Here is a 71,365-nt window from a genome sequence, read left to right on the forward strand (position 1 = left end):
AGCGATTTTAACTCCAGCCTTGGATTCCTCAAGGCCAGCTTGTCGCATGATGTGTTCTGCATACAAGTTGAATAGGTAGGGTGAGAGTATACAGCCCTGCCGTACTCCTTTCCCAATCTTAAACCAGTCTGTTGTTCCGTGGTCTGTTCTTACTGTTGCTACTTGGTCGTTATACAGATTCTTCAGGAGGCATACAAGATGACTTGGTATCCCCATACCACTAAGAACTTGCCACAATTTGTTATGGTCCACACAGTCAAAGGCTTTAGAATAGTCAATAAAACAGAAATAGATGTTTTTCTGAAACTCCCTGGCTTTTTCCATTATCCAGCGGATATTGGCAATTTGGTCTCTAGTTCCTCTGCCTTTTCTAAACCCAGCTTGTACGTCTGGCAATTCTCGCTCCATGAACTGCTGAAGTCTACCTTGCAGGATCTTGAGCATTACCTTACTGGCATGTGAAATGAGTGCCACTGTTCGATAGTTTGAACATTGTTTAGTGTTTCCCTTTTTTGGTATGGGGATATAAGTTGATTTTTTCCAGTCTGATGGCCATTCTTGTGTTTTCCAAATTTGCTGGCATATAGCATGCATTACCTTGACAGCATCATCTTGCAAGATTTTGAACAGTTCAGCTGGGATGCCGTCGTCTCCTGTTGCCTTGTTATTAGCAATGCTTCTTAAGGCCCACTCAACCTCACTCTTCAGGATGTCTGGCTCTAGCTCACCGACCACACTGTCAAAGCTATCCCCGATATTGTTATCCTTCCTATACAGGTCTTCTGTATATTCTTGCCACCTTTTCTTGATCTCTTCTTCTTCTGTTAGGTCCTTGCCATCTTTGTTTTTGATCATACCCATTTTTGCCTGGAATTTACCTCCAATGTTTCTAATTTTCTGGAAGAGGTCTCTTGTCCTTCCTATTCTATTGTCTTCTTCCACTTCCGCGCATTGCTTGTTTAAAAATAATTCCTTATCTCTTCTGGCTAACCTCTGGAATTTTGCATTTAATTGGGCATATCTCCCCCTATCACTGTTGCCTTTTGCTTTCCTTCTTTCTTGGGCTACTTCTAGTGTCTCAGCAGACAGCCATTTTGCCTTCTTGGTTTTCTCTTTCTTTGGGATGTATTTTGTTGCCGCCTCCTGAACAATGCTGCCAACTTCTGTCCAGAGTTCTTCCGGGACCCTATCTACTAAGTCCAGTCCCTTAAATCTATTCTTCACCTCCACTGCATATTCCTTAGGAATATTCGTGAGCTCATATCTAGCTGATCTGTGGGTCTTCCCTAATCTCTTTAGTCTGATCCTAAATTGTGCAAGAAGAAGTTCGTGATCTGAACTACAGTCAGCTCCAGGCCTTGTTTTTACCGACTGTACAGATGTCCGCCACCTTTGGCTGCAAAGGATGTAATCAATCTGATTTTGGTGTTGTCCATCTGGGGAAGTCCATGTATAAAGCCGTCTCTTAGGTTGTTGGAAGAGAGTGTTTGTTATGCAGAGTGAATTGTCTTGGCAAAATTCTATCAGACTGTGTCCTGCTTCATTTTGTTCTCCCAGGCCATACTTACCTGTAATTCGAGGTGTCATTTGACTGCCCACCTTAGCATTCCAGTCTCCTGTGATGAAAATAACATCTCTTTTAGGCGTGTTGTCCAGTAGGTGCTGCAGATCCTCATAGAACTGCTCTACTTCAGCTTCTTCAGCATTTGTGGTTGGGGCGTATATTTGGATCACTGTGATGTTAGATGGCTTGCCCTGAATTCGAATTGAGATCATTCTATCCTTTTTTGGATTGTATCCAAGCACTGCTTTAGCCACTTTACTATTAATTATGAAGGCTACTCCATTTCTTCTGTGGTCCTCTTGTCCGCAGTAGTAGATCTGGTGGTCATTTGATGTGAAGTGGCCCATTCCAGTCCATTTCAGTTCACTGACGCCCAGAATGTCTATCTTTAATCTTGACATCTCACCAATAACCACATCCAATTTGCCCTGGCTCATAGATCTTACATTCCAGGTTCCAATGGTGTGTTGATCCTTAGAACATCGGATTCGCCGTTCACCACCAGCACCGTCGGCCGCTAGCCGTCCTTTCGGCTTTGAGCTAGCTGCGTCATCACGTCTGGGGCTAGTTGAGCTCATCCTCTGTTCCTCCCCAGTAGCATTTTGACCATCTTCCGACCTGGGGGTCTCACCTTCCGATGGTATACCGACATATCTCTGGTTGTACTGATCCATTTAGTTTTCACGGCAAGAATACTGGGGTGGGTTGCCATTACCTTCCCCAGGGATCGCATTTGGTCTGACCTCTCTGTCATGACCTTCCCGTCTTGGGTGGCCCTTCACGGTTTAGCTCATGGCATCATTGAGGTGCTCAAGCTCCAGCACCACGACAAGGTAACGATCCTTTGCTGAAGAAAGGCAGGATAGAAAATTAAATAAATAAATAAAATGATGGTGAGAGGTTGCAAACAAATGGATATATGTATCCCGCATTTCCTTTTGTATTATCTTCAGAAGTAGAACAGTTTCTACCCCCCACCCGCCATAGGAGACAAAATTAGGGAATTAGCACTCCAGAAGCCTTTCAAGCTACTCTTGGATTTGAAGGGTGGCACATATAGCCTGTGCATTAAAGTGAATACATATAGTGACACAGCTGAGCCTATAGAGTGGAAGGTTTTAAACCTCCTTCCCCAGAAACCTGCTGGATCTCCCCATCCTAATGCTACCATCTGCCATGGTGTAGCTGCTTGGTAGTTGCTACTGCCACCAGTGATCTTCAAGGTGTTATCCACCCATCTCTGGGAGAATGCCCAATCTCACCAGAGATCAGCAAAATCAACTATTTTTTTTAAGAAAGAAGGAAAGGTAAAATGTGAACCCCCTGTCTTGAAATATTCTCATTACAAAAAGTCAAAGTAGATAATAGAGGTGTGCCAACTAGGGATAGCAACTTAAAAGAGTTACAAAAGTCAAGAACAATGCTACCGATAGACCACAAGATGGTGCTGGTCTGTTAGAATTAGCAAGCAATCTCTCAGAAGAGAGACTGCTTCCAAATGATCTTTCAGCTCAGAAGTTAAGACCCAGCCTGAGATGAGAGTTAAAAAAGAAACGGCTGAGATTACGAACAATTGGTTACCATATACCCACATCAAAAAAGAAATTTAGCACAGTTCTTACCCAAATGTTTTCCTCTTCCTATGGGGGATGTATGGCTCCTTGAAACAAATGCTACCTCCGCTCCTGTTCCAACCGGGAATTCCTTTTTTTAAAGATGTTTTTAATCCCGCCTTTATTATTTTTGTAAATAACTCAAGGCAGCAAACATACCTAATATTCCTTCTTCCTTCTATTTTCCCCACAGCAACAACCTTGTGAGGTGAATTGGGCTGAGAGAAAGCGACTGGTCCAAGGTCACCCAGCCGGCTTTCATGCCTAAGGCAGGACTAGAACTCATGGTCTCCTGGTTTCTAGCCTGATGCCTTAACCGCTAGACCAGATTGGTTCTTCCTGGAAATTCCACTTTATTGGAGAATGAATTTAGCTCTTGTTCTGTTCCTCTAGAGTTTTGCCATTGTTTTTAAAAGGTTTCAAAATCTCTTAAATCCAGTAAAGGGGGTGAAGTTGTGTCCTTCATAGTGTGCCTTTCCCTCTTGAATGTTGACACTCTGAGGCTGGTTGGATGATGGATGGATACATGGATGGATGGTGAGGAGGAATGGAGTTTGCTGCCTGCTTTCAGGAGTTGCAATAGGTGTGCAATTGTAAAAGAGTAGTGTGCAAGAAACTACTAAACTGGACAAACTGTGTTATGATAAGCCTCCACATGGAAAGGAACAAGATTTGTACACTGCCCCAAGTCCAGGTCTGTGTTCACACGACAGGCTAACCCCCAAGTGGGGGTCACTTATTTGTCACTTAGGATATTGTATGAACTGAGCCAGTATGGCTTAAAAACCAGGCTTTGCTGCCTTGTGTGTTGTGTGAGCCCAACCAGTTGTGGCTTGTTCAGTGGAGCATGGTTAAGCAAACCTGGGCCTACTTAGAGAGAGATGAACTGGCTAGTGGAGGATAGATCTGGGAGAAATAAAATAGTATTCCCATATACCACTTGGATACCAGATTGAGGAACAATTAGTTGCATCCTGAATGTACGTTAGCGCCTTGTATGCATCTCTAAGTTAGTGGGATGCAAACGACATGATGTTGGTTTGTATGGTAGTCTTTATTTTAGAAATCCTAGCTTGTGTAGAATAGTGTACCATGGGCATGCTTGGGGCAAAACTGGGATTTGGCTGCAACTGTGACCGCTGCCCAAATGCTCCCAAATTGACCAACCAGTACGATTAGCAAGGAATGATTATCTAGCCTACACTTTCTCTATCTTTCTGAACAACATTATGTAAAAGTCTGATTGACCAAAGCCAGGGTGGGTGGTGGAGGTTTGTATTTATGAGTCATGGATGAACCTGGATTTTGTTAGATTTCCTATCCTTTTCTTGCATCTCCTGTTTTTAATTCCTTGGGTTCTTCACTTCTGATTGTTTTCCTGTGCATTGTATCATGTTGCTTACACTGAATGGCGATAAGGGGTTAGGATATATGTCTTTGTCCATACAACACTTTTTTTAAGGAAAAATCCAGGGAGTAAGAATAAGAAATGAGGTAATGTCTCCCAAATATTCTTCTATATGAAGATCTCCTTTTTGAAGCAAAGAGATTTTAAGAATGTTTGTGTGCCCTCAGCAAAGCAAATGGGAGAAGGCCCTGGGAATATGTGATGGAGGGAGGGAGGGAAGGAAGGAAGGAAGGAAGGGGAGAGAGCAGAGGAAGGAGTGGATGGAAGGGAAGGAGGAAGGAAGGGAGGAACAGAAGGGGGAGGGGGGAAGGGGATGGTAGGGAAGAAAGGCAGGAAGGAAGGCAGGGAGGGAGGCATAAACATGGAAGGGAAATTTCACCAAAAAGCACTTTCCATGCCTGATATTTAATAAAGCCAGACATATGTTAGACATGGAAGCAGACACTGGAAATGCCCTCCCACACTTCCAATTTGGAGAGGTTGGTGTTAAAAAGTTTTCAAACCAGGCCTGCTCTGGCACTGAGCTTTGGCCTCCCTCATCTCAGCTTGCTAAAAGAGGGGATGGTTTTAATTAAGTTAACGAAAGAGGAAAACAGAAAAGAAAGAGCGGGAAAGAAGGAGAGTGTGTGCTTTGGGCTGGGATGTCTCTGTTTCTGCACAGGCCTGCATCACTCTCTCTCCTCCTGTGGGCCAAGGAAATGGGAAATGAAAGGCTATTAACCCCTGGGGAAAATCCAGTGCCAAATGGTTAAGAGTGATGGGTCATGGGCTGTGAGGCTCTGGATCAGAAGCACTTGGAGATCTCACTCGTTAAAGCTGGCAGATTTAGGACAGTCTCAGAGAACCCACATCAAGTTAAGCTATTATGCTTGCTTTCTGGCTCAGACTTAAGACCTTCTGTGACTCCAGCCATCATGATTTGCAAAGTGGGGCATAGAGAATAGCATAATGTGTGAATTCAAAGCCAGGACAGTGTTAAGTCAGGACATACTGGGGATCCCCCTGCAAAAAAAAAAAAAAAAAGGCATCTCAGTGCCTATGTTTGCAAGCCAGGGCAAACTGCATTTCACTGAATGGATAAACTTGTCCCCAATTTATTTTTTCTGAGTTTGAATGATGTAGTGAATCATGAATAAAGCAGGAGCTGGATTTGTATAACGATGTGATTGGCTCATTTGTGATTCCATATTCCCTTGAGCCAGTCAATCACCAGCTTGCCCTAACCCACCTTCTGGCTGTGTCTCATTCCAGGGTGGAAGAACCGTTTCTAAGTTCTTAATCAAAACCATCCCTTCTTCAGCAGTGACAATGGTTGTGGAGGTGCTTCTCTGCAGAGCGATTCGTTTCTTCCAGCTTCATTTGCAACAAACGAAAGTGTCATCCATGTGAAAACACCATCACAACATCATTGCGCAGAGGACAAAACTTAGTACTTTGGTCACAATGTCTGATGCTACTGCATAAGACACATCCTTTGAGTCACGATGCATACGTCACCACTTGCCCCTCTGTAAATTCCAGTAATTCCAACGTCCTGGAGGAAGATGCTTAATATAGTTTCTGAGTTACCCACATTTTTAGTGGTCACACAGCAGATAGAACCATAAACCATACAGTAACTAAAAGTGTTAGGTGTTCACCGTCTCCTAAGCTACTAAAAGCAGGCAGGTGTGACTTAGCTGTGTATGTTGTAGAAATGCAGTCACGAATCTTTAACTGACCTTAGTTAAGTGTTGTCTGATGTGTGAAGATCGTCCTAACAGAGTTTTCTTGGTGAAAGACACAATCTCAGTGCAAAGTGTTAATTTCCAACCCACACAAGGCCATTCAATTTTCAGAGCCATTAATGAAATTTATTATATTTCCCCCTATTCTCCTAAATGATTATTGGTACTTGAACACCCTCAGAAGGTTCTTTGGAGAATGTTTGTTTTCCTGGTCAAGAGGAGATCTGAATTTGCAGAATGCCCCAGCCTATTTTAACTTATCTGCATTTGAAAATGGCAGTCAGGATGGCAAATACGGTAGTAGTTAAAATGTGGCTGTAATCAAAGACAAGGTAGCTACTCCTTTAAGCCAAGTTCAACTCCTGGTGGCTTCATGGACACATCCATGTAGTTTTCCTGGCAATAGTACAAAAATAATGTCCCATTTCCATCTTCTGAGGTGGTTATTTGACTTCCTAGTCTAGCCTATATCCGTGGGGTTTCCTGTGATCTCTAATCCCAGTGTTTCTCAACCCTGGCGACTTTAAGATGTGTGGACTTCAACTCCCAGAATTCCCCAGCCAGCATGCTGGAATTCTGGAAGCTGAAGTCCACACATCTGAAAGTTGCCAAGGTTGAGAAATGCTGTCCTGTCCAATTATTATCTAGATCCAGTCTGGGCTCATATGACACAGTGAGCCTCAAATTAGCACATGTTCATGTACTATGTTGTGTGACCACAGTGCACCAATGAAGATACTTTACAGCTCAATGTGACACACGAACCAAGAAGATTGGGCTAGTTCAGTAAGCCTTGTTCCAGCTATCTATGCATAAGCTGCCATGTGAACACAACTTTTGTAAGCCTAAACTATTTGATCGGTTCGTTGGGAAAATAAAAGGAAGGAATGGGAAAATAAATGCTTACCCTGAGCTCTGGAGGAGGAAGAGGGAAGAAAGGGAACAAATAGGATGGTTTCTAGGTTTCTCTTGTCCTTTCGTCATTTCTCAAAATTACACGTCAGTACCTGTCTTCTGAATTAGGAGCTCTCCACCCCAAATCTGCCATTGTCCAGATTTAGCTGAACTAAAGTTCCCATCATTCCAGCCAGTTTAGGCTGGGGAAATTGATGGGCATTCTCTCTGACTGATGTTATGCACTGCCCAAGTGGCAACTGAGCTCAGAGTGTTTTATACCCAAGAGTGATTCATGTCTAGGAGTGGACAGAGAGCCATGTTCAAGTCCAGCCTCAGCCATGGAAACTCACTGGATGACTTTGGGCTGTCTCTCAATTTGACCTACATCAAAGGGTGGTTGTGGCTGGGAGAACATAAAAACCGTTTTGAGCTCCCTGAAGGGAAAACATGGAATATAAACCTAGTTGATTAAAGAATAAACAAATCCCTCCCCCCCAAAAAAGTCTGGGAGTGGATATCATCTATCTCTGGGCAGGGGGGAACAGACCTCCCTCCCTCCCATTTCTGGGGAAGCAGCTCCATCATACAATATATTCCTGTCTTAAGCAGAAACTTGCAATTGACATGGCCAGATGTTACTTCTTAAGCATCGTGCCTGCTTTCATCACAGTAACCATGAGGCTTGCAAACCCCAGAGTTCATCATCCTGCTTGCTTTCAAGCCCCTGTGCCCACCTCACCCTAATTAAACAGTCCAAAACCGGGCTGAGGTAGAGTTTCCTCCTTGGACAGCCTCCTGCTACAGCTCCAGGTAGGCTGATCCATCTTGAAGTAGAAGAAAGGGGAGGTTGGGGGCAAAGATTTCTTCCTCTCTTGGGCAGGGATTAAAGGATAGCCCACTGCACATTCTTACCCCTCCTTTCCCAAGCTGCTGGGTGGGTGTGGCTTAATCTGACATCTGGGGGCATGGTTTGAGGTCTTTAAAGCACCAATCAGCAGAGAGCAGGGGAGTGAGAAGCAGGCAACTAGAGGAGAGGGAAAACTTTGGGAACTTTTATTTTCAATAATGATTATTGCTTCAATATTGAGGGTGGGCAACACTGGAAGAGAAGTATTGAGTTAAAAAAGGGAAAGTTTGCCACTTTCTCATCTTCACCCCCAGTACGTCTCCCCCACTTTCTTTTGCTTTGTTTTAAAAGAGGATTTTCTTTTCCTTTTTTTTAACCATATTAGGCACCGTCTATCCATCCTCTCCACTACTTTCTCTCTCTCTCTTTAAAAAATGGGTGCTGCAAACTGCGAAGATGAAGACTTAGAATTCAAGCTGATTTTTGGAGAGGAGGAAAAAGACCCCCCAACTATGGGGGTCCCCTTGGAAGGTGAGGTGGGAATTTGCTATTTGGGCAATGCCTTAGTTGCAGGGGGGAAGGCATGCTGGAGTCCAGGGAGGGAAAGATGGGGGGAAAAAAATCATTAAAAAGTGTGTTATAGTGCCTTTGATTCAACTGAAGAGTTGCTTCCCCCAATTCTTTTTTTTAAGGAGAAAGTACATGAATATGTCCATCTGCACAGTTATCATGCGCATCTGTGAACATGTGGAATTAAAATCTTAAATTTTCCATTTGCTGTTTGTCTCTCAACGCAGATGTTGTGTTGCTGCTTCAGAAAGTTTGTGTTTGTGTGTCAGAGAGCAGGCAAATAAAGGGATTCCAGTCATAAAAAAAGAGAGAGAAAGAAAAAGTGAATGAGAGAGAAAGAAATGTGTCAGCTTTTTCAAATGGCACAGAACACTTGGCATTTTCTAGGAATGTGTGGCCTTGAACCAATAATCGACCTTGTTATTAAAAATGTTTTTTTTTTAAATAAAAAGTGTGTTTCAAGGTGGTTACAAGCTATTTGAGCTGGAGAGTCTTATTTTATGACATTATTGTGTTGATATGAATACCCTAGTATTCTAAGCAGACCGACTTCGGAACTCCCAGCCTTGGCTGTACTATGTTTAATGATTGCCTACCCTGCAGGGTTATTGTGCTCTTTATCTATTGTGGGAAGAAAAGACTTACTATAGAGCATGGTAATAAGCTTAAAGGGATGCAGAACAAAATTGTGCCTCACCTAGAACGGATCTTGTCATTTTTACGCAAAATAGAGGGTCTGAACAGGAATGTAATACATTTAACTCTGCCCAAAACTAACATTACTGGCTGGATTTGTACCACACAACTGATGTCTTAGGGACTAGCATCAAAGTTGCAAATGTTTACCTGGTCCTTCTCAGGAATCAGACTATCTTGCATCCTATGGACATTTTTCTGAGGTTTCTCTCTCTCTCTCTCTCTCTCTCTCTCCCTCTCTCTCTCTCTCCCTCTCTCCCTCTCTCTTCTAATGCCAGATTCTCCTATTATATCCCAAGAATGCAAAATCTAGAAGAAATAGTGGGGTTAGGGTGGAGTTATTGGGTTTGGCTTTCGGGGCAAAACCAACCAAGCTTGAAGTGCATTTATTGGGATATGAGTCATTGTCCCCTCTTCTCGTCTGTTTGAAGTGGTCGCCCTAGACCATGGCCTTTCAATTGTTAAATATCACATTAGGAAGGGCAAGCTTGGAATCTGAAAACTGGAAAAAACGTGGCTTGCGTGACATACATTTCCACAAGCCTTCTTGCAAAAAGGAGAATGAAAGGCAGAAGGTCCCCTGGGTGGGGAGATGGCATTGGGAAAGGTGGATCCTTGAATTTGTGGCGGGCCCATTTCTGGCCCTGCCTCCCCAGGAGCTTTGCAGATGGAGAGGGGGGTCAGCTAGAAGTGGGTTGGTGGCCCAGGCCCCTCTGCTTTCTGGCTGGGGGCACTGTTGTGAGGAAGTTGGCAGCCAGGCCGAGAGCCATCCCCAAAGGCGGAGGTAGGAAACTGGGTTTTTTTCCAAAAAGAAAGGTCAACCCGTCGCTGGGCAGGCTGCGTCTGGTTCAAATGAAATCCAGATGGGGGCTGTGACGGTCTTGGGATCCCACAGAATTTAGTTCCTCCAGACTGGCGAGAATCCAAGCCTTGCTGCAAGGAAACTGGGGTGGGAGAGACAGAGCAGTGGGTGGGGAAGGGGGATGCCTCTCTGCTGCATTTCGACTTTGTGCAAAGCTCTCCCCTCACACTTTGTCTTTTGGCCTGTGCCCCATTTCCTAGGCAACGGGGGTCCCTGCCAGCCGAGCCTGGGGCTTTGGGAAATAGCCCTTTAATTGTTTTCAGACGCCATCGGTTTCCCCCTTCCCCACGCTGAATCCCGGGTTTGTCTCTGGCCCACCAAATAGGGTGGAGGCCTAGCTGAGGATTGGACTCAGTTCAGGAGGAGTTTCGAGCAAACTTTCCAAAGTATTTGTTTCAAAGGTAAGGGGAGGGCTTAGCCCACCCTTCCTGATGCAAGAGGATGCCAGCTGGGTGAGCCAACCCTGGTTTGAAAGGTGGCCCCTTGGCTGTCCATGCTAAGTACTAGAGCCTGAGCAGATGACCCAGGGCCCTCCAGATGTTGCAAGGGCCAAAGTCCAGCTTCTTCTTGCTAACATTGGTCATGCCAGTTCCTCTAGGGAATGTGCAAAGAAGGTGCCTTGTTTGCAGGGCCACAACTAGGGGGGGCAACCGGGGCATGTGCCCCGGGCGCCATGCTGGTGGGGTGCCAAAATGAGTGCTGGGGGGTGTGTGCCAAAATGGGCTCAGAATCCATGTTTCCCCCTGGTGACACAGACCCTAGTTGCGGCCCTGCTTGTTTGCTTTGCCCCTCGGTACCTGGAGTTTCAAGGTACACTGCCTTTGAACTGGAGGTTCTATTGGGTTGGTGATAAAACTGTGTCAAACCTTTTTTTTTTCCTTTTCGTCAAAGGTGTTTTATCTGCTTTGATTGTCCCTCCCTCTAAGGCTTTCCACAGATGGCAGGTCTACTTAAGTCTTTTAACTAGAGATGCTTTGATTTTAAAGAAGGGGTGTGAATGTGTGAGTGTGTGTGCACACACATAGTTTGTATTCATTGCATGTGGTGTACCACCAAGCCACAGGCTTGCCCTAGATCTTTTCCCAGTGAGATAGTCCAGGACTCTAAAATTTAGAATTTCCTTGACGAACTTTTCTAAATATGGAGGATTTGTTTAAGCACAGTGATTTTGCTATTGAATGTTTCTACATTTGCTGCAAGACAGAAAATTGCCTTTCTAGGTAAATGTAAACTCGAACAACCTGGTACTGGGATGGCGAGTAAGTCCACAGCTTTATGAGATGATGGGAAATGATATTCATACTGAATTACTCTAAACTTAATTGGCCAAATTTTAGTGCTGCCAATTTTTCAACAAAGGGACTCCTATAGGTGAGAAATGTAGCTTGATTTAAGATGCTGATATTTTATTTCCTTTATTCATTTTCTCCCTATTTCCTTACGGATCCTATCCTATCCTCAGAAAAACTATGAAGTCAAGAAGAGAGCATTTGATTTGAGGTTAGACAACTGCCCCATCTCCTGGTCCCAACTGGCCTGGAACCATGGACATCCTCAGGGAAGAAGTGACAGGTCGTCCATCACGATGCGCATTTCATGTCCCCCCCCCACCCTCCATCAGACACTATGGACCTATTTTCTTTCTTTGTCCCTTTGACGTTTCTGTATAGATCTTCTGTTGGTTTTTTTTTAGCTACCCATCATTTCTTTTAGTAAAAATTGTCCTCTGATTAGAAAATAATTTTCCAGGGAGTTTCTTGCAGGTTTAGCCACCCTCTGCCCCAAACCTAGCTCCCTGGACACTTGAGCCTAATTGCTCCCAAATTTCCCATAGCCATTCACAGAAACGTATGAGCTCTGATATTCTCAGGTCCTGTGGGCAATCACACAACCCAGTTGATAGCTTCAAGTGCCGAAGATGTGAAGGCCTATCAAGAGGACAGCTAAACCTAGTTAAGACTTTGGCCTTATTCTGTGTTGATACTTATAGCAAAAGGATCTTTTCTCCTGATCTACTTGGTGTTATCTAACAGAACTTTTGGGGCTAATGAGGGCCTACTTCAAGAATGCTCTCAAATGGCTGCTGTGATCCATCTGCTTCACTTTTTTTCCCAAATGTTATAAGCACTTTTAACATTCCCTTGTTCCAGCCAAGTCTAAGATGGAACCTGAAACTATTTTGCTATATATTATGGATATTTTTAGGTTGTATGGGCTGAAGACTAGGATATAAATTGTTTCAAAGCATGAGACCTACAGTCACTGTACTTTGGTCCCATAACTACCTAACTGTGGAAGATTAATCAGAGCTGGGTATTTACCCTTAACAGGACATCCTACGTAGCTTGAAGGAAACTCAGAGATACTGTTGACAAAATCTATATTAAATCTAATGGCCTCTGACAATTGCCACCTAGTTGGACATTTGCCATCGTTGGACAAAGTGATGGAGCACATCTGGCTTCTCAAGGTTGGAAGATGCTGATTATTTGAATCTATTCCTGTCCAGAATATATCCTGGGTCTGTTGCTGAAATAATCTCAGTCTTCTTGTAGATGAATTATTCCAGCCATGAATTGGGTAGTGTGGCTGTGTTGGATGTTTTGGTCCTTCTCTCTAAGGTATTTGAGATGATGACCAATGGAGTCTTTCTGGATTGTTTATCTAGATGGGACATGGGGTCATAGTGTCCATTATTGGTTATTTTTGGAGGAGTAGGCCAGAAAGTGGTACTTCAGGACTTTTCCACCTCCTCCTGGATTTGACCTGTGGAGTTCTGTGAGGTTCTGTGTTGACTTTGCACACCTTGGTATTTAATGTTTTGGAACAGAGGAAGTCCAGATTGGTTGATCCTTCAGTCTGCTAAGATGTAGATCCTATAGATGGAAAAAAAAAATCTGGATAAAGGAATATATTTAATCAAAGGTGGAGGTAAATTCTCTCTTATGCCTAATTTGAGGATGTTTCCAAGCTCTGTGCAATTTGAAGATTTCAGATGTCAGTAACAGTAAGGCTGTGTGAATTCTTTGATGTTGTGAATCCTTTACAGCATGCAGAAATGTGTGCGAAGCAGATATATCCTCTGCATGATTAAAGTAGCCACATCTTTATCAAAGCTGGCGTTTAGGAAGCTGCTTTCAGCTGTCTCTATGTGAATGTGCCTGCTAAAAGGTGGATGTGCTTTCTACAACAGAGGTGTGCTGTCCCCCTATGTACAGAACTTCTGTACATAGGGAGAAAGTGTAGAAGTGAGAGTGGGTTTGGGGGGTGGTTGCTCAAATCCATATTAATTTCTTTGAAACCTTAGAATCAGCTTGAAAGATGAGGCTTGCTTAAGAGTGCATGTATGTAAAAATGCATCCTCTAAATAATTAAATGGTTTAAAAGTGTAATATCTCAATCTTCAAAATTTTAATTTTAAAATTTTAATTTTTTAAATTTCTTTTAGGGCTCCCATTCAATGGTTAATTCTTCATTCCGCTTTTACAGTTTGTACATACTGTTTTATCCTTTGGTTGTGAGCTGCACAGACTTTGGTTTTAAGATGGGTGGCCATACAGTATAAATATTTTAAATAAATTAATAAAAAATTGCACACCTTCATGTTACAGGTAGTCCTTGCCTAACGACCACAATTGGGACTGGAATTTCAGTTGCTAAGCAAAGCGGTCATTAAGCAAATCTGACCTGGTTTTACCACCTTTTTTCAGTGGTTGTTAAGTGAGTCACCATTGACGTTAAGCAAACCAGGTGGTTCCCCTCTGATTTTGCTTGCCATACGTTGGCCAGGAAGGTCAAAAATGGCAATCACATGACCATGGGATGCTGCAACCGTCATAAATGCAAACCACCCAAATCGTGATCACGTGACCACTGCAATGGTTGTAAGTGTGAGGATTGGCTGTAGGTCAGTTTTTTCAACACTGTCATAAGTCTGAACCGTTACTAAACTGATGATCATTAAGCGAGGACTACCTGTAGTAAGTGACTCTTGTTTCATTCATCCATGGTGGAGTGGTGTTGGATTAGACTATGTAATTCATACTATTTGGGACTACTTTTTAAAAATGATTTTGAAAGTTCAGCTGGTGCAAGATACACCCTTCAAAATATTGTTATAGCTTGAGTGGTTGGTTGATGTGAGGAAAATCATCTGCCCTTCTGTTGCTTCACTTGGTTTGACATGCTGGGTTCTGTATGCTGGCTTTAACATGGCTTAACATGCTGGAAAGCCATAAATGGTTGCAATGCACCTTTGTTCATATTAGTCGACCTGTTTTATGGCAAGTAGAAAGAGGCACCTGCTACTTGGCTTACTGCAAGGACTGTTGGAGAGACAAATGCCAGAAACAGGGCCTTTTTGGTAGAGGGCCCCTGCTTCTAAAATGAACTTCGATTAGGAGTTTGCCAACCCCCTTCTTTGCCAGCCTTCAGGAAAGCTCTGGGGCCCAGTTTAATTCTTGTTGGCTTTTCCAGAAATCGTGTGTGATTGCTGGAATGGCTCCCACTTGCTTGCATGTGTTGATTCAAAACAAAACAAAACAAAACAAAACACTTTTATTCCATTGTTTTGCTTTAGCAGACAGGCTGCTCTAGGCACGTTCCATCCCTAAAGGCAGCTGAAAAAGTCTTTTAAAGCAAATGCTAGAGGGTTGGCTGCCAAAACGCCAGGGCAGGCACAGGAAATGGTGTTGCGTAGAAAGCCAAGGACAACTCTGGGGCAGGGAGGGAGGGAAGCAGGCTGGAGGGAGACAAGATCAGGTTGAGTCGTGCCTTCGGTCTCCAGGGCTTAGTCCTAGCTCGCAAGAGCAGATGAAATCAAGGGAAGGAGAAAAACTAAATTGGAAGCAGATTTTATGAAGGAGGGGCTTACATTGTAGGACATGGAAGAAGAGAGAAAGAGGGGAAATTGAACAAATCAGTGTTCGTCTCTCCCCCCCCCCTTTTTTTTTTCCTTCTTATGTTGATCCAAATATTTGTTTGTTCTAGGAAAATGAATCTCTTTCTCTGTTGCGGGTGGTTTTTCTAACCAACTGTTTATACCCAAGTAAAAGGACTCGGGGTTCAGCTTGGGCTCTTGGCATAGGGAGAATGCCATGAGCTGAAATCTGGGGGATTAATCTCCGAACAAAGCAGCTCGACTTCCCATCCTCCTGTTTGGACGCTTGGCTCTTGAATCGAATTGACGCCCGGATTGCATACTTGACATTTCGTGTGGCTAGCCTGTGGGTTTCTTTATTTACCAGTTAGATTGGTAGCCCCTCCAGGACTGCTCTGTTCGTTTTTATCCCCATCACAACGACCCTGTGAGGTAGGTTGGACTGGGATTGAAAGAGAGAGAAAAACTGACCCAAAGTCATCTAGTGGATTTCTGTGGTTATGGATGGATTTGGACCTTGGTTTCCCCTGTCCAGGTTCAACACCATAATCGCTACACCACACTGAGGCTTATGGGTAGCCCCCCCCCACAAAAAAAAAAAAACATCTAGCACTGGCTTTTAGTTTAATTAACCTCAGCCCAGGCACTTTAATGCTCTGCATATCTGTAAACTTACACATCTGTTCACATCCACAGCAGAAAGTGGATGTGTTCAGTTCTGCAAACTCAAGGAGTAGAAACTTGGGCTTTCAAAAAACAAAACAGGTCTTTTTTTCAAAAAGGTGTATTAGCCTTGTATTCAATTCTGAGCCTGCCTCGGATAGCTGTGGAACTGCTAGCGTAACTGCCTAAACGCACCCAGCGAGCATCTGTGGCTGAGCCTTAACCACTATCCCGTGCTGTTTCTCTTCAGGCCCATTCCGTGTTAGTAATGACTGTTGCAGAAATGTATAGGCATGCGAGCAAGGTAAAATATTCTTACGGACTACTCGCTATTTGACTGGCCTGCTGTTAAGAAGTGATTTCTGATGATGGAGTTTTATGTCCATTAAGGATTATATTCCAAAGGCCCAATGAAAGTGAGGGGAACTCAAACTCATTCACTGGTCTTCTGGAGGCCTTGTCCTCTCTCGGGCCTGCCCCCCCCCCTTTGTAATTTGGTGCAAGATGGGAACAACCAACGTGGCTGATTGCACAGACGTTTTTGGTTTAAATAAGAGAAGTATTCATCTAGTGTCTAGGGGTCGTGTCTCCTGGCCATTATTAGCACCAAATAGCCAAGAGTGGAACCTTCATGTAGGTGAGCAAACTCTTTAATACTGGTGGGAGCTAGTAGTCAGCAATAGTTATTTCCAGATTGTCTTTCCTGGGAATTTCTGAGAGGCAAAGTTTTGGACCAGCTGACTGTGATTTAATCCACCAGAAGAACTCTTAATTCACATTCACGTTTTTTGCAGACCTGGAAGCCGACACTCTTCCTGGCTATTGCTCGCTTACTCTTGGGGACCCCCCACCCTACGCCTCTCCTCTGGGCATCCCATGTCCTCTGCACCTTGGCGGGGGCCGTGCTGGCATGCACTCTCCTCCGCCCCGCCCTGCCGACTTGGATGGTGACACCTTTGAGAGCCAGCCAGCCCGGCGAGTACGACTGGGAGGGTCCCGGGTGCTCGAGTGCCCCAGCATCCAGATCACCACCATTTCTCCGGGTCGGCGGACGGACGATGATGACTGGGATTCTTCTCCTCGTGACTATCTCTTGCTGGAGGCTTTTGGGGGTTACCGCGAAGCTGCCCCATCTTCCGGATTCTTCACCCCAAGTCCTGCTAGCAGTGGAAGTGTCTCCCCATGGAGTTTTTTTTCAGACGATGAGGCCCCTGCTGGGGATGATGTGGAACATGAGTTAAATGAGGCTGCAGCTCGCTTTGCCCTTAGCTCTCCCTTGGGCTCGCCCCGAGCATCTCCCAAGCCGTGGTCATCTGCTGAGGAATCATGGCCATCTTACAGCACCAGCTACTCTCCAAGCCGGGGGACTGAGGACACGTGGATGCTCCTTGGCCCTCGACCAGCTTCCCCCTGTGGCAAGAGGCGCTACTCCAGCTCTGAGACGCATTCTTCCGTGTCTCCCTGCCTGTCCCGGAGGGGCAGCCTTGGTGAGGAGGCTCCTGGGGAGGCCTTGGAATCGGGCAACGATGTGGCCCCGTTTAACTGCCCCACCGCCCGGCTGGTGGAAAGCATTCCTCAAAAAGCTCGCAAGACCTCAACTGAGCAGACCGTGGCATTGACCCGGAAGGAGGAAGGGAGCTGCAATGGAGAAGATGTGGGTGGTGGCCCCATGGGCAGCGGGGGACTTGGGATGGCACGCAAAGAAGGGATGGATTATCTGGCTGTGCCATCCCCCTTGGCCTGGTCCAAGGCTCGTATTGGAGGTCACAGTCCTCTCTTCAGGTACGTGGGGTCCATGTGAGACCGGGAACGTCCACCTCCATCTCTTGTCAAGGATGCAAACTTAGAGAGAGAACCAGGGTCTGTAAAGAGAGACTTTAGGGGGCTGTCAGGCAGATGCCTTGGGGCAATGCTGAAGCAAGGCATGATGGGGATAACCCATCATCAGCTCTGTGGCTCCAGAGTGTGGTAGACCAAGACTGATTGCTCTCCAGTGATGGCTGAAATGATAGTGTGATTGGGCCTCGCCATGACTTGATGATATGATTTGTCCCCATGGTTTCCAGGCGGGATGGGGAGCTTCACTTGTTGCTTTGTCAGCGACAAGGCATTGCTTCCTTGCATCTGAAGCCAAGTTGGACAGTCCTTTCAGAGGGGATCTGCTACATCAACCTTGCGGCTGCTGGCATCTCACTGTGACAGCAAGCTGGCAAGCTTGGATGGAGGAGCCCAAACCACTATGGCGTTTGGGCTCCTTCAACATGGGCAAACCGTAGTCATTTAAGTTCATTTTACTGGGCGGGACCCTGAAGGGGTGGAAGAAGAACCTGATTTCCTGCCAGGCGAGTAAGCCATGATTGGCTGACAGTTCCTTGCACTCAGATCTCCTCCCCAAAGGGCAAACACTGATTGGCTCTTGGTGAATTCCACAGATTTGCAAACAAACCTGTGCTCATAGCATCCTATTACTAAAAACTCTCAAGACAGCCAGCATCAGGGCACTTGAGAACTGTTAGCAATGGCCATCACTTCCCTCTATCTCTAGCTTAGCTCCCAAATCCTAAAAAAGAGGGCTTATCCTGGTAAGCATTTGGCCACACATGGTTTTTGGGGACAGACTACTTTGCAAAGAGAAAGTTTCATACCTTCTCTTCCTTATCCCTAGAAAGTTACAGCCTATTCAGTTAGTCAATACTGGGCTATATAAACTGATTTCTTTCTGTATTATTTATGCAATTTATTACCCACTTTTCATTATCACCATCATAATAATAACACCGGCAGTAGTCTAACCTGATATCAGTACCTTCCTTTTTATCCTTTATCATCACTACCCTACCAAGTAGCTAGTTTGGTGTGGATCTTGTGTCCAAAAGCTTTTGCCTGAGGCTCTCTTTCCCTTGCCCCTAATTTTTGTTCTGTTGGCCCAGGCCTGGGTGATGGGGCACACCAGACCCCCATTCTTTTAGCTGCCTTCAAACCAGCTGGCCTGACTTTGCCACTTGCTGCTCCGTCAGCTTTTTGGTCTGACTGCCAGTGGGGCTGTTGTATAAAAACAACTTGTCAAGCCAGCCCAGGCAGAAGGGCTGATGTCTCCAGTTACACATCCCAGATCCCAGCTCCAGGGCTGGCGGGATGGGTTGCTGGCATAAACAGACTGTGGCTTGTTCCCTGTTAAGGTAAGCAGTTGGATCGGAAGAATTTGGCCTGCGTGGCGGATCAGACTTCTTGCTTTTGCGCTTGCCGCCAGCCCCCTTTATAATTCCAAAGTTCAGGGTCAGCCTTATTCTATACTGTACCCCAACATTTTTTTTGTAAAGGCATGCTGGTTAGAATCTTTAAACTTCTTTTGTGATTTATATGCTGCATTTCAAAACAGTGCTTTCCCCAAGGTGAGATACAGTGAATATAACACAAAGAATTTGAAATGAAGATCTGAGCTATTCGATGATAATGGACCTATTGGGAGGAAGATGAGGAAGCCTATGGCCTCTATTCATCATTTAATCTCTTGAGTTTTCTTAAGAATAATGCTGGCAGTTCAGATGAGCGATGTGAGACTTCAGCTGCTAAAATCAAGACATTTTTCCGTAGAGAGTCTGATGCTTTGGGAGGATTGAGGGAAACTTGGTAGGAGTAAGGGAAGAATTACCTGCTTGTTTCATTGGCTATAAAGTTCACTTTTTCTTTCCCCAATTACAGCTTTATTCCATCACATTCTTACGCAGATTTGCAATTTTTAATCATAGTCCACACAGCAAGCAGACAGTTTTACATGCAGTTTTCTTTAATCCATGTATGTTATATGCATTTTTTTAAACTACGTTGCAAAAAAAAAAAGAGAGAGAGAGAGAGAAGCACAAAACGCAAATGATAATGGCATCCATACAGTGTTTCAGAAAATGCAAATGGTGGTGGTGTAATTATTATTAAAACACAAACCAAACAAATGTCATTCCCATCTCTATGGAACACTTTTGCTCTTGATCCAGTTTTATTTGAGGCCTCTGGTCCTCTACATTTTAATTTTGAATTAACTGAAGGAGGTCTGCTATTACTGTTAGTATTAATTGAAAAAGAGAACATTGTAGTGTTACTTTTAATTAAATCCACGAACTGACCATTTTAAGGTCCCATTTTAAAATGGATACCGTCACACCGAAAAACAACACAGAACAGGGCAACGTAAATGATCATGGAGATTGGAAGACCTACTGTTAACTTGAGAAATCTAAGAATAACAATATTTCCCATATGAATAAAAAATGTTGGTATAGAGCAAGTTCATCAAATTATATATAAAATTCAGCAGTCGCAGGAGGGCTTCCTTTCCCCTCTTTTCCCTTTGTCACTCTAAACTGAAGTTACACCATGAAATTGATTTGGAGCAATAGCCCAAAGTTGCCTTTACAAAATAGAAAATAACTGTAAGATTAATATATGGAATTTGCTATAGCACTCTACGATGGCCAAATCTTTACACAAGTTAACTCTGAGCCATAATAACTATATAGACCCAGTAAAGCCTCCATAGTTTGAGGCAGTATACCCTCAGAATGCCAGGTTCTAAGGCAAGGAGTAGGCATATATTTGCTGCCACTGAATGGGAAGATCAAATTTAGTTTTAAAGGAGCAAAGCTCTTCTTACACTGAAAATCTGGCATAAGAATTGTTTGAATATGATTGGGTCTTCCTCCTATCAAGTTGAAAATACATCTCCAGGTGAACTGGCAGGACAATATTTTAAGTGCTTGAGGGCTAGGGAAATGTTGCAGATCTGTAAGTAAGGCCTGCAATAGAAGTTATTATCTAGTTCCTAGGTAATAGAAGTACTCCTTGGATTATTACCTAGGAACTAGAAGTTCTGAATTCAGTAGTTATGAGCACTAGAAATGGGGAGAAATGTAAACACCTGTAGTAGCAGCCAGATGTGATGATTTGGGGTAGGGGATATCTTACTGTGCTGCTCTGTTGCCTGGATTTTGAAAAGAGCCCTGGTTCTGCGATAAAATCCATGTTTTATGCCAAGAAGGGGCCAGGTTCAACCCTCAGCAGCTGCACAAGGGACCAAGACTTGGGAATGAGTGGCCTGATCCCCAGGATGTTCATCTGACCCCAGAGATGGCAGCCTTTTGATTTCCTGAATCTGTCCAATCACATTACATTGACCTGACAACCCTCTGTTGTGCCTTGTGGAGACATCCACCAAGGTCAACCTCAATGCCTTTCTGCTTTTCTTCATTTTCTCCAGATCTTCTGCTCTTCCACCTCTGGACTGGCCTCTCCCCAGTCAGTATGAGCAGTACGAACTGAAGATTGAAGTGCAGCCTCGAACTCATCACCGGGCCCACTATGAGACGGAGGGCAGCAGGGGTGCTGTGAAAGCCACCCCAGGAGGACATCCTGTGGTGAAGGTAACTGAGGGATGGGACGGTTAGGGTAATTTCTTATTAGCTGCCCTGAGTGCCCTCTAGGTGTAAAGAGAGGTACATTGTCCCTCTCATCAGGGTTGTCACTAAGCCATGATTAAGCTAACCACAGCTGACTTCATTTGCATGATCCATAAATCACGGTTTCTAAACACACTGGTTGAGTTTGGACAATGTGCCGAGCCAAAAGCCAAGGAGTCACAGTACGACTGAACTACAAAGGGTTCAATTCAGATCTTCCCCAGATGTCTTAGATTTGCAGAGGTGCTTTAGGCTGAAAGAAGCTGAGGTTTACCAGGTATTGTCAGATTCCAACTCCCATCACACCCAGCTACATTTGCCGTTAAGGAACAATGGGAGTTGTAGTCCAACTTCTAAAGTAACGTTTTTCACTTCAGATTGCAGGGGGGCATTCTCACTTTTGAATGCTTCTCTTAAGTCTGTGTTCAGGATCTTAGTCGATCAGAGCATCTCAATAAGTACAAAAGGGAGAAGAATTTGATTCTCATCCATGTTTTTCCCTGATGTGCTAGGGCAGTGTTTCTTAAGTTGTATGAACTTCACCTCCCAGAATTCCCCAGCCAGCATGCTTGCTGGGGGATTCTGGGAGTTGAAATGCACACAGTTTAAAGTTTCCAAGATTGAGAAACACTGTGCTAGGGTTTTCTTTCTCTTGCTGGCAAGGAATGTGGAACAAAAATAGACATTTCTCATTTTCCTTCAGCAATCCATTCTCCAACCACATCCTTCTGTGTGTGTGTGAGACTGAGGCCAAATTCTAACTATTAGATATGGATCATATAGTCAGAGAGATGATTTATGTACAGAAGCACTATATAAATGCAGAGTATTTCTAAGTTGGGTTCCCATGTTCTCTCTTCCTTTAGATATACAGTACATCAAAAATACAGAGTGTCAATGAGACAAATTTCCCTCTCAATATAGACATATTGTATACATCTATACCAGTTTGGGTTGCATTTAGTAGCTGGAAAGAGACACGCAATTTTCTGTTTGTCATGGTTTAACCGTGAATTTAAGGCAAGACTTCTTCTGGGCATATTGGAGTGCCTTTCTGTTGCCATCACAGAACTACAGCTTCATCTTTTATCCAGTATATTACAAATTGTGTTGCCTTCAAGAAGACTGATTCAGTGCCTTGTTCTGTAGATTCTTTTCAGTGTTTATGTTTTGCAACCACCTTCATTCACTCCCAACCTCCAGAAGTTTTTTGTTTGTGTGTCCATGTGTGTGTGTGTGTGTGTGTGGTGTTTTTACGTTTTCAGACGTAGACTAATCTGCAAAGCAAAGTCAGTCTTTAGGGGAGGTTGGGAGAATGGGAAATGGAGGGGGTGGGAAGGCTAGTTGGAAAGCCTTCATCCAGAAATCTGAAGGATGAAAACTATTCCCACTTCAAAGACTTCCTTTGCTGTGTACAAAGCAACAAAACAAAGCAGAGCACAAATGTCATGGATTTCTTTCTTCAGAAATTGTGAAATAGATGCCCACTATATTTAGTTTAAAGAAGCTTTTTCTTTTAAATATGGGAATGAGTGGGTGATATTTGGCCAGCTTGGGCTTGTAGTGCGAGGAAGGAAGGAAGGAAGGAAGGAAGGAAGGAAGGAAGGAAGGAAGGAAGGAAGGAAGGAAGGAAGGAAGGAAGGAAGGAAGGAAGGAAGGAAGGAAGGAAGGAAGGAAGGAAGGAAGGAAGGAAGGAAGGAAGGAAGGAAGGAAGGAAGGAAGGAAGGAAGGAAGGAAAATTGAGTTTCAGCCCAATGTAACTTGGGCGTAGCCTACAATCCCTGTCATCGACCAGGATGGGTCATGATGGGATGGAACGATGGGAACTGTAGACTACCACTTCTTGAGACTGATATGACCATAATGAACTCATTATACTAGATCCCGGTCCTTTCTCCTAACACAGAATGTAATCCACTTTAATCATTTGAATTCTCTGTTGGTGAGATTTTTCACCCTGGCTGCAGACTGGAGATCTTGAGAGGAAGAAAATAACGTCTTTCTGGCTATGATTAATTTTTCTCCCCACCCTCCCGTTCAGAAACAGAGTTCTGTGCCTGCTTCGGTCTTCCCTTCCCTGACACATCTCCGAGATGTGAAGGCTGCCCTTTCCCACGCTCAGATTCCTAAATCACAGCATTGGTTGTCTCCGTCCATCTCTCTACGTCACTGGTTTCTGAACTGAAGAGAAAGCAAGTGGTGCCCGAAGAGAGGGAAAACCTTGTGCACAAAGAAAGCCTTCTCGCCCGCGTACTTTTCCGATGAATTCCTTGGCTTTCCAGCCTCACTTTTCCTTGAAGGATCTGTCCCTGCGTTGTTGAGGTTTCTGGGGGGGGGGGGGGTTGTTTTGTTTTGGGTTTTTTTTTTTAAAAAATCAGAGCCTTTTTCATTTCCATTTTACAGTACTCCTGCAGTTTCCTTGCTTCTGATTTTCCTCACCCCTCCGCAGAAGTTGGCAAGCTGCTTCCCTGAGTTTCCCCTCCAGCCCCCCTCCAGCCTCGTGGAATGTTCCATCTGCAGTGACTTGGGGGGGGGGGATGTAAAAAGGGAGCATTTCAAATCGAGTGCAGCTGTTACCGCTTGGCTCCTGATAGAAAACATCTGGCCAAACCCCCTAAGACGAGACCACCGAACTGCCGAAGTCTCCAGCTGCACTGTTGTGGGCTCCCGAGGACCTCTGGGGAGGGATAGCGGCAGTGAAGGCAGGGAGCGAATGGTACAGAGGAGTTAATTTAAGCCAGGGATTTGCCCTGCAGCCTATTTTTAAATTATAAGAATTTAGCCTTCTGGAGAAGCCAAAGGACACGTCACATCCAGCCCTTCCCTTTCAACTGAGGGTGTTGATAACTACTTTGTGTCCTCATAGTCATAGATGCCCCTTTTCTTCCTCCTAGCCCTATTGCTTGGAGGTGGTGATGGCTGTCAACTGAACCTGGGATATTTTATTTCATTTTACACTTTTTACACACCGAGATTAATCCAGGTACCCTTCTGCTACAGGCATCCACTGAATGCTTTCCCCCCACTGATATCATGGCCTCTTCAAACATACTCCTGAACCCCTGACAGGAATGTTGAGTTTTGAGATCTCATTTCTTTCATTTACTGATTTTACAGTACTAATAACCCACCCCGATCCCACCGGACTCAAAAAAGATGTAAGTGGAGCTGGAGAAGGTTGAGAGGAGGGTAGCTAAAGTGATCAAGGGCTGGAGCAGCTTCTGCACAAGGGAAGGTTACGCCATTTGGGGCTTTTTAGGCTACGAAAGGGGAGAATGAGAGGAGACATGACAGAGGTGTACAGAATTATGCATGGTGAATAAAGTGGACAAGGAGAAGCCATTTTCCTCTTCCCAAACTATTAGAACCAGAGGTCACCCAATGAAATTGAAACCTGAAATGATCAGGACAGACATGTAATTAAATTTTGGAATTTGCTACCGTGAGATGTGCTGACTACCCATTCGATTGGCTTCAAAAGTAGAGCTGGACCAATTCATGGAAGTCATGGGGATCAATGACTATTAGCTTTGATGGCAGTGTGATGCCTCTGAAGGCCATCTGAAAGGAAACTAGTGGGCTTCTTGTGCAGTTGTTTGGCCACTGTGAGAACACACTGAGGGACTAGATGGGCCAGGGTGAGATCTACAGGGCTCTGCTCATGTGCACTGCCCACAAAATCAGTGTTCTGTGCTCCAACTCCAGGAGGGAGTAAGTACATGGCCATCACACTTTGGACCGGGTGCAGTTTCCAAATAGCATTTAAGAGCAGCCCCATGTAAAGTACATTGCAGTAAACCAACCAGTTGGTAATGAAGGTGTGAGCTACTGTAACTCGGTCTTCCTGCCATCCCATAGTCCTCTTGCTGTACAATGCTCAGGACTCTCAGCCAGAAGGACTCAAACATCTGACCAAAGCTGCCACTAACCTAGTGAAAACATCCCAGCTTTGCTTCCTCTTCACCATGCTCTGTGGACAGGGCCCTCCCGAGACATTAAATTATGGAAAGGCAATATCAGTCATCTTTCACTGGCAAGCTCTTCATAACGGGGAAGTTGGCTGCATTTGCAGAGAATTGCAGACTGCTGGACTAGATGGGCCAGGGATCCGATCCAGCAGGGCACTGCTTGTGTTCTGATAACTGAGCAGTGTACAACCCTCCCCATAAAAATAAATAACTAAATCCAAATGAGTATCAAGAACAAAAGAGAACCCCAAAGAAAACCCACCAGATAAAACCCAAGATAGGCACCCCCAGTCAGTCAGCTGGGAACAAAGGCACATTAAAATTATGTATTTTACAATACTTGGAAAGTTGGATTTAAAAATCTGTTGTCTGAGAATCATTGCCAGGTCTTGGTGCATTGTCCCCCAAATTATTTGATACGTGGAAGGAGCATTCAAGATACAGATATTTTTGTTTTCTTGCAATCTGTGGTTGGGGTAAAGAGATGGGCTTATGACTTTCTTCTCTTCTCCCACTCAAGCTTTTAGGGTACGATGAAAAACCCCTGACCTTACAAATGTTCATCGGCACAGCAGATGAGCGAAACCTACGTCCGCATGCTTTCTACCAGGTGCATCGCATCACTGGGAAAATGGTGGCCACCACTAGTTACGAATCTATCATTGGTGGAACCAAAGTTCTTGAGATGTCCCTACTGCCTGAGAACAACATGGCAGCCAAGTAAGTTGCCTTCAGGAGCAAAAGACTGGAGGGATGAAGAGATGACTTGTCCATCTGGATGATGATGATGATGATGATGATGATGATGATGATGATGATATAACAGTGAAGAAAGATCTGGTCCTTTCTCAATCTTACGCTTTTCTTTTCCTTCTTAAACTTTTTAGATAGGGAGAAAGAGAAGAACCTACAAATACCACCTTCAGTCCATTTCAGATTTTAAAAACAAGCTATCTTGCCAAGTTGGCAAGATAGAAATGCCAAAGCTAATATATAACATAAATGAAAGATGGAGGAAAAGAAAAGGAAAAAAAAATCAGTAAAATAGTCTACAAGCATAGACTAAACACCTCAAGGACATTTGACCGAAGAGCTTGAAAATTTTCTTCTTAGCCTCTGTCAGAAAAGAGCCAGTTAAAGCACTGGCAAAACTCATACAGTATATCAATAACCAGTGGTGGCAGTTTGTTGTGGGTTTTCTCTCTTGGATAGCCCCATCCTCCGAGTATCCATAAACCTGTTGTATGTTGATACATTCAATATATTAGGGATGTAACCTACAATAGGACTTGCCGCCTTTTGAGGTGTTTAGCACCAAAACATAGAAGAATGACCAAAATCTCACAAGATTTGGGGGATCTTACAAGTTCTTGCTTGAAACCTTATGTGAAAACACTGAGATCCTAAGCAGTGTGTTCTCTTATTTCTCGCTTGCTCTCTCTGAATCTCTCTCTTATTTTGAGGAGTCTGCAGATGGCATCTAGAGAAGTTGGTAATGTCTTAAGACCTATGGGCGCCACGTTGCTGACCCCTGCTGTAGGAGAACAGGGTCCTTACCAAGGCATGACTTTTAGAGTCCAATTGACAATCCTAGGAATGTCTAATCTAATCTAACGATAATAGGAAGTTATTTGAGATCTGACTTGCATCTGCCACTGAATGTGTACTAAGGAATGAGCAGTCTGTCCCTAAGACTCCTCTAATGAGTACAGGTAGTCTTTGTTTGCCAACCTCTTGTTCAGCAACCGTTTGAAGTCACGATGGTGCTGAAAAAGGAGATTTATGACTGGTCCTCGAAGATGCAGCTGTCTCAGTGTAAATTTGTGATTCAGGCGCTTGGCAACTGGTATGCATTTACGATGATAGCCACATCCCACAGTCATGTGATCGCCATTGCTACCTTCACAGCCAGCTTCCCGCAAGTGAAGTCAGTGAGGAAGCCAGTGGGAAGTCGCAAGTCGTGGTCATATGACACTGTGCTTAACAACCCACAGTGATTTGCTAATGACCACAACTGGAACTGTCGTTAAGTCAGGCATAGTCACATGATGTTTCACTTTATGACCATGTGGCTTAGTGATGGTGAGTTGCTGGTCCCAATTGCGGTCGGTAAGCAAGGACTACCTGTACAACAATAGAATAGTCTTGGTTTCAGACATTGATTGATTGATTGATTGATTGATTGAATGAATACATGAATTTATAGACTGATTCAATCAGATGACTCTAAATGGTGTACAAGAACAGTAGCCAGAGCCAATGCAACAATAAATTACAATAGTACATTATAAAATCTAACACAACATACATTTACAGTTGCAACTATTTATGCTATGTTGTAACTCATCTCATTGTCAATCATTATTATATATTATTGTGCACCTTATGTTGTGTTGCTTCTAAAAGATTGGGATAGATAATTTACCTCTTTCCCAGGCCCCATTCCATCTCATTCTCTCTCTCCCTCCCCGCCCCCATGGGTATTTTTGAATTTATTGATTTGAGAGAGGTGGAACCAAAATATTCCAGTCATCCAAAATGTTTCTTAGTAACATCATGGGTGCTCAGATTTTAAGTTGATGATACTTCCAATTTCCCTCTTCCATTTTTTCATGGACTAGCTTAGAAGGGCTTGCCTTGAGCCCTGGGACTTCTGTAGATTTGAAGCTTCTTGTTACCTTTTGCACAGGCATTCAAAGGGATATCAGCTTGGTTATAAAGGTTTTCCTGTTCCTAGAAGAGAAACCACTACAGAATATTGGCCGGCACGCTGTTATGACAATTACAAAAATTGCTCCTGTGCTGATCAGCCATTTAGCTTGGCAATTCTCCCTTCCACCTCATATTTGGCTTTATAGAGGGCCTTTCCTTGCTACTGAATTGAAAAACTAATGGATATTATGGTTAAGGTGTTGGACTATGAACAGGAAGACCCAGGTTCCAATCCATCTTCACCATGGAAACATCTTGGGTTAATCTGTGTTTTCACTCCCTCTCAGCCCAAGAGCCAGTGTGGTCTAATGGTTAGGGTGTGGCACTAGGAGTGGGGAAACCCAGGTAGTTAGTGAGTGGAGTGAGTGAGAGATGACTGGTGGGTAAATCTTCTCAAGGTTTTAAGGGAAGCTATAAAGTACATGTTTAAATGGATAAATGTGCCAAGTGATTGGAAAATCTGCTTTCATTACTGCATATCTGAAGCATGGAGGATTACTGTTTGTGGAAACATGCTGTGGACTTGAAATCAGAGAGTAAAGAAGAGCAATGCATCCCCACCCACGATTCCTTTAGAAACAAAGATTGTTCTGTTTTGGTTCTGCTGATCCAGCAGAAGAACTTTCATTTCTCTTTTTCTTTGATCTCTTCTGGACCCGTTCCTCCCCACCTCATCCCCCAGCATCGACTGTGCAGGGATCCTAAAACTGCGTAATTCAGACATTGAGCTGCGCAAGGGTGAGACAGACATCGGGCGCAAAAACACGCGGGTGCGGCTGGTTTTTCGGGTCCATGTCCCACAAGGAAATGGCAAAGTGGTCTCCATCCAGACGGCTTCTGTGCCCATTGAATGTTGTGAGTGTTGCTGCCTCAGGGTAAAACTGACTGCTGGGGTCTGCCCTCAAGACTGTGCAAAACCGTGGTTGAGGCTGTTGGCTCCACATTGTGGGTGGTGGGTATGTGGAGCTGGAGAGGGGTCCCTGCAGTGCTCATCCATCATCACCAGACTCACCAGTCCATCCATGGTGGTTGCTGCCAGCAACTGAGGAGGCTGTCCCTGTTGAAAATTTGCCTGGGGGCATTGCTCCTCTACCCAGTGCTGAACTAAAACATCAAAGTAAACTCCAGATTTGAGAAAATGAGGGAAAATGACAAGCAATTTAAAGGATTTACCTTAAACCAAAAGATTTATTTTATTATTATCTTTTCATTCTCCTCCCAAGGTGGCATATTTTGTCTCCCTAACGGTAGGGTTGGTTGGTCTTGTTGGAGGAAAACAGCATCTCCAACACCTGGTATATGTTTGCTTTCATAAGTGTCCTCTGAAGCTCTTGGTTCTGATATTTACTCTTTTAAATAACGTTGTTCTAACCCAGCATTACAGTGAAGATGGGCTTTCAACTGTCATTGCTCCAGCAATTTCTGGGCAACGTGAAACATAAAGAAGATAGTAGGAATGGGAAGATTGATGCCACAGGGCTATATATGGTCCTGAGTCCATTTCTGCTGTCCCAGGAGCTCCTCTGACTATAATGGCCCAAAGCTAAAACAGCTTAAAAATAAAAGCAAAAATGCCTCCAACATTCTGTCCTTACCTATTACATTTGTGGCCCTGTCCCAAGAGTTCAGTGGGGCCACTGGTCCCCCAAATTTGGCCATCTCTGTGCTGAAGGTACGACTGCTCACTTCCCTCCAAGTGTAGAAAGGAGAATCACTCTTCTGCCCAACTGATGGTAAGAGCTCAGGCTTGGCCTCTCTTGTCATATTCTCCAGTGCTTCTTAAGATTAGTCGCAGTCCATCTTTGGGTGTTACCTGTTTGTTGGGTGGTGACTTGGCACAGAGCTTTCTCAGACGTGGCCCTAGGTTGTAGAACATGTCCTTGGTCTCACCTTCTTTAGATGCCTTCAACAATCCATCTTTTCAGCCCAGTTTTTTATAAATATTTGCAGTTTTCAGTGGTTCTAATATGAGCCTTAATGTTGATTTTAGACTGCTATTATTTTAATATATTTTAGTTTTTAAAGAACTTCCCTGGGTCATTCAGAAATGGTGGTATATTCTAACAACTGTGATTGTGCTATGCAACACCAGAGTATGTCCTATGGTAGGCGAGAAGACAATTTATGCATTCTCTAGGCATATTTGCCAAAGCATCAGGTTGGTGCCAAGTACTTTTATGCAGCCATCACAACAGCAATAAAATTGGGGACAGGGTATAATAGAAGGTCGGGAGCTGGGGGAGAGAAGGAAACAGGTTTGGATCCAGGTGTAGTGCCTTGAAGGTAATTCCTATCAAAGTCAGTGTGAAAGTTTTTATTGTGATCAGTCTTTTATTGACATCAAAAGGAGATGAGTCAGTACTTCAGTATGGATCTAACCCAGTGAGTTCAGTGCAGTCACTTAAACTTCAGTTTGGTTTAAGGAACAGTTGCACTAAAGTCTCAGATGAAATGTAGAATCCCGTGGCTGTGATGCCTCTAATCCATGACCATGGAACTCCAAAATGTGTGTGTGTGTGTGTATACAAACATACTGTACACATGCACAGATACAAGTGCATCCACATACTCACATAAACATATATAAACTTTATTTTTTTAATAGGCCAAATCTTGTGAGTTTGCCAGAACTCTCCCAAGATAGTACTGGGAGATCCCAAAGGGGAGATTGCTAAAATCTCACAAGATTTAGGAAAGATTTGAGTGGGGTTACTTTTTATTTTTATTTTTTTAAACCTGCTTCACTGTGCCCACTCAGGTCACAGTGCATGATACCTGTTGCCTGAGAAGGATGCTGTGCTGTGTGCTAAAGACATTGGAGCAATGGTTGGCTTTTGAAAGCATGGAGGAAGAGAAAAGAAGCATTAGGAGCCGTTCTCATGCACAGTGTGCAGTGGACGAGTTGGCCTGTAATCACACTCCCCAACTGTCTGTTGTAAGAGAAAGAGCTGAGACTTTGGGCTTCTGCTCCACTTGTCTCTCTTCCCTTGTTCGCAGCCCAGCGCTCAGCTCAAGAACTTCCGCAAGTGGAACATTACAGTCTTAGCGCCTGCTCGGTGCATGGGGGTGAGGAGATGGTAATCAGCGGAGCCAACTTTCTGCCCGAATCAAAGGTTGTTTTCATTGAACGAGGCCCTGGTAAGTGGGGTCCAGTTAACTTGGTGCTACCTTTCTTTTTTGATGCATGATGCATGGTGGAAAGCCATCTGGCATTCAAATCAGATAAATAATGATGAAACCACATTTGCCCAATTGGGGGATGACTCCCCCTCCCCAGACAATTGCCCATGAATTGAGGAAATCACATTTTCTGATAAGAATAGAAAGAATAGTTGAAAATAAAGGGATGGACAAGTGGTTCAAAAGGAACTGTGGGACTGTGGCTTTTAACACGTACTGTATATATAAATGCAGACACATTTGACTCATGCACATACAGTATATATATGGGGAAACTCTTGGGTTGGCTGGAATCAGTAGCTTTGGCTAGCAAGGTCAGGAAGCTGGTATGGCATGAGATTTTCTGTCTACTCATCCTTTTTGGAGAGAATTGTCTTAAATTCAGGGGCATCTTTCTCTGGAGTAAATATGGTAGTGGTTATGATCTCTGACAGCTAAGACCACTTCCTCCATTGACAATGTTAGTGGACCATCAGTCAGCTGACACTGGGCAGAAACTATGGGCTGTTACTATTTTTAACATGTCCTGCTTGTAATCTTCCCAAAGGGGGTTGGCTGGATTAAGTGATTCTTTCGCCTGATCCAAGAAACTGTGCCTCCATCTGTTGCACCATTATAGGTGCCTGATCCTTTGGCCTACAGTCAACTAGTTCCTTCTTGGTTTCAGATGGAAAACTCCAGTGGGAAGAGGAGGCAAATGTTAATCGCCTGAAAAGCACAGAGGTGAGAATGAGAATAATGCACTGTCATCTATTGGGATAACATGGGGGGGGGGGTGATTTTCCTTACCATGGAGTAGGATTCTTCAGTACAGCAGCAAATGATGGACAGAGATTGAAGCATCCTGGGTTTCTTAATTTGCATGTTCTTGAATATGTGGACTTCAGCTCCCAGAATTTCCTAGCCACTTCAGCATGGCCATTGCTGAGAATTCTCGGGAATTAGAGTCCACATATCTAAAAATATACCCAGACTGTGGGATTAACCTTCTGTACTGGACTTACTTCCCCTGCCGTCACTTTCCTCTACTTCCACAGGCTTTGCTGACCCTCACCGTTCCTGAATACAGCAACAAGAGAGTTTCACGGCCCGTTCAGACGTACTTCTATATTTCCAATGGGCGCCGGAAAAGGAGTCCAGCTCAAGGTTTCAAATATTTACCTGGTAGGTAGAACTGAAGATGGGAGATGAGAATGGTTGGATGCTAACATGAACGTGATAATCCCTGCCAACCTTCTCCCTTTCTCCTCCAGTGATCTTCAAGGAAGAACCACTTCCAGATTCCACACCCCATACGTTCCCGCGCATCGCTCCAAATGCTCCTTTCCCACTACCGTCAGCCCAAGGGGCCATGGATTTCTCCCCTTCCAGACCACCCTTCCCTTACAGTCCTGAGCGCTCCCCACCTTGTTCCCCTTACGGTCCTGATTGGAGCCCTTGCTCATTCTCAACTCCGCCTCATTACAGCCCAGCCTTCCGTTTCCCCCCCAGTGAGACCTATGGGGGCGTTAACCTCTCTGTGCCCCGCCTCGCTCCTCCAAACCTGCCCCACCTTCACACTCTAGATTGCCGCCCTCCACACTTCCAGCCCCCTAGTCCGCAACGCAGCCCTCACCCACCAGGACAGGGAGAAGCCCGCAGTGGGGAGAGGTCACCAGAATGGACAGATCCAGAACTTGGATCCCAGGAGTTTAGCACCAAGGAACTGGAGAAATCGGGGTTCAGCAGCAGCTTCCGGGAAACCTTGCCTATCCATGGGATCACACTGGAAGAAGGTAAAGCTGGAATTGTGAAGCATTCAACAAAATTTGGTTTCAGTTTAAGAAGAATAAGGGGATTTTCTTCTTCTCTTTTCTTGTGAGACAATAGCAATCAAAATATTTGCAAAATATGGGAGACCCAGCCCAAACAAAATCAGGTCACAATGACAGAGAAAGCTCATTCCTATGTGAATGCTTGCTTGAGGCTTTCAGATCAGGGCTGTGGAAATGCAGCTGACCCCAAGATGGCAGGAATGAGACATAGACAATTTTCTTGGCTCCACCTAGTGGTCATCCAGAACTTTGCAGCCCAGATCTGGTAGCAATATAGGGTGACTGGAAGGTTGGCATAGCTAGCTGGCAAGCTTGGCCTTCCTGGGAAAGTAGCCCTCATCATCAGCAGGACTCAGTTGTGTCAGAGTTGTGTCTTGCTGGCAATACTCAGTAAATTAGCAGAGGCAGCAGAAGGAAGATGGCACAGTGAGATCCGATGCCAAAGAAAATTTATTTATTTATTTGTTTGTTTATTTCATTTATTATTCAAATTTCTATAACCACCCATCTCCCCCCAAAAAGGGGGACTCTGAAAATTACAGGCCATGGAAGGCAGCTGGCACAGAATAAATGGCATTTATATTCTTTCTACCTCCTGTTCAAAGAGGTGAATGGTTAAGCCAGCACTCTTATTCACTCTGCCAAGATACAGGACCAATCAGAATATCACAGATATTCTCTTCGATTGGCAATCAGGCTGAATTTAAAAATAAGCTTCAACCCAAATGTGGTACTGGACTAGCCTTGAACTTATCTTCAGAGTATTGGGAGCTGAGTTAAACTCTCAGCTCAGCCTTACACTTGAACTTTGAAGTAGGGAGCAACTGGAAACAGGCATTGGCTGGCCACAGTGGACAGTTTCAAAGAGCTTTGACAGAGTGTTAGATCAACATGGATATCCCTGGGGTCTCCCATCCAAGTACAGACTCAGTCCAACCCTGTTTAGCATTTTGAAGATCAGCTAAGGCTGGCTAAGTACTGCCATTGATTGTAGACTTACACAATGTTAAGCTGTAAATCATGATTTACAGGCCATGGTGGTTGGGTTTACAGATCACACTAAACCTAACTCAAATTGATCACATTATGAATTTGAGGTTATTTCACCCCATCTTATGACCCAGATTATTGTCCCAATTTTTCAGTGAATTACCTGGAGATGCTAGAAGCTAAACCTGAGACTCTGGGCCTGCAAAAAGGGTGTTCAACCACTTCCTTGTGGTCTCCCCCTTTAAATCCCTCCAGGTCTCACAAGCATGAAACTCAAATTGCTACCCGCCATTTCTACCCAGTCTTCTTGACTTTTCCTCTGTTGCTTATGAGATGATTGACTTAAGCCAGCAGTCGAGCAGCCAACCAGCAGATGGGAATTAAAAGGCCATTCCCTACTCACAAGGGCTTGGCAGCACTGCTATGGTGCTGCCAAGCCCTTGTGAGTAGGGAAAACAGATCCTGGGAAATATAATTCCAGCACTGTTGCTCATATTAATTTCCCACAATGACAAGCATTGCAGGCTGAGCCTCAGAAAGTTCAGTGGCTTGGTTAAGGCCACCTAGTGAGTTCACAAGCTGCTATATGCTGAGCTTTCCTTCAAATTGCCTTTCTCTCCCTTTCTGTTTCTGAATACTCTCCCCAGTTACCGAGATCATTGGCAGGGACTTAAATGACTTTCCAGAGCCATCCTGTGAAGGAGGACAGAGCTGAGAAGCTGCCAGAATCCTCGGGTTCATAAAGCTTCAAGAAGGCTGGAGGACAACCCAGAGGAAGTGAAGATGGCCAAGATCACGGGAGCAACAGCTGGGACAGCTTCTGAGGACTTTCATATTGATGCATTTGAATCTGAGTTTCCTCCTCCTCCTTTCTTATCTTCTGCCTGTGCTTTCTTTCATTCTTCCATTAAGGGCTTCATACAACTCAAGGCAGATTCCTCATTAAATCTTCTGCCCTCCTACTGTTTGCACTGAAGAGCTCACACCATCGTTACTCCAAGAATAGGGCACCTATGGTCCTGCAGAAGTTGCTAAATAGCAGTTCCCAGCATCCATAATTTATCGTGTTGGGAGATTGGATATCAGTTGCTTCACCATCTTCTACTCAGTGGCTGTCCTCTATTGGTCCATTCATGTATGTGATACTCCAAGACAGAGTTTGGGCAAGGAGTGAGACTACCTATTGAGTTATCGTGGCCCCTGAAAGCCTTAGTCCTTTCTCTATGTATCTACTCAACATTTACATTTTGGGTAGCCCTATGTCCTATGATAATGGATCCCATGGACTAATCTACTCATATGGCCATCTAAGTAAGAATCTCAATTTCCCATGGTATTATGTCTGTCTTATGCATCTGTTCAGACTTCTCTATCGTGTTCATCCTGTTTGTTTCCTCAAAACCAGCAAGAGGGTTGCCATGCTATCCACTTTGCCTTCTATCTAAACTACCTCTCATCCTTTCTGTAACAGAGAAGGCTTCAGACTTACAGTATTCTCTGCCCCGCCCCACCCCAATCTAGATGGATGATGATATAGGAGATCTCTCTCAAACCATGGTGTTCAAACAGTGTTTGGTGATCGTGAAACCCTCATAGATCTTGGTGCATTCTCATTGGAGGATTCCACAATGAAATGATCAGTAAAGAAGATAAGTGTCCCTGAGCATCCCAAAAGCCTAAAATTCTTGATCTTTGTATATGCTCTGGAAACCACATTTGGTTGATGCAGAGAAACAAATCACAGTGGATGGATAAGTATAGATCTGTTTCATTCCATTTCTGCATGTTCCCCAAGCTGTTCTGCTCCTATGCAGATTTTTAGGAAATAGCCCAGGGATTAAATAAATAAAAGTTTTAAAAAGTACTTGGTAACAGTCCGAAAGCTGAGTTACTCCTGTTTTTCAAAGCAGCTAAAAAGCATTAATCCTACATATATCATAGGAGGGCTCTCCAAGCTGCATTTGGTGATGTCCCTGAAAGGGATGTGACCCAAGAGATCCATGAGAAACCCTGATGACATCATAGCATGTGATGTCATTGGCCCCTCTTCTTCCCTGTGGGTATTCATGGCTGATTTTGGGGGCTTGCTTTTGAGGGGAAAGGTAAAGGTCATTGTAGCAAACTCTTACTGTTCATACTAAAGGCACCCCCAAATTTCCCCTTTTGGAAGGACTTCATGATGTGAAATGTCAAAATTTGGCAAAAAAAAAAAAGTTGAATGTTGTAGACATTGCACAAGTACTTCCAAGCGATGAAACCAGGGTATTTATATTTCTATATGTCAGGAAAACACATAAAATTTTGGTATGTTAAAAAAAAATATGCTAGTCCTCATGAGCTCACTCATTTCATAGGAAACTTTTTTTGTGGATCTCTGTAGCCATTGCAAGGTTCTGATAGTGAGAAAATGCAACAGTTTGGCTATAAGCATCCTTGTGTTCAGCTCAGTTATATGCCTGTGTGGCTTTTGCTCATTTTTTGCCCGGCCCTAGTGTTAAAATCTCATGTCCAAAACGCTTTTGCCTGGTGCGGACATAATCGATTGGTGTGATATCTTTGTTTTGAATAAATTGACAGAGGTAACTGTCAACCATCGATCGATAGCTCTAACCCCAACCCATTTTGCAAGACAAAAATAGCTAGGCAGCCAGAATAAACAGACATAACCAATTGGTGTGCCAAAAAGGAGCTAGAGTGTCCCGCCTTTCTGGAGCTGAGGAGGAAGCATAAAATTAATGATAATGCACAATTATCGTTTCAGCTTTCCTTTTTCATTATATACATTCCCATCCTGGTCATCTCGGCCTTGGCTTTCAAGAAATCAAAATCTAATCTCAGTAAATTAAAATCTAATCTCCAAATTAAAGGTTGGAAGAAGAGGCCACAGATATTTCACCCAACTCCTCCCCTTGCCTGCCTTTACTTGTAAAAAAAAAACTAATATAATTTAATAAAGCAAAATAAGTCAAAGGCCAAAGCCATTCTCACTAATATCATGCATGTTCCAGAATTTAGCTCAGTTTAGACTTAGGTGGAGTAGATTCCTAGTGGTCTGAGCTCCTAACTCTTCACCCAGTTAAAATGGAAGATCAGCTTAACGATACAAGGGATATATCAGCTGTTAGGCTGTGTTCTCCCCCAAATTATGGTTCCTTGGATGCTTATTTGGGGAAACACTAAGGGTGAGAAGACCCTAATATTATTTTTTTTTCTTGATGGAAGGAGCATTTGGTGCTTTTATATACTTTTTTCAATCTGTATTTGGAGGAGTGCTAGAGTGGTTTTGTAATTAAATGCATTTTTTAAAAAAAAATCACAAAGGAAACAGCACTTCTTGTGCAACTGCCTCTCAATTCTTTTTGCTTGGGAGATATCTCAAAGAAAGGGAAGTTGTAGCAAGCTACAAAGAAGCTGGGAGAAAATGTGGAAGTTATTTCTGAGTTAGTCAGCCTTATGCGCAGATCAAAACACCATCCGTAGAACCGGGAGGTGGTAGATTTGTGCAATAATGTAAAGCAAAGATTTTGGGGCTGGGGGGAGATGAAACATTTTTTTTTTTCATCTGAATGCAAGGAGGACAGGGAATGTAAGGTTGATATTTGGGTATGTGTGGATGGGGGAAAGAAGGGTCATGAAGATGGACCTGGATGGATGAGCAAGAAACCCACTTTGGGTTGGTCTTTCTGGCAAGCCCTGATCTACTCTGCCCCCATTACTCACACACTCTTTGCTGAAACTCTGGCTCACCTCTCAATTTTCCTCTGACTGGATATTTGTCTTCTGCAATTTCAAAGTGGTGAGGTTGTGAGTGGGGGTAGAAGGCTAGCCACAGTTTGAGAGCTTGGGAACTGCTTACTGTATATCAGGCTTTTCAAACTTTGTGGAAAACAGAAAAGGAAGTTGTGAGACCCACCCACCCCAATGAATAACATAAATGATTTCATTGGGGTTAGGGTTGGGCAAGAAATCAATATGCCGCTATATACTCAAAGGTTTGTCAAACTTGGAAAACTTTTGCTGCAGCGGCAAAATGAGCACAAAACAGCATGAGCTTTGACAGTGATGTCCCTGGGCAAGCCTGATCAGTTTTTGTTATTTTTTTTTAAATAGGGTTCCCCCGATTTGCTATGCCCCAAGGAGTCCCCACCCACAGTTTGAGAACCTCTGTCTTCATATAACATTTTGTCTCTCTTCAGAGTTCTTCCTTTTTCAAATGAAAAAGGAGGTTTTTCCACCAAAACCCAGTTACCAGTGCTATGCGGTGATCTGCTACTGGATCACAGAACATTCAGAAATATTCTAGCTAAGAGGGCAACACTGCATCAATTATTATAAAGCAAGACAGCATTCATCCCTGGAATGAATGTGTTTGCTGTCAGTTGACCCTGGCAGGTATAGAATTTATTTCCCAGTCCATGGTGCATTCATCCTTGATGCAACTCGGTTTGGGGTTGCATAATAGATGCAGGTGGAGAAAGGACGGGAACAGTGGAATAGAATGGTTAACTTACATAATGAGAATGGGATTCAAGACCTTATAAAATCTTCATCTAAGAAATACAGAGAAGTGAGGTTCATGAAAAACATATTCTTATATATGTTATATATATTCTCTTTTGGGGGAGATGGGCGGTAACAAAATGTGGATAATAAATACAAATAAATATTTGGAAGGAAGCTTTTAGACTCCTTGATAATTTATTTAGGAAATGTATATGCTAATGCACGCCTTTCCTGTTTGTGGATGAGCAGGCATGAAGTCAGATGTGTTGATCAAACCCAGACTACACCTTGGGGAAGCCTTCATTAATAGGAAGATTGGCTGCTGCTTGATAGATTCTTGCATCTTCTCTGTCCTGGTGAGAGAAAAGAACTGCAACTGTCAGCTGCACATGCATGTTCCTTCCATGTTTCAAAACTGAACGCTGGCTTTAAATTAAGTCATCTTCTACTCTTCTAGTTTCTAACAGCCTGGGAGCTGTTTTGGTCCAATACAGCTGTGAAGGTGTATTCCAGCCTTCCAGGTCCAACCATCCCCAGTTGAGTGTCTTCCAAAAGGGTTGGTCTACAGCACATTCCCAATCAGTATGACTGCTGGCAGTCCTCACTTGCTTCTAACTAGAGATGCATGGGCATGGCTCTGCAGCCTTCTTCTTAGAGAGTCTGTGCTCTACCTTTAGTACCTTTAGCCATAGTTTACACCCCACATACAAGCTCTTGGTTTTCCAAGTTAGGAAGCCCCCAATCTCATTCATTGTCCCAAGGTGAAGTTATCTGCCCTACTGTCATCATCACGGGCCAAATGAGTTATATTCAGGACTTTTGAAAGGGATGCACTCTGTGGTTCTGTGGAGGTCTGGGAGGGGAAGAAACTCAGAAGACATAAAGAGGTTGTGAAAGAGAAAGTGTGTGTGGAAGGAGGGGGGAGGAGGAAAGCCACCAGCAGCCTTCAGAAGGAGCCTTTTTGGACAGGAAGAGAAGTGGAATTAAACCAGAAATGTCGGCGAAGGCCTGAAGTTAGACCTCTCCAGCCAGAAAGAAGTCAACAAGGACAGAGAAAGGTACACAAGCTTAAGGATTGTTCGGGGGGGGGGGGCAGCCCAAAGGGGAAGAGAAGTTCCCTCCACACACAAGGTGCCTCTCATCCCAGATCTGCTGTGGCATTCACTGCAGCCAGAGGTCCATCCTGTCCGTGGTGTTGAAAAGTGTCAAAATGGGTGCCTGTAGGAACCACTTTAGCTAGTCTAGTGGCTACATTCAATGCCACAGAGTTTGAGTCAGTCTTCAGTTTCCCAAAGTGGGAGGAAGTCAAGTGGGGGCCTCTTGCCCTTTCTCTCCTGCCCTCTTGTCTGCCCCACCCCACCCCAACTACATTTCAGTGGGCCAGTAGGAAGTAGGGTGAGTAGGTGGTGTCTTGTATACCATGCAGGGAGTCTAAAAGATGTGCAGGGACATTCCATGGCTTTGATCCAAGAAGTCTAGGAAGGAGATCCTGCTGGGGAGAAGCTACTTGTCTTGACCACTGAAACTGTCAGTAGGAGGAGCTGAGGATGCAAGGGGTAACATGCTAATATCTCTCATCCCAAAGGTGGTCTTTCCAAAATGTTAGGTAAAGGTAAAGGTTTCCCTTGACATTAAGTCCAGTCGTGTCCGACTCTAGGGGGCGGTGCTCATCTCCGTTTCAAAGCTGAGATGTAGACACTTCCGTTTGTCCGTAGACACTTCTGAGGTCATGTGGCTTGCATGACAGTCACGGAACGCCGTTACCTGCCTGCCGAAGCGGTACCTATTAATCTACTCACATTTGCATGTTTTCAAACTGCTAGGTTGGCAGGAGCTGGGACTAGCAACAGCAGCTCGCCCTGTCACGCGGATTCGAACCGCTGACCTTCCAATCGGCAAGCTCAGCAGCTCAGCGGTTTAACCTGCAGCGCCACCGCATCCCAAAATGTTGCCTGCCTACAAATCCAGCTTTTATCTATCAACGTTACCCTGCTTAGGTGCCTCCCTGATCAGTTCTCAAGATCTTTAATAAGATGGGCTTCTTAATTCAGAAGACATTCCTTTGGGTGCCTATAGTAATCCTATTCATATTTATATACTAGAAACGAAGGGTGATGGCTTCTTTACAGAGTTGGGTGTATTTAATATAAGAACCTACCCACTCCAGAATTATGCTTCCCATGTTTCTGGCTAACCAGAAAACTCCAGACGGGCCAAATCAGAGAATAAAATCTCCTGATTCATTATTCCTCAGCTAGCACATGATTTGTTTCACTACAGTTTATTGCACAGTTCAGCAACTTTTCCAGGTAGAGACAACTATTGTGCAATTTTGTGTGATAGAATGGATGCACCAAATGGATGTGTGTGTGTGTGTGTTTAATGGCTAAACTCTCATGAGGCAACCTTACAAGATGTTATTCTGTCTTAAGTTGCTAATTTAGGAATGCCTTGGCCACCATGTTGCTGACCCCTGATTTACTAAATAGCCCACAGTTATTTAGCATGTACAATACGCTAAGCCATAAGCAAATTACATTATGTCCATCACTTGGAAAACAAGGCTAGTAGCAGGACTAACTCCAAATTCCAGAGCAGGAATAGGCAACATTTTGTGGACACATGGGGAACCAAACCATCTTTCCCAAAATTTTGTGATAGAAGTAAAATAATGGCATTCTGTTTTAGGACACCAGAAATCTTCTCCCTTTGGAAGTTGTTTCTCTGGTGGTAGAACTGCCCCTGACATTTATGTTCCCAATTGCAAGACCAGAACTACAATCTGTGCCGGGCACCCTGGAGCTGCCATTTTAACTTACCCAGCATGCCCTGGGAATAGCACTGCTACTGGGGAGCAACTTGGCTATAGTACAAGACTGTAGCTCCCAGTTCCAACAGCCTCCCAGAAATTCCAAATGCTGATGCTATGATGGAGAACAGGTATCCCTTAACTGGTTCCTCTTAACATGCTGAGCTTCTCTTATCATCCCCAGCCAGCAGGGCCAATTTGGAGGACATTAGTTTAGGAAAGGTAGGAATAATGCTTTGGACAAAGGAGGGTCAATTATTTAGATTTGCAACATTCTGTTACTGAAACCCTACAATAGAAGTACAGTAGTTTTAGTATTCATGACTTTGGTGTCCAGCTCTGGTCTACCTCAAAGAGTTGGCATCAATCTTGCAGCTCTGAATATCCTTCCCCACTCCCTGCTGTTATCCCAGAGAGAACTAGGAAGGATCAAGTCTGAGATGCTTTCTCAAATTCCATTCCTGTTTGGGCTCAGATTTCAGTTCTCCGACCGTTGCCTTGGCTGCGGTTCTTAATTCCTTATTCTCACAGCCCGTTACATTTGCCATTTCTAGTTCCCTCTAGGCAATAAAAATTGTATGTGCCAGCCTTGTGTTCCTTAGCTCTATAGCAGCCTTCCCCAATTTGTCATGTTCTAGATACACTGGAACCACAACTTCCAGAATCCCCCAGCCAGCATAGTGACTAGGAATTTTGGAGGTTCCAATCCCAGCACTTTTGGAGAACATCAGTCTGGGAACTGGCCACAACCATCATATCCTACTCGCTCTGCTGAGTTTTGGGCCTAGGTCAGAGGTGTTCAACTGGGGGCATCTCGGCCTAGTGTGGGCCCCAATAGCCTCAGGTGTGATCCTCAGATCCCTTCCAAAATGAAACATGTGATGTTGCAGAAGGGGGAGAAATACATGGGGAGAAATCACAGCTACTCTTTACTTTGATTTTAACTGAATATAATGATATGTTCAATTAAATCTGAGGTCACATTTGCCCTGGCCCTGACCACATTTCTCTCCTGGCCCAGTGACTTGTTGGAGTGTGATCCCCAGCACAGCACTTCACGGTCAAGCATGGTCCTACTTGGTTCCAAACGAGTTACTTTTTTACCTTTCTGTCTCATGAAAACAGCCACTGATATGCGGCACTACTGAGGCAAGACCATTGCTGGCTGATGAAAGTTTGGGAAGGATGGCTGATCCCAACAAGTTCTATGATCAGATCACTGAGGAGCACCTGACAAGCTTCTCCTTCATTGGCCAAGGATCTTTTGGGGACATTTTCCGAGCTCGGCACAAAGGTTTGGGGATTGATGTCGCAATCAAGTTTCTGAGCCGGTAACAGTGGTTGGTTGTTTGGAAGTTGGTTGAGTGCAGAGAGTGGAAGTTGGGTTTCTTCCTTCTCTTGCCTGACAAAACTGTATGATCTGTGGCTCCCACAATCATATGTGGGCCTCAAAAACCTTGGGTATGGTCCTGGAGATCTTCAAAACTTGTTCCCACATTGTAAGTTTGAATGGGACAGAGGGGAAAATGATTAAATATAGGACTCGAGAGTAATTTGATAGCAATAGAGTAGCCCAAGAGGCACCCAAGGAGGACAGTTGTCCCAGTAATGGATCCTATCAGAATCCCGAGTTTATTATCTGATGATTCCTCTTCTTTATAATGGTCAACAGAAAGTTCCCCATTTGGAATCAAGTTTAGGGAGACCGAAGCATCCCAAATCTGGTGCTACAAGGTTGATCCTCACCATTTGGGATCATCCTTGGAGAAGTTTCAGGCTCAAGAGTCCCTTTCCCATGTCAATTCTGCATCTTGATTATGACTTCTGTATGAACCCCATCGCATGTAGCCAGAAGGGATCAGCAAGCCGTTAAGGGGGCAAGGAAGGAGCAAACTTTTAAGAGGAGACTTACATAAAAGATAACACAGCCCTGGGAATGAAGGATGTGTGAGAAAGAAGCTCAAGATAACCCCATCTTGATTTTGTTTAGTATTAACATGGGACAGAGAGAAACTTGGAGAAGTTTTCAAGATTCTGTTACAGTATTCTTTTGAACTACAATAAGTAGCATCTCTGGAATCCCTGCTGTGCCCATTTTTTGACCTAGCCTACTTCAGAGGGCTGAATTCAATCTTGAAATCTTTACTGCAAGTTGCCCCTCAATGACTCACCCCTCCCTTCCCCAAGGTCAACCACTCATTCCTTTACATCTCCCTCTTTTCATTCTACCCACAATAATCCTCCAACAGGATTGAAATCAAGCTTTGCTACTTCCCCGCAGGAATTCTTCCTTCACCCAAAAGGAACTCTTGAAAGAAGCCCGGGCCATGGACAAGGCCCGCTTCACCTACATCCTACGACTCTATGGCCTCTTCATAGGCAAAACGCAGACAGACGCTGCCTTGGTGCCAGCCATGGTGCCCAGCATGGGCCTGGTGATGGAATACATGGAGAATGGCAACTTATCCAGTTTAATGTATCAGGTCCCCTCCATGCCTTGGGCCCTGCGCTTCCGCATCCTGCACCAGGTAGCCCTGGGGATGAATTTCCTGCACAACCTCAAACCTCCGTTGTTACATCTGGACCTCAAGCCTAGCAACATCTTACTTAATGGGGATCTACATGTCCGGGTGAGTTTTCTCACTTCCGTTGGTTATTCTAAAGCTGTTTGGCTCCCCCAGAATTGTACAGAATTTGAGGAACATTTGGAAATCTTTTGGTCCAACCCACCACCCAGTTCAAGAATCTGTTACTACAACATCCTTGAGAAAGTTGTCCACAGGATGGGATGCCTTCATTAAAATGACAAAAGCAGTGTTACACTACTGTGAGACGAATGCTATGTCTTTTATACATGCACGTGACATCCCATGCATGTAAAGATGGTCATGATAGCACAGCACTGTTTTTACTCCCCACCCCCTTGATTCTCTGGTTCAGGTCTACCCTCAGCTATGGACCCTCCACTAGGTCACTCTCTTTCTCCCAGCTCAGCCTACCTCGTAGGGGTGTGGTTTGCAAAGAACATGGAGGAAAAAGTGCCATGTATGCTGCCTTGAACTCCTGAAGAAAAGGCAGAATATAAATCTAGTAAATATATACGAGGATCTTCATTCAGCAGAAGGCTGGAGAAAAATAGAAGAGTGTATGTAGAAGATGCTGGGCAGTGTAATCCATTAAGAACAGATGTGATTGTGATTTCTTTTTGTCTGTAACGCATGTGCATGTCATTTGGTAACTGTTGCTTACATTCCCTCGCCTCTTCTGGCTCAGGTGTCTGATTTTGGTTTATCCAAGTTCAAGCGAGGTACAACTCAGCAATGTAACGTCAGCTCTGGGGAAGGGAGCACCTATGGCGGGACCCTGGAATTCATGCCCCCCGAAGCCTTTATCGATTTCAACTACAAGCCGGCCCCCAGCACAGATGTCTACAGGTGAAAGCAGCTGGGTTGCCTCTAAGGTCTACTAAGGGGTGCTAAATATAAATCTAGGGTGTGCACACCATAGAGCTAAGGGTAGTTTGGAATTGTTTCCCATTTGAAAGCAGAAGATCCAGCTCGGGATCTAAGATCCATTCACAGGGCTCTATTTTATTTGCCTGAAACTGGCTTTCCATGAATGTGGAGGTTTTTCATTTTATGATCAGCCCATTATTCTATTTCCTTTCATCCTTTTGGCCAATCCTGGAATTTCAAGTAATAGAGAAAGGAACACCTAGACAACTTGAAATGGCTGAGTGGGGTCAATCCTCATTAATATTTGGATGGGAGACCACCAGGAAATCTAATCCACTTCTTTTTACTTTTCAGTTATGGCATCCTGATGTGGTCAGTGTTAAGCAGTCAAGAACCTTACCACAGTAAGTCATGCTTTGCTTTGCTATCTGCTTGTCCAAGATTTCACAGTCTCCTGTGCATGATTGTAAGAAGTAGCACTTGTGTTACTCAATTTGTCCAACAGTGGCAGGGAAAAAGGCAGACACTCTGGCCTGGCCAAAGATCAGACAGGATTACTTAGGATTGATATTCACAAAAATGTAAAACCTCAGCTATGGCCCCCAAAGCTCTTCCAAAAATTGCCGCATATTTTAATATTTAATGTGATGGATGGGGAAAGCTACCGGAGGAGGGGAACAATCATATTTCTTTTGTTTAATTAAGTTCAAATTCAAAATGGTTTTTCCTTTAGCCTCACCCACTGGCAATTCTTGTCTAAAACATCAGGAAAGCACAACGAAGCATATTCCTGATCATTAAACATTTGCTCAATTCCTGATCATTAAACGTTTGCTCAATTTTACTTCAACTCCCACTGCATCCTCCAAAGAATATTCAAAATGATAATTTGTTGGGAATGTTGCTTGATTTCCTGGTTTTCCTTGCCAAACTACAATTCTGTGGCATAAAAGAAGGAATGATGATTAGATTGGCTTATGTTGATAGCACGGCACGTACTGTTTAAATTGTCTGAGTAGTATTTTATAGTTGTGGCCACCATCTTGACTTTGTTTACCTTCTCCGCAGACCCCCCTTAGTTTGCATGGATAGAAAAACATGAAGGGAATTGACAGAGGGAAGGGTGATGCTGTACAAGAAAGATTTCTTTTCCTTTCATCTCCTCTCTTCCATTTCTTTCGTCCACTGTTTCTTATTTGTTCCTGCACTTTGCATAACGCTGCTTAATGAGTCTGTATGTATGCCCGATCACCAGGGCCTGAGTGGTGCTCCAATTCAAAAATGCCATTAACAGCCTCCATTTCCATTCCTGCCCAGATCTCCACCATGCCAACATGAGTTCCCTCATCAGGATCCACATCCCCCAAGGCCAGAGGCCACGGACAGAAGATCTGGAGAAGCAGGTCGATCAAGTGCCGAAGCTGGGAAACTTGATTGACCTCATGAGAAAGTGCTGGTCTAATGAGAAGGGGCAGAGGCCGAGCTTCTGGGGTAAGTGGGATGCATGGTGGCTGCCGCACCCACACAATCTAAGCCACACCCCTTATTAAGAAGGGGCAGGTCTTCAACACCAGAGCTGTGCCCGCCATCTTGCCTTTTGCTACTTGGCTTGGTTCACCATTAAAGTGGACTGCACTGGAGTAGCTGGGGGTCCACACTTCACTGGTTTTAGAAAAGGAAGGGCCACGATAGGTGGCATCAGGTGGACAAGGCTGAGACCCACAGACATGAAGCAGTATTTGTATTTTTCCTGGTTGTAGTGGGGAAGCATGGGGGTCCTCTCTCCAGGTGAAGCCTATTTAAGCTCACGCTACATTTTTTGTGCCCCAAAATGACAATACATTGGGTTGTTAGTTTGGGGATCCTGTAGCTGGAAGAGGCTGTCAGGGGGAAAAGGACAGGTTTTGGACTACTAGAGATCTGGTGATAAGGCCACTCCAACCAAGGAAATCCACCAAGTGACTTTGGGCCAGCTGGTCACTCTCTTTTAGTCCTGCCTACCTTGCAGGGTTGTTGTGGGGACAAAAGGAGGAGAAACGTCCAAATATTCCACCTTGAACATCAGGAGGAAAGGCAAAATGCAAATGCAACATAATAATAATGATAATCCTGGCCCTCAACTGCTCAAGAAGTTACTTATTATTTGTGTGTTCACTTTATACCCTGCTGCTTGCTCCCATTTCCCCACTTAACAACAACCCTTCAAGGTAGAGTGGGCTGAGAAAGAGTGACTGGCCCAAAGTCCCTCATTGAGCATTTGCGGCTAAGGGTGGACTTGAATCTGGATCTTTTGGGTGTTGGTTTGACTCCTTCACTATATTGCATAATTCTCAGCACCATGCAGCAAAGGATCCCATTTTGCATGCCCAGTTGGGCACATATGCTGTAGTTGCACCTCCCCAAAGGCTGGGCTGCCCTCTCTTCCCTGGCAGTTTGATGCCATTTTTTAATTTTTAAAAAATTATTAATTGTTCAAGATATAATTAAGGCACATAATGCAGAATATAAGACTGATAGAATACAAGTCTAACAAAGAAACAGGAAAAGCTAATGTGGTGCAGGAATAAGCAAAAAAGCATATCAGACCAGTGGCTTCTGACCTTTTCCAGCACAGATATAAAAGGACATCAAAGTTAATCTCTTACTATTAATTAAAGATTTAGTAACATTGTACCTCTAAAATCGAACCATTCAATCATCAATCAAGACTTCATTATTTTCATTACAAACGAATAGTCCAAGAGCAGCTTCCGGATGGAAACAGATCTAGTTACAGTGTTTTCTCTCATCAATGCTGTCAGTTTAGCCATTTGTGCCACTTCCATCAATTTAATCATCCAGTCCTCCATTGAGGGAATTTGTGCATTCTTCCATCTTTGAGCATATAAGAGTCCTGCTGCTGTTATCATGTATAAGAACAGAGTTCCATGTTGCTGTTCAAGTTATTGGTCCATCAAGCCCAAGAGAAACAGCTCTGGTTTCAGTTGTAAGTCCACCTTAAGAATCTTTTGAATCTACATATGCGCTTCCAGAATTTTTCCACAATTCCACCATAAATGATTGAAAGCTCCTTCCCCCTGTAAGCATTTCCAACAGACATTTGATATCCCATTATACATTTTAGACAGCTTATTGGGAGTTAAATACCAATGGCATAGCATTTTATAAAAAAATCTCTTTCAATGTATAGTTCCAAGTGAATGAGGTGGGATAAGAAATTAAGAATAAGTATGTGGATTGATTTCGAGGCTGTAATTTGATGCCATTTTTAATGAGCATCATCTCCAATCTGAACATAGATTGAGGGATGTGCAGGAAGGTGGGAATGTCCCCCTTGCCTTTTCTCATTCTTTTCCCCCCCGTTTGTCAGACTGCGGAGAAGAAATGGAAGATGTGTATTCCAGTTATAAGTGGAAGATTGTACCTGCTGTTCGTGAAGTCCAGGATATTTTGGTAAAATATTTTTAAAAATGCATTCTTGGGATAAACCTCCAGGGGACAGTGGTGCTCCAGTGGTGCCATGCAATATACTTCCATGCAAACTTGGCCATTTTTCTTTTCTTTCTTTTTTATGCCATTATATTCCCTGGACAGTAATTTTACTCCTCAAGTAATAATTTTGTCTCACACGCAGACAATAAATGTACCCTTCAGACAGTCCCATGTATATATATCCTACATCTTTACTAAGCATGATAAACAAGGTACTCTAGAGTGAAAATTTCTTGTCCTAGTCACTGGAAATTGTATCCTTTTTTGGGGCCATGGATCTCAATTGACTTTTGAATGACAAAACAGGGACTAGGCCTCAGTTACAGGTGCTGCCAGGTTCAGCTTATGGTCACTCGCTCACATACTCACAGCCTGTTGAGGCACACAGATCTTGTAACTTGCCCTTTGCTTTCTGTCAGGGTTTTCAGATAGGTGCAGATAGAGCAGACAAGACACACAGCCCTGGTCAACAGCCAGAAAAAAATTAGGGACACACAAAAATTACTTTCAACTGAACATTAGGCACAACAGGTTCTTTGGAATACACGGAGACCCCGTGAATTCAAAGTAACAACATGCAACCTGCAAACGCCAAAAATTTTCCGCATCTGATCTCCAAAACTAGCTCAATTGGGTGATAAAATCATCCAACTGACAACACTGCACCCTGTCCCTCCCAAATAAAGCCCGGAGTTTGATATGGGCAGTGCCAGAGTATCATCTAAATTTATTTTACCTTATTAAAATGAATCACCAGTGTGCAAATCCTCCCCTATTATTTCATACTTGTTTTGAATTCTTTTACAATCCAGTGGCAGGTCTGGGCTCTAGCATCCATATTCTGGATTTCAGAGTAAAGCTCATCTCCTTGTTCTTATTTTTGCAATTTCTCTTCTTTCGTTCCCTGCATTAAAAGAAGCACCCGTTTTTCTGCCTCATTCTCAGGATGATCAAGATTTGCTTTCATATTTCTCTTGGGGGTGCCCATTTGATAATTTCCACAAGGCCCTGAAGACATGGCTGCACCAATGGGCATGAGGTCGTGGGAGCGTGATGGAGCCGGTGCAGAGGCCATACTGATCGTTTTGATGAATGGGATTATGGACCGGGAGTTTTATGTCGTTTATGATGGTTTTTTACATGCTTTTATATTGTTTTTTTTCCTTCTTTTAAAATTGTTGTTCTGTACTTTTGGTTGCTCCTATATTTGTTTTAATTGTTTGTAAGCTACCAAGAGAAAGAGAGAAAGATGATACACAGGTGATGGATTGTCCTGTTCAGACTATGAGATGGCCAGGCAAGAGTACAAATGAATTCTTTATTTACAAATAGCTATTTAGAACAGATGAGAGTCCTTAGAATAGATTAGACAGTGCAGTTCAATCAAGTCCACCCAGGCAGTGGAGGAAAATGAGGCAAGGCTGCAGGATCAGGAGTACAAGGAGATTGTGGTGAAACAGCAAGGCAGAACTTGGCTAACCCACTCAAGGAAGCAGCAAGACCCGGTGTAGCTAGAGTGTGTGGCAAGAAGGCGGCTTGAGGTTCGAGTGTTGGGTGCAGCATGGAGGCTAGGCTAGGCTTGAAGACAGAGGCTAGGCAAGGCTCAGCTGGGGCGACAAGGCAAAGCTTGGATCTGGAGGCAAGGCTGGACTTGGCTGGCTCTGCAAGGCAAGGCTTGGATCTGGAGGCAAGGCTGGACTTGGCTGGCTCTGCAAGGCAAGGCTTGGATCTGGAGGCAGGTATGGACTTGGTTGGGTCTGCAAGGCAAGGCTTGGATCTGGAGGCAAGGCTGGACTTGGCTGGGTCTGCAAGGCAAGGCTTGGATCTGGAGGCAGGTATGGACTTGGCTGGGTCTGCAAGGCAAGGCTTGGATCTGGAGGCAAGGCTGGACATGGCTGGGTCTGCAAGGCAAGGCTTGGATCTGGAGGCAAGGCTGGACTTGGCTGGGTCTGCAAGGCAAGGCTTGGAATTAGAAGCAAGACTGTGCTCGGCTGGATCAGCAAGACGAGGCTTAGAGCTGGAGGCAAGGCTGGACTTGGCTGGATCAGGGTGCAAAGGAGACAAATCTGCATTGGTAGGAGCTGGCACTGATTCTGTGTCAGCTACAGGCAAGGCTCCGGGTTCTGGCAAGGACTCTTCTGTAGAAGTTCAATGGAGTGGTTGTCTCTGGTGATTTGCTCCTTGCACTGGTGCCTTTTATCTGATTCTTTCCATGCCATTTCTCCTCTGGAGCCAATCAGGTTGCCTTTTGCTTGGCTTGCTTCACAGCTCTCCTTTCATGAGCACTGATTGGAGGATTTGAACCTACCTCCGTTTTCTGCCCAATCAGCTGCTCAGGATTTTCCGGCTCTGCTGAGTCACTCCTGGTTTCTGTTTCCCCAGTTCCTTCCAGACATTTTCCCCTTTTGGCTCAAGATAAGTTTCATTTTCAGAGTCAGGGTCAGACCCAAACCTTAGATAGATAGATAGATAGATAGATAGATAGATAGATAGATAGATAGATAGATAGATAGATAGATAGAGGATGGATAGATGGATGTATGGATAGATGATAGATGATGAATGGATGGATGGATAGATAGATAGATTCTTTTTTCATGTCAGAAGCACCTACCAAGGCACTTCTGTATTGAAAAGATCTGCTAGTGATGTCACCGTTGCCTGGAGGATGCCCAAAGGGACTCCTTTCATGTCCCTGTTATTTTCCCACCGAAGTGGTACCTATTTATCTACTTGCATTTGCATGCTTTTGAACTGCTAGGTTAGCAGGAGTTGGGACAAATTGATGGGAGCTCACTCCTTCATGCACCTCGCGCTCTCAGGTTTCAAACTGCTGAGCTGCCAACCTTAATGGTCCTCTGACTCAGTGTCTTAACCACTGAGCCACTGCGGCCCCTGATAGATAGATACTGTAGATAGATAGATGATAGATAATGGATGGATGATAGATAATGGATGGATGGATGGATGGATGGATGGATGGATGGATGATGGATGGATGGATGGATGGATGGATGGATGGATAGATAGATAGATAGATAGATAGATAGATAGATAGATAGATAGATAGATAGTTGGAGGTGGAACAGGGGGCTACTGCTGTGGTTTCCATTTCCCAAAGCCACATTTTTCCATCTTTCTGAAGAGCCTCCCTAGCCGCCCACCTCCCAATCTGAAAAATACTCAGAGGAATTGACATGATCTTCATGATCATTCTGGGCTTCAAATAGAAGCCCAGGAAGCCAGGGAGATAGCAAACTTATCATACAGAGAAAGGCAGGTCAGCCCTGCCATGTGCATCCCTTACCACCACCCGTCTATGACAATTTCATGAAAATGGCTGACTCCTTTAAACATTCTCTTTTGTTAAACGGAATAAGAACTAGTAGGAGGGACTCTGAGCATCTTACCTTCCTCCTCCACTCAGGACTATAGCCAGGTGTTCTCCTCTTCCTGTCACACCAGTTTGTCTTCTTTTCCCTTCCCAAAGATGCAGAAAGAGAATTCTTCTAGAAAAGAAGCCAAATTCCCTGCCTGTCTGAGTTCCAGGGGGGCCAGTCTTGCCACTGAGAGAGCTGAGGACCACCAAGCATTCCTTTCTACCTCTGGCTTGGAAGAACGTTTTAAAACTTTCCACCTAGAAGAACCTTCATCTATGCAAAATGGTAAGTGGAAAGTGAAAAGGGGGGCCATTCAGCTTTTTCTGTTCTCATGGAGTTAATTAACTGAGAATTGATTTGAAGACTGAAAAGCTTCACAGTGTGTGTGAAGTCAAAAATGGCTAATTAAGGGTTAAAGATGTCCCTCTTAGTTTTCCCCGTTTTTGGTCCCACCGCTTCCTGTTTCACTAGCTGGACCAGAGCTCAGTAACCCACCACTCGTATTATTCCCATGTTCCCTTTTTGTAGCTTCTTTCCCCCCAAAGTCTAGATTGTATGGTCAACATTTGGCCTCCACCCCAAACCCTTCCCACAAATACTTCAAGGTAGACCAATAATTTTGGCCTGAGCACATCATCAACCCCCACGCCTTGCAGCTCCCACATGCTAACATGTTTTGTGGCCCCTGACTCTAAAAGGGATCTAACCTGGCTATAGGCCAGATTCAGACTGTTATGGAAAGCCAGACTCAGAAGTTTTCACATCAACCTTCCTTAATGCTTGCCCTTCCAATCTCTTGAACTTAAATTATTCACAGGCCTTCCTGAGTTGGAATGACGAGAAGTGATGTCCAACACAAGTGAAAGGCCCCAGTCATATAACACTGCGCTGGAATCCAAGCATTCATTCTAATTCATATTTAATTTGACAATAGGAAGATGTTTCCCAAAAGGTTCCCTCTGCTGAATGTTTCCAACCATTTTGCCCAAATGGCCTCTTCATTTTACATCATCTGAATGTGATTGCTCAGTTGCTGCTGACTCTTGTGGCTCAACAGACATCAGTCTGCCCGAATGGTCTGTCTGTAACTGCTTGAGGTTTTATAAGCACCTGCTTGTATCATCAGTGATAACATCTAGCCCCCTAGTTGTTGGTTGGTTTCCTTATTAGTAAAACTACCAGATCTGGGCTGCAAAAATTAGTAGAACCTCTACATGGCAGCAAAGGGCTAGAGATTCTCTCATTCTCTTTGCTGCCATCTGGTGGACATTTAGAGTTTTGCAGCCTAATATGGTTTGCCTTAGGCTAGGCCCCCTTTTGATTGTGCTTCTTTATGACCCAACATCAGGACTGCCCATCAGCAACTGCTTCTTGGAGCCCTTGCAAGCTCCTGCTTGTGTCATTGGAGACCATGTTTAGCCAGCTGGTCTGTTGCCTTCAGTTTTTCAAAGCAGCAGGGTCTTCTCCAGTGTAGTACTATACTTGTCCTGACTGTGCCTAAATGAAGAAGAGGCTACTAGGCCCAGAACTCTTTGGGGTAATATCAATAGATCCTCTGGAATGATTTTTCCTTCTCCGACTCCTCTTTTTACTACATTTTTTCTGTAGTAAAGAAAAGAAAAAGGAAGTAGTAGTGAAAAAGCATGGCTTATGAATGGAAGGCAGTGATGTCTGGACCCCAGAATAAAATCCTATGAAGAACAAAGGGCATTTGTTCAATGGAAACCCTATCTGGAAGGGCCGTTAATTGTACAGTGGATCAAATTCATGCAGCATATAAAGTAGAATGGGTTGGCTTGATTTGTCTCAGACTGATGCTTTGTAAACTATTGCTTATCTTAACACTTGAATCCAATTGTTGTGACTAGCATGGCAAACTATGGCACATTGCTTCTTAAATATGAAACAACAACAACAACAAAACTCAAGAGGAAGCTGGCAGCCTATAAATCCCTGAAGCTGATCCAGTGAATGTGAAGAAATTTTATCAAGCCAGTCACATTTCATCTTTCTCTTTCTTTAATATTTCAGAATCAAAAATATCTCTCCGAGGAACCGAAATCTTTTGACTAGGCCTGCAAGATACACAGGTTCTTCTCATAGGCTGGATTCACACATCACCCAAAGTCATAATGACTTTCCTTTGGTTTGGCTTAAGGAAATGTGTGAATCTAGTCATCATGGTTAATTCAAGTCATGTTGTGAATTCAGCCACTGTGGTTTACAAATCATAGTTTATGGTTTAGTATAATTGCTGTAGCTAGTTCATGGTTTTTTTAAAATTATGTGACTTCAAGTCATAGATTTTCTCCATGATAGTTCATGTAACCATGGCTAAAACAAACCATAGTTAAATGTACTGTGAGAAGCCAAATGTTGTGATTTATAGATTAGCATATTGTGTGACCCTAACCATTGATGTGATGACTATGGTTTATGCCTTAAGGTGATGTAGGGAGCCAGTCATTGTGACTAACTCAAGAAACCATAGCTAAAACAAATCAAAGTTTAGTGCAGTGTGTAATCCCAACCACTGCTTTTTCTCTCCCCTTTCAGAAGCTGTACCACCAGAAGTTGGTTTCAGGGGGAAATCTTCTGGGACCCTTCACCGTAGTCAAAGCTTGTGTAATAGCAAAGTAAGGACATAACTATCAATTTAATATTTCATGCCAGGTAGAATGGGATGGATTAGGAAAGAGAGAGTGAGCGCATGCAAGCTAGTGACAAACTCAGCAGGAAATCCCTGATTGGTATGGAAAATGGTGAGTGACTAATGTCCCATGAACATTCCCAAGGGCCCAGCTCTAAACATAACATGGTGGGCATCATCAAACCTTGCCCCCTATGCCTGGGATGTGTCAAGCCTGTTTGATCTAATCCAAGATGGTGGCTGCGATTGGAGAGCATCATTGAAGACTGCATCAAGCTCTCACACCACGCCTTCTTGGCAAAGTATGCATGTAAGAGCAGGGCTCATTGGCTAGAAATTGGGGGAGGAAGTTGAGGCTGTCACTGGTATTGAAGGAAGTAGCATAAAGGTGAACAGGCCTTCTATAGGGAGCTTTCATGGGCAGAAAATGTAGGCATCTTGAGTGTGGCATCGCCTCTTAATTAGTCTGATGCTTTGTTCTTCAAGAAAGCCATAGGAACACAGCAGGAACATCCTCATCTGTCAGAAGCCCGGACTCCACAAAGGACCACAGTTAGAGGTATTTCTTTCTCTCTTGTTCAGGGAAATCTACTCACCCTTTCTCACTGGGGCTAAGAATGAAATCAGACATGCTACCATCATGAGACCATGATGGAACCATTATCAGCCCTGGCCTTGCTTGCAGATTCTGTATATAACAGAACATTGCAGGAAGAATAGAACATAGCAGGAAGAATGAACAAATGACTACATATACACAAACATGTGTTTGTGGATGCATATACACACAGACATACACAGACATACAGAAACCACTCCTAGCAGGAAAAGATAGCTGTTAGCATCTTTACTTTGGTTGACTCTCTGCTACTATGATTTTCATAGCCATGGCAGTTGCCAGAATATCACTACTGAAATTAAGTGCATCTTAGCATATATACAGTATGTACTAAAAAACACTTGATTTCAAAAACAGATGTGGTGTAGTGGAAGTGAATGAAACATCTGTCTTCTTCAGGACTGTGGCTTCTTACACCTGGGTTGTAGTTTGCCACCTCATACCCAAATCAATACTTTGCTTTGTTGGGGGTGGGGGGGTGCGGGGGATTAACATCAGGATAAAATGTAGGCCAAATTTTCAAGGGCAGTTGGATTCCTGATCTTTGGTAGGTACTCCTGGCCATGCTGGCTGGGACGAGGATTATAGATGTTGAAGTCAAACACATCTGGGAAAAGAGTGAGAAATTTCACTTCTCTGAAGGATTTGGGAGACTTTCTCAAGGGCGTTCCATTAATTCCTTTTCTTCCCCATTTTTTTTTAAACAGGTAATAAGCAACGGCCCCGTTCAGATACTTTTACTTCTCCAATGTATTCAACTTATCCTCCTGCATACCCTCATCACCAACAGGTAAGCAATTGAGAAATCCAGGAACAAGACTGGGAAAATATGGAAAGAAGAATCCTTAACAGATCTTCTCCGATTGTCTCTTGCTTACTTCCACTAAGGTTGTATGAATTTGATTCCCTCCAACCTTTTCTTTCAAAAATAGGGACGCAGAACACTGGCTTGTAGATCCTAAGAAGACCCCTGTTGGATCCAAGCATCAGTGTCCTGTTCCCACTGTGGTTTAACAGAGACTTTGTGGAACTTCTCATCAGGGGAAACAGTCCATAGCTTTGTTAAGTCAGAAACACTGTGCTGGTTTCATGCTCCCAACGGCCCGCACAGCCGCACACAAATACACACAAATGCATCCATGCACTATTACCTCATTCTCCTCCCGGCATTCATTCATTCATTCATTCATTCATTCATTCATTCATTCATTTTTCAGATTTCTATTACCTCCCATATCTCTGAAAACGGAACTCTGGGCGGTTAGCATAGCTTGTGGTTCAATTTAAAAAAAAAAGTTGATCCCTGCCCTCTGGTTTACACATGACACAAAAGGAGAAATGAAGGTGGAAGGCAAGAAAAAAATAGTACTTTACCACTTTACATTTTTTATAAGGGCTAGCTGGAAGAGAAACAGTTCAGGCTGTCAGATGAAATGATATGTGAGTTACTGGAAGAGGGTCCAGCAGATTCCTTAATCCTTAGTCTCTCAAACCAGATCCCTAGTGACTGGAGTCTCTTTTATCAGCAAACTACATCATTCATTCATTCATTCATTCATTCCTGCATTCATTCATTGTCTCCTCCTATCCAAACACACTCTGGGTGGGGTACAATACAATAAAGGAAAAAGAGGGCATGGAAAATTGCACTCAAATAATACTTTTTAAAAATCAGTGAAGATCTAACACATTATAGGTGCTATTTAATTAAACATGCCTAAGGACCAAACATCTACTAGAAGACCCCTGATTTGGCTAGATTTCAAAGTACCTGTAGAGTTTGGGGCTGTCTGTACCTTTGGGGGATGGGGGAGTTTGTTGTGTAAAATGGCATTGGGTGATAAGCAAATGATCCCATAGATCTATTTGTCATTGTTTATAAGTGATGCACTTACTATATGTTGCCAAACTAAGATATTATTGTTAATCTAGACCAGGAATGGCCCAATTCTTTCTCATCTTGGAGACCCTCTATACTCCAGGCATTTCATGGGGCCAGAACATTGAGGGTTTCTCTAGGATGGATGTTGCACTGAAGGTGCCATCATTTGTGACAGTAAAGATTGGGGAGTTAGGAAGCAGATATGTTTGGAATGATGTAGGATCAATGGCTGGGTAGTGTGAAGGATGTTGTGTTTCTTGAAACACCTGCTCTAGAGGGAAGATTGTTCACTACCCTTTCTGGTCTCCCATAGATACAGAAGAAAGCAGTGCTATTACACTGTATTTCAACAGAATATCTTCAGATGCCACACACCCCTTGTGCAGCATGATACCAGCAACCCGCCCTGATGGGGCTGGTAGAACTGCAATCCTCTGTTAAAATTAAATTTAAAAGAAGGACTGAAATCACACATGAGGTTATCCAAGTTCATGAGATCTCTGGGCCCTCACATGAGATCTCAAGAAGTTTCAAGTGAGGGCATCTGTCATGGGTTCTTTTTATACCCGCAGGTTGATTGTTCCAAACTCGAAATGATTTCCCCTTAAAGTGCTGCACTTTATACCCCTTAGAGTTTTTATATCTCCCCTTATAGGTTGGAGAGGTGTTTTTATTGTAAACAAACTATGTACAGTATAAAAGTGTGTACTATATGACTACATGACTAATATCTAACAATCCTAGCTTATTACTAACCAACCTATCTTACTAAGAGAATTACACTATACATCATTCCTCTATCCTTTTCTTACTATATTCTACACAACTATTTCTATTCTATACTAATACACATTTACTCTATTCTTATTTTGCTGCTACTACTAGCTTACTACTACAATAGCTAGTACAGAGAGCTTCTGTTATTGGGCAGTTTGCACAACACTTGCCCCTTCTCACTGGTTTGCTGCAGGGCTTGGCTTCACAGTGTTGTTTCCTCGGGACCTCCAAAGTCACTGTGGGGAAAACAAACACTTCTCCATTCCTTTGGCTGCTTTTTTTCTGGCCGGCTGCTGCGAGATCTCCAAACATACCATCTCTGCTATCTCCTCCTGTTTCCTCTCACCACCACCACCGCCTCCCCCAGCTGTTACAAACAAAGGCTTTTATCAGCCGCTCCACCAGCATGCTGTCCATGGGATTTTCTTGGCAAGGAAACCTAGGCAAACCTAGACAGCATATTAAAAAGCAGAGACATCACCTTGCCAATCAATGTCTGTATAATCAAAGCTGTGGTTTTCCCAGTAGTGATGTATGGCTGTGAGAGTGGGACCATAAGGAAGGCTGAGTGCCGAAGAATTGATGCTTTTGAACTGGTGCTGGAGAAGAACCTTAAGAGTCCCTTGGACTGCAGGGAGGTCAAATCGGTCAATCCTACAGGAAATCAATGATGCCTGTTCATTGGAAGGACAGATGCTGAAGCTCAAATACTCTGGCCACCTAATTCAAAGAGAGGGCTCATTGGAAAAGTCCCTGATGCTGGGAAAGACTGAAGGCAAAAGGAGAAGGGGATGGCAGAGGATGAGATGGTTAGATAGCATCACCGATGCAATGAACATGGATCTGAGTAAACTTGGGGAGACAGTAGAGGACAGGAAGGCCTGGCATGCTATGGTCCATGGGGTCACAAAGAGTCAGACATGACTTAACAACTCAACCACCAGCATAATGCTGAAAGGAGTTTTGAAGTAGCAGGGAGGGAGGCAATGACAGGTGCCTGTAATTTCTCTTCAGCCTGCTCTCCCACAACATCCACATTTTAAGAGAGATTGTGTGAGCTCTTGCAGAGGTGGAGAAGTGAGATTGCTTAGCATGTTGCATGAACTCGGTCAATTGTCGCTTATCAAATAAACCATAATTAAGCAAACCATGGCTGTATCAATGATTTGAACTGATTTTTTTTAGTCCATTTCAGTTTGGGGCATCAAGGTGATCAAAGGGGGAAGGTCAATGGGTACCTTCTCAGTTTCCATACTCACTCACTCATTTATTTATTTTTTTCCTTTTTTCTCATCTGAATATTTTTTTTTCCAGCCAGATTATGACCTCTACCAAGGTAATACTGGATTTGTACAGCGGGATCAGTCATCCCTGTGGCGTTTGGCACCTGGAGTTCCATGTGAGTACAAGCAAATCTTCCAAACATATAACTAACCATGACAAGTTGGAGTCAACAACTTATAGCCAGATGTCCCAGTTTGTTAAAAACGTTTTGGACACCAAGGAGCATGTGGGGGGTGGGGGAAAGGATGGCTAGTAAGAGTGATTCAGTGACATCATCAGAGGGGATGTGGGGCCAAAACATTCAGTTTGAGTTTTGAAGGACATGGGGCTTTAGGGGAGACTTAGGAGGAAAAGTGTGAAATAAAAAGTATTCATTTTGCCAAAAGGGAGTTGGGGGGATTTAAGGGTCAAAATGGGTATCATAAGCCATTTTGCGATCTTGCTACCAAAATCTTTCAGAGGTTTATTTCTGGAATGAATGAATGAATTAATAATAATAATAATAATAATAATAATAATAATAATAATAATAATAATAATAATAATAAAAAAAACAGGTGGCTGCCAAAATCAATACTTTTATCCCCAATTTTTGTAGGGTAATATGGGAGATGCCAAACCGATGCTGGAGGCTGCCTTCTGCCTGCTAGCTATAGGTTGCTCACCCCAGTCAGAACGGATCCTCTTCTAAGTATGTTTAAAAGATACAGTGTCAGCATAATGCCAGGTTTTCATGCAGGTGACAGACCAGATACTTTTTCTGGTCACTCCAAAGCTCTTTTCCCCAAGACAGTGCCTCCCAGATGCATGGGGAGACACTCTCTTAAAATTCCTATATGATGTGGCAGTTTGGGGATGGGGGCAAATAGAGAACTAGTAAGCAAAGGAAGGCAAAGCAGGTCACAAGTTGTCCCACCAATTGTTCTCAGGTTAGTTATTAGGACTCTTCAGGGCTTCAGATTCAAAGGCAAGAAGATGCTCTGGAATGCACAGGGATGTTCCCAGAATACCTGCCTGGGGTCCTGAAAAACCCCACATCTTTTCTTGGGTTTAAATGGCTGTCCTCTGCACAGTTTGATCACCAGGCCTACTGTGCATCCCACCCAGCATGTCAGGTGACAGTTTTCTTGCCCCTGTACAACATTTCTCTACTTAAACTTGATGTTTTAACAAAGGCAAGTCTTTTCTTCTCCTCCAGATGGTGGAGTTCACATCAGTGGCGACAGTGTCACAGGACTTCAGTTTGGAATTGGTAACAGCATGCATGTTGAACAAGCTTCTCCAATCAAGAACAAGAAAAAGCAGTAGCCAATGAATGCAGATAGAATGTGGCTAGTTTCTCATGGACAATTCCATTCTTCTGTTTGGGGGCATTCCAGCCAGCTCCAAATGCCTTCTCTGTTGTCCCTGCCTTTTCTGAGCAATCCCCATAACTCAGCCTAATCTAGCTATTTCCTAGAAAGATAGAATCACAGAATGGAAAGGGTGGAAGGGACTTTGGAGGTCATCTAATCCAACTCCCTGTCCAATGCAAGCATCTACTACTGCAGCATCCCCAGCAGATGGCCACCAAGCCTCTCTTGAAACATTGCCAATGAAGGAGAACCCACTACTTTCTGAGGCTGTCTGTTTTGTTGTTGATCAGCTTTTGCTATTAAGAAATGTTTCCTGATGTCTAACAAAATTTGCTTCCTTGTAATTTCAACCCGTTGTTTTTGGCCCTGCCCTCTGGAACAACACTGAGTAATTCTGTCCTAACAGCTACAGACTGGCCATTCAGATCCTTGAGGAGAGCTACTGCATCACATCTCACAATCTTCTCTTCTCCTCTGGTCTTCCTACTAATGGATATGGCTAATGGTCAGGTCTGATGGGAAGCTGAATTAAGCCACGCCCTTGCTCCCCCTCCTGCCCCAGCCTATTGAATCCAGACATAGTGCTCTTCCTTGTTTATTTCAAGTGCTGGAATTGGCTGGCCTGAACTTTTGGACATAATTCTTTTTTTCTTATAACAACAATTGAATGGAACCATCCCAGCCATCTCTATCAATGGCTGGGGCAGAGGCTTCAAAGCAAAACATGTGAAAGCTTAAACAAACAAAATAATAAATTTGGGGAAAGAAAAGGGTGCCATCCGAAGAGGCAAATGATAAATATGAAGCCCTTGAACAGTTTGCGTCTACCTTGTTTCCGAATAAAATTCTGACTCTGTTGCTGAACATCAGTGGTACTGCCATTTTGAGACAGGAGAAATGCCTGAGCCTTTAAATACACCTCATGGGGTTTTAAAGAAGCAAGAACGAAAAACAAGCAACCAAACAAACAAAAAATCCCAAAGTCTTTGCTCATCCAAATCCCCAGGGCAAGTAAAATATAAAAAAGTAAAGGTAAAGTAAAGTAAAAGTAAAATAAACTAAATCTCTGCCAATAGATGTGCTACAGTCCTGGCCTTTTGCAGAAATTCAGTGTGTTCGTGAAATGGTTGCTCATCCTGGGTATATGTAAAGCAAACTGGATGTGTGTGTGTGTGTGTTACTCAGGTAGACTTTAGGAAGTATCAGCCTGAAAGTTGGGTGTTTTCACAGATTTTTCACCTAGTCAAAGACTGTACTGATACTATGTTCTCAACATGGTGGACCCCATCCACGTGCTATCCCACTTAGAGTGCCTGATTAAACTTCCCTTCCAGTGCCCTTCCCTGCAGAGCACATTAGCTCCAATGGCCTGTGGCATTAATCATACATGATTTCAAAAGATATATACTGTATACTCAGTCTGTTTTTCCCAACAGAATTTATTTTCAGAAGCCACTATTCCTAGCAACTTGCAACAGTGAAGAAAATTATAGCTGGGGGTGGGATTTTAGGCAGGAAAGCACCTTTCCCTTTGTACTTTATTTCCAGTCTAACTCTACCCCTTTGTCCACCCTAGATCTGATCCAAGTTGGGACAGTTCCTCATTTTTATGAACCTGTCAAGCTGGGTTTCTCCTTTTTCAATTTATATGTTCAGTTCTCCCCAAAGATGCATCTTTGTTCATGGTTTTGTCAAACATATAGTTTCACAAAGTATTCTTATCTTACATATGTTATTATTATTATTATTTAGATTGGCAATTAAATATTACATAATTCTGATGCTGACAGCAAGATTCACTGAAATTCACTTCAGGGTTGGGTTTGAAAATGTGAAATGGGATGAGTTCCTATTCACTTGTGAAGTAAACTATTTTTTCTTCAAATTGGCTGTGTTAGTTGAGAACAGTGAACAGTAAATGTGCTTGTTAAACCACGGGGCAACAATGTGGCATTTGGTAGTACCCAGCATCCTTAGAACTTCTGAATTAACTAAAAAAAAAGTATTTTTTTATGGGTAAAGTATTGTGCAAGTACCAAAATCTTGGGAGATGTCGACTTTCCCACATGATATCATGCAAGATGCTGGGGGTAAGATTGATGAAACCATAGGAGAGTTGGTGATCTCATAAGATTTCAGTCATTTTTAAAAATGGAGCTTCATTGTCCAATGTTGAGGCTTTGCAGAGGATCACATTGCAACTCCTGAAACTACCACTGGCCTTCTGTGAAAGTGTGCAACTGTGGTGGCCCTTTTGTCCTTAATCAAGAGAGAATTTCCTCTCAGCATGACACATGATGGGTGAATAGTTGTCTCAGGCAAACCTGGAGTAGCAGAATGCAATCTTTACAAGGGGATTTATTTATTTATATATTTTTATTTATTAACTCCATTTGTATGGCTTCCCATCTCAACAAGTGACTGGGTGGTGCTATTGTCTGCTTGAACTGAAATTGAATGCACACTTGCATTTCTGCAGACAGCTTTCAAGTGGGTTAAAAAAAAGCAGCATGTGGAAATAAGAAAACCACAGTGCTTAAACCAGAAAGAACAGCTATTATTCTTTAGGTGTGCATTTTTTTTCTTTTTTGAGGAGGGAGAGGCAGCGATTCTGAAAGTATTCAGTATGTGCATTTAACCACAACCAATGTTGGGATTCAGGAAGAAAGTGAATCTTCAGTAAATCTGATCTTTAAAAACAAAAGGTATCATTATCATTATCATTATCATTATCATTATCATTATCATTATCATTATTCTACAGTTAGATTCACAAAGACTGCTGGAAACTGAATAATTCAAGTCCTAGCCAAGGACCTAATTATTTATTTATCGTATGGCACATTCACATAGGAGTTCAACAGAATAAAAACACAGGAGATAAAATACAAGATATAAAATATAGAATATAAAATTATAGACATACAGTATGTCTAGATTACAAAATATAATTTTTTGTTTCATTTGTCACAGTCAGGAAATCAGTGAAATCTCCACTAAAGGCTCTGTTTTGGTACTCTGTCACCATATGTTGGATAGTTTGTTTTTCAGCCCCACAGTCACAGTTGATGTCATTTTGCCCCACTTATAAAGGGCATCAGCACATCTACCATGGCTGGTGCAGATTCTGTTCAATGTTGTCCATATCTCACGGGGCTGATCAAATCCAGATGGTTTCTCTGAGATGCAGGGCAAGCTTCAACATTGTGGAGGACAATTTTCTAGCCAATACTGTTTCTACCTTTTGTGGCTGTTGAAGTCATCTTCTATAAGTGATTTAGCAGTTGAAATTGCTGGATGTCTAGATCTCAGCCTATTTCGTTCCAGGCAGGTTACGCACCTCAACCTAATTATTAAGGTAGCGTCTGAGGATATAGGCAGTTCCCAAGCAGGGTGTGTGTGTGTGTGTATGTATGTGTGTATGTGTGTGTGTGTATGTATGTATGTGTGTATGCATGTATGTATATATATATATATATATATATATATATATATATATATATATATATAGTAAAATTAGGGTGTACAGGTCCGATAAATTCAAAATTTCCAAATATTGAGGGAGTCCTTTAGGTGTTGCTCCAAGGGCTCCAATCCCGACTGCTATATCCACAGGTGGTATGATTGTTATTTTTATTGTTATTTTTATTAAATAATGTTAATGTAAAGAATCACCAAATGTTGTTTTGCGGGTGTGCAATGAGAAACACATGCCTGTACAACTGAGAAAACATGCAAAAGAAATCTTTCTGGGGAATCCAGGAGTCAAATCTGCTTTTTAGTGGGGAGCTGGTCAGGAAAATAATAGGACAGAAGCTGATTTGAATTGCCTGCCTTGTCTTTTATGAGGCTGGCCACTGATAAATGGGAAATGAGAATTACCTTGCCTTTCTCTTTTACAGCTTGGGGCTGGTTTGCGGCTGTGTGTTTGGCTGGCAGATGGTGTGGGCCCATGCCTTGTGTGAGTGCATAGCAGCAAGACAAGTGTCATCTTTCCCCCTCCAAAGGTCTTACACACCAGGTTTTAAGGCCCTGGAGAACAGGAGGAAGGAAATTGAAAAAGCACTTGTCCTTTGGAATGTCTGTGCTGGCCAAGACCTGCAACTTGGTTTTCTCAGCAGCAGGAAAGTAGTTATTGTTTCAACAGCTTGACCCAGCTACTGGGGCAGCCGGCAGCTTGTGCTGGGCTGGGCTTCAGGAAGGAAATGTGGAGCCTTCTGTCTGGGTGATCCCAACCTTCCTCACCAACACCACACCACGTGAAAGGGAGGGTCTTTATCACCTCCCTTTGGCCTTTCTTGTGATGAGGAACGCTGGCGCACCAGCCGTGACAACTGAACTCCAGCAGAGAAGGAAAGCTCCCCATGCAGGAGGAGTCTACTTGAGCTGAAAGGGGTTTCCTTGCAAGGTAATTGTTGTTTTCTTTATTCTTTCTATCCTCAAACAAGCATAGTCACTCAAGTCCTCTTTAATCTTCTAGAGACACTGAAGATAAATACGCTTGGTTTGCATCACCTAGGAAGCTCCGCAGCTAAGTACGGACTAGGACTTGATTTTGTTTTTAATTTGTCCAACGGGCTAACCTTTATACACACCTTTTCATGGCTAAACAGACATCAACCCTTGGTTTGTAGGTATACCCAAACATTTGTCCATATAGTATTCTACTCTGGCTATAGACCTGGCTTTGGAAATGGGAAAGGAAGGAACAAACCATTAAGGGGGGCTTTCAGAAAAGCAGCTGCTGTCCTAAGAAAGAAGAAAGCATGAGAAAAGAAACTCAGAATTACCCTGCCATGATAGGGTTCGGTGTAAGACGAGGAAGAGAGAATCTCTGATAGGCTTTCAAGATTCTGTTTTTCTGCCCTACGGCAATGAAGTACACTCCTGGAATCTCTGCCATGCCTGTTTCTTGGCCTTGAAGGGGTGGCAGGTTCTCAACAGTGCCACGAAGTTCCAAGGAGAATTCTCACCTGTGAAAATTACTGGAGCTTAAATTGGGCATCTGTAGCAGACTAAGGTCCTGAATTTTGTCGGGAAGGGGACAGTGCAAGTCCATCAAGTCCATTTCTTCCATATTTGCAGAACCAAATATGGAGGTTGCAGAACTGGGGGGGTTGATCCTTTTGATTGGGGAGCCCAAGCAAAGATTTAAACATTTCCCTCTATTCCACTTCTTCTTGGCAGCTAAGCCAGTCACTTGAAAAGTGTGTGTGTGTGTGTGTGTGTGTGTGTGTGTGAGAGAGAGAGAGAGAGAGAGAGTCATTATTTCAAGGAAAAGCCAGGCAAGATGATAGTAATCTCTGTGTGGGGAGCAAGTAGACTAATGAATTGCACACAGGAAGGCAGGTGATGGTTGGGAAATCAGAATGTGGGTGGCTGGAGGAAGAATCAGGCTGGAGGAGGTAGGAAGCCAAGTGAGGCTGCTTGTTACTTGCCCCTTCTTCACTGATCGTGCCTGGGAAAAATATCTAGCCTACAATTAGCACACTGTTTCTTCCTCCAAATATGAAAAGCAATCTGAACTGTCTTTGATCCCTTGCTTTTGCTAATGGAGTTGCCCAGGACATGATTATGAACTTCAGAGCTCCCAGATGTTTGTGAATGGCCACTCCTGGCATCCTTCAGAAGGGGCCATGGTGGGGGGAGTTACAGTCCACATCCAGTGCCCTGGTGTTTTGACTCTTTGAGCTCATGTGAATGTATCACAGGATGAATACAGCCAAGAAGAGTCAGGGTTGGAGAACCTGGACAGCATTAGAGGAGCAGGGTGCTTTTCAAGGGCAGATGTCATCCTGCTATGAGTGCGCAGCATTCAGGTGGTTTGGGTTCAAGGTGCAGCCGGGGATGCTCCTCAAAATGCAAGGAGAGCTGAATATAAGGAGAAAGGCGTGGCTTTCATTTGAAATGTGGTCTGCGGCATGGCTGCTTAAGTGTTCTGGGTGCCTATTGGATAGCGGCTGTGACATCAACCATTCTGTGCAAGACACTTATTTTCCCTGGTTCTGGGTTTGGTTTAGTTCTGCAGTACCTGCTCTTGGAAAACAAAGATTTGAAAGGGAGCTGAGATTGAAATGTACCTTCTTGTTAGCTTCTTTCATCTCAGGGGAAGTCCACAAGAAGGAGGTCAAAGCATAGAGCAGCTTCAGCCAATCTTGATAAGTTACATCTGAGTGAAGTATATGAACCTGAAATCAGGCATTTAACTTTCTTTTTCCTGCTATCTTCCTTTCTTCACTTTTTTATTGAACAAACAAAACATCAAGTTCAGATCTTTAAAAAAGTGACAAAAAATAAACCACAGATAAAAGTGAAAGGAAATAGATTTTAAAAAAAACACTTTTTTTGTGTATATGTGGGTGGGTCTGATACACACCCACACATTCATACACACACATATACTGATTTTAAGAATAAATGCAAATATTTTAAACATCCAAATTCAATATTTCTAATCATAATATATGTACAGATCAAGGCGACAAATATTTAATACTAGATAGCTAATAAAGGGGACCAGGTTTGCATATGTGTATCTTGATTGCAAAAGTATTTCAGAGTTTTCTGATGTTGGCTTTTTTTTTTCCCAGCAAGAGAAATTTCCAACATTTTAAATGCCATTGATCCAATGCAAGACGTATTTTAATTTTTGAATGTTTTGCGGTAAGAAACCTGGTTGCTAGCACCAGGAATTTAACTGGCTTCTTAAGTTGCCTCACTTTGTACTCCTTTAGAAAATAAGCGTAGGAAAGCAACAACAGAACATAATGTGAAAGCTTGTTGGATGATTCTCCTAGTTTCTTCAAAAACCTTTTGATCAAACTGATTAATTGGTCATTGCCACCAAATTTGATGATATGTACCAGATTGCTTACCACTCCGCCAAACAATCTAGGAAGCTACTATTTGTATAACTGCAATTTTAATTGAGTGTAGTGCCATCTGTGGGTTATTTTCATGCTCCTTCCTTGATGTTCCCATGAGATTCATCTGCTGTATACTTCCAAACATACAGCAATGATTTTCCTGCACCCTATGCACCCTAAAAATCCATTTCTTAGATGTAGGGTTGGATGCTGAAGCCAGATTTATCTTATTCTTAAATCTGAGTCCACTTTTCATTTTGAGGAGCTCAAGAGGAATGTCAGCATGGGCTTCCCACAACAGGGACCAGGTTCAGACCTGTTGAACTCCAGCACAGCAGTTGTATCACATGCCTTTCAGACATTGCCCTGGGACTAAATCACCCAATCACATAGTTTGGTGTGTCCGTACATGCCATTATTTCTCACTGAAAGAATCCTCCAGCCTTCTGACATCCTGCTTGGAACTAGCCAAACCGGTTCTCCAGTTCTCCAGTTCTCCAGAACATCTTCAGATGATAGCCTCTTCCTATGCTGGGGGCAAAAATAGGAGTGGAGGACATGAGACAACTCTGCCCCCGCATTTTATTCCTCCTTTGTCCAAATATGTTAGTACTATCTAGGAAGGATGACTCAAGGACAAGAACCAAGAGAAGGAACAGAAGGAAGGTGCAGAGAAGAGGCAAGAATGTTGCACTGACGACCCAGAAGGAATTCATTTGGTGTTTTTTTTTTTCTTTTGTAATTCCTGGGGGAAATAATAATGCCCTTATAGTATGCAGATGAGGTCTGAATGATCTGCCCTGCAGTAGGATGGGGAAGTGGCTGAGAGTGATATTAAAAGGGAACAAACTTTGACACAAACAGGCCAACAACCAGTTTGATGAAGAGAGGGAGGCTTTCTGTGCATTCTCAGGGCCTTTCTTCTTTTCCACTGCTCCAGGTGCTTCAAGGCTGAACTTGGAAAAGGGGCTTCAAGGCAAAACTCATGGGGACCTAATCCCTGGAATGCACTGCTTTGGGGAGGGCCAGGGCTCCCTGTGGCCTGGGAGTGTCCACAAACCCTGTACTAGAAAGTGGGCGAAACTTCAAATGCAAAGTTAATGAAAATAACAATTAATTACAGGCAGAGAAAATGATTCTCCCATTTCAATTAAAAAGTGCTCCCCATCTGGCCCATAGATCCACATCAAATGTGGGAGGATGGGGTAGGAAGGCTACTGGTTGTGCTTCTCAGCCTTAGGGCAGATGAAGCTGGGAAAAGGGAAGATGGAAAATTTGAATTAAAGTACAAAGGAAAGGAAAGGAAAGGAAAGGAGAGGAGAGGAGAGGAGAGGAGAGGAGAAGAGGAGAGGAGAGGAGAGGAGAAGAGGAGAGGAGAGGAGAGGAGAGGAGAGGAGAGGAGAGGAGAGGAGAGGAGAGGAGGAGAGGAGAAGAGAAGAAGAGATTCTAAAAAAGCAGCTTCTGATCTTGACAGTGGTTATAGATACATTTATATTTTACCCTCTCTCTCTAAGGTTACATCAAAATTTCCTTCTTTCCATAAGCTATCCTTTTTAATCTTCAAACCCATAAATCACAAATTAATTTATCTCTGTTTTTCAGTAAAAGTCCATAAGGGGTTTCCAGTCACTAATACATGTAGTTATTGTCCTTTCTCTAATCAAACAAATTAATTTTGCCATCTCTGCTAGCTCTGTCATCTTCACCAACTCCTCCTCCACTGTGGGTATTTCAGAGTCTTTCAATTTTTATGCATATAGTAGTCTCACAGCAGTAATCATATATAAAAAATAGTCTTCTGTGGCTCTTTTCTAATTGACTGTCCGTTAATCCCAGCAAGACAAGTTTTGTGTTCAATTGAATATTGGTCTTTAAAATTCTTTGTATCTTTATCTGTATTTGAACTCAAAAATTTCTGGTTGTTTTACAAGTCCACCAGGCATGATAAAATGACCCTTCAATGTTGTCCACATTTCCAACATAAATTTGAAGTACCTTTATATATTCTAGACAATTTTTCTGGAGCCATATACCAATGGTACATCATTTTATAAAAATTCTCTTTTAAGATATAACATGATGTAAATTTCAATCCTGTTAATCACATATTTTCCCACTGTTCCATCAGTATATTGTGTCCAAAGTTCTTAGGCCATTTTATCATGCAGTCTTTCACTTGTTCTTCTTACATTTCAAATTTCAATAAAAGTTTATACATTTTAGCAATTACATGTTCATCATTTGTACTTAGTTCAGCTTCAAATTCTGTCTTCTGCTGCTCAATTCCAAATGTTTTATTATCTACCTTAAATCTTTATCTTAGGTGTACATACGAAAACCATTGACAACTAAATCCCTCTGCAGCCAATTGCTCTCTTGATTTCATCTTATATTCTCCATGTTCCTGTTCTAACAATTCTCAATAGGTTAACCATTTCTTTTTACCTGCTGTTTCTTTCCTATAAAATGCTTCTTGTACTGAGACCCATAAAAGCGTTTTCAGGCACAGCCTGGGAACCTTACCAATAATTTTATGCAGGCTGGTGAAGTCTGAGAAACATACTTCCCCAGTCTGGGGATCTTCAGATGTGTTGGGACTGCAGCTTCCCAAAAACTCACTCAACATGGAAATAGTAAGGCATTTTTGGAGTGGCAATCTCCAACACTATACCCACAAAGATCAGAATTGTGCAAGCCATGGTATTCCCTGTGACACTCTGTGGAAGTGAAAGTTGGACTTTGAAGAAGCAGGATAGGAAGAGTATTGATGCCTTTGAATGTGGTGTTGGAGAAGACTCCTGAATACCATGGTCAGCCAAGAAAGCAAACTGATGGAACATTGAACAAATCGACTCAAGAGTTCTCACTTGAGGCACAAATGACCAGGATCAAATTATCCTACTTCAGACACAGTGTGTGAAGATCTATCTCTCAGAAGAAGGCTCTAATGCTGGGAAAGGTAGAAGGAGGCAGAAGAAGAGGATGACCAGCAGCAAGATCGATGGACTCAATTAAAGTTGTGATGAGTGTACTGTTGGGAGACAGGGAAATAACAGGTTAGGGATAGATCGTCAAGGAAAGAATCTATCTATGTGGTCACTAGGAGTTGAAAACAAGAATGTCATTTAATCAATCAAAACAAAATCTCCAACACAATTAGAGGGGGACAGGCTGAGTGAAGATTGATTTGAGAAAGAGAGAGAGAGGTGGTGGTATTGCTCTAAAAACTCTAGCCATGGTAGAGGAGGTAAACAGAACAGACCTTGCAGAAACTGGACCATATCCCTTGGAAATAAATTTCTGCTGATCTCTTCTCCCCACCACTCCGTCTTCCGCCTACATTGAACCAGCAATGTTTAAATTTAGCTTCTGTAATTATCCCCTGGGGTATAAGCAATTGACCTCAGGGGGGTTTATCCAGTGCATCCAGTTGATCCAAATTACAGTGAACTCTGAGATGCTGGACTTATCACCGGGCATCAAGGACTCTGTGTGTTTATGCATGATCAGGAATGGTTTAACCCTCCAGGTCAGTCGGAAGGAGTTCAAGGAAAATGACATGTTCCAGTCCAGAATTCCTGGACAAGGAGATTCCCATCATCTGCTCCATGTTCACCCTTTGCCTCCAACCTGGCCAGTGTTTCAACAGGTTTCCAAACCCACAATGGCTCCATGCCGACAGTGTAATGAGCTTGTTGGTCCTTGGCCAAGCTCTTAATGGAATTTGCACAATGGCGTGTTTATTGACTAGGCTGTGTTGACGTATATTTAGGAATGGCAGTGAAGAAAGTAAACACTGAATGTGGAAAAGGACTTTGGAAAAGGAAGAGTGAAGTTGGGAGATGGAGGAAAGGAGATGGACAAAACTCAGCCTAGAAATATGAGTCCTTCCATTTCAATCAGGCAGCAAAGCTGTTCCTCAGTTTGGTCTGGGTCTGCCTTAACATTATGCTTTTTCCTAAACCACAGTGACCAAAAGGGCATCCTGTTTAATATTTCAGCTCAAGCGGCATCTTTTAGAGAAGGATGGGCAAAACACACCTTGTGGCTTGCATATGGTGCTATTGTGCAGCATGATTTGTAAAACTGTTATTTTTTTAAGCTGAAGAATCAAAATAAGAATGCCCTAAAGACCAAAGACAGAATGGAAAACATTGGCCAGATCCCTCCATTGGGTCACTGCTATGCCTCTACAGTCCTTGAAAGCTGATTTTCTATTAAATAGTAATTCCCCAGCCATAAAAACATTGTCCATGCTGCCTTATAGTAAAGTGGGAGAATCTGTGGTCCTCCAATTGATGGCGAACTAAGACTTCCAGCAACCTGGTAGCAACCTCTGCTGGTGGTGAAAGATATTGGAAATTGTAGTTTGGAAAGGTCTGGAGGGCTCACATATCTGTGGAAGCAAATGCAGATATTTTCATGGCTCTACTCTACCATCTTTGGCATTGTG

General features: G+C 43.4%; 2 protein-coding genes across 3 annotated transcripts; both read left to right on the plus strand.

The window, feature by feature from the left end:
• Positions 1–8,034: 8,034 nt before the first annotated feature.
• Positions 8,035–35,704, plus strand: NFATC4 (nuclear factor of activated T cells 4). Of its 2 annotated transcripts, none has more exons than XM_063301487.1 (10): positions 8,035–8,587; positions 16,521–17,508; positions 20,978–21,140; positions 25,665–25,864; positions 28,539–28,711; positions 30,854–30,994; positions 31,704–31,759; positions 32,074–32,200; positions 32,290–32,811; positions 34,488–35,704. In XM_063301487.1, exons 1-10 carry the CDS (start codon positions 8,491–8,493, stop codon positions 34,553–34,555), a joined length of 2,535 nt encoding a protein of 844 aa, XP_063157557.1. In that variant the 5' UTR covers positions 8,035–8,490; the 3' UTR covers positions 34,556–35,704. The 2 variants fall into 2 exon arrangements, with proteins under 2 accessions (XP_063157557.1, XP_063157559.1); XM_063301489.1 differs by lacking the exon at positions 8,035–8,587 and adding an exon at positions 14,938–15,495.
• A 3,545-nt stretch (positions 35,705–39,249) lies between these two features.
• RIPK3 (receptor interacting serine/threonine kinase 3) lies at positions 39,250–60,522 on the plus strand. The gene is made up of 13 exons (XM_063301490.1): positions 39,250–39,401; positions 42,278–42,483; positions 43,434–43,782; positions 44,426–44,586; positions 44,962–45,011; positions 45,925–46,098; positions 47,978–48,060; positions 51,590–51,764; positions 54,036–54,115; positions 54,616–54,688; positions 55,456–55,538; positions 58,722–58,806; positions 59,890–60,522. The coding sequence occupies exons 2-13, from the start codon at positions 42,338–42,340 to the stop codon at positions 59,997–59,999; spliced, it is 1,569 nt and encodes a 522-aa protein (XP_063157560.1). The 5' UTR covers positions 39,250–39,401; positions 42,278–42,337; the 3' UTR covers positions 60,000–60,522.
• The last annotated feature ends 10,843 nt before the right edge of the window (positions 60,523–71,365 follow it).

This window comes from Candoia aspera, chromosome 4, assembly GCF_035149785.1.
Source record: "Candoia aspera isolate rCanAsp1 chromosome 4, rCanAsp1.hap2, whole genome shotgun sequence".
NCBI lineage: Eukaryota > Metazoa > Chordata > Lepidosauria > Squamata > Boidae > Candoia > Candoia aspera.

Bases quoted from the DNA above. Each gene is read 5' to 3' on its own strand.
- NFATC4 (XM_063301487.1), top strand. From the start codon at position 8,491: ATGGGTGCTGCAAACTGCGAAGATGAAGACTTAGAATTCAAGCTGATT. The intron at 8,588-16,520 runs GTGAGGTGGGAA...CGTTTTTTGCAG, and splicing joins TATGGGGGTCCCCTTGGAAG to ACCTGGAAGCCGACACTCTT. The intron at 28,712-30,853 runs GTGAGTGTTGCT...CCTTGTTCGCAG, and splicing joins TTCTGTGCCCATTGAATGTT to CCCAGCGCTCAGCTCAAGAA.
- RIPK3 (XM_063301490.1), top strand. From the start codon at position 42,338: ATGGCTGATCCCAACAAGTTCTATGATCAGATCACTGAGGAGCACCTG. The intron at 45,012-45,924 runs GTAAGTCATGCT...ATTCCTGCCCAG, and splicing joins CAGTCAAGAACCTTACCACA to ATCTCCACCATGCCAACATG. The intron at 58,807-59,889 runs GTGAGTACAAGC...CTTCTCCTCCAG, and splicing joins TTTGGCACCTGGAGTTCCAT to ATGGTGGAGTTCACATCAGT.